This window comes from Lytechinus pictus, chromosome 9 (assembly GCF_037042905.1).
Source record: "Lytechinus pictus isolate F3 Inbred chromosome 9, Lp3.0, whole genome shotgun sequence".
Lineage (NCBI taxonomy): Eukaryota > Metazoa > Echinodermata > Echinoidea > Temnopleuroida > Toxopneustidae > Lytechinus > Lytechinus pictus.
The window spans coordinates 1358667-1430755 of NC_087253.1; the positions used below are offsets into that span (position 1 = coordinate 1358667).

The 72089-nt window shown below is 36.2% G+C and overlaps 5 protein-coding genes across 5 annotated transcripts in view; all 5 read left to right on the forward strand.

Moving 5' to 3' along the window:
• The window catches only part of LOC135155388 (uncharacterized), a 9042-nt gene extending 8246 nt beyond the window's left edge, over positions 1-796 (forward strand). The window contains exon 4 of the mRNA XM_064104284.1: positions 1-796. This exon is cut by the window's left edge and continues 2733 nt beyond it. The gene's annotated coding sequence lies outside the window, so the exon portion shown is untranslated.
• A 4471-nt stretch (positions 797-5267) lies between these two features.
• Positions 5268-14222, forward strand: LOC135155389 (uncharacterized). Its single transcript, XM_064104285.1, has 5 exons — positions 5268-5537; positions 7197-7538; positions 10576-10917; positions 11335-11862; positions 13311-14222. The coding sequence occupies exons 1-5, from the start codon at positions 5486-5488 to the stop codon at positions 13355-13357; spliced, it is 1311 nt and encodes a 436-aa protein (XP_063960355.1). The 5' UTR covers positions 5268-5485; the 3' UTR covers positions 13358-14222.
• A 3046-nt stretch (positions 14223-17268) lies between these two features.
• Positions 17269-36515, forward strand: LOC135155550 (uncharacterized). The gene is made up of 5 exons (XM_064105016.1): positions 17269-17371; positions 30119-30241; positions 34233-34571; positions 34812-35333; positions 36155-36515. Exons 1-5 carry the CDS (start codon positions 17269-17271, stop codon positions 36199-36201), a joined length of 1134 nt encoding a protein of 377 aa, XP_063961086.1. The 3' UTR covers positions 36202-36515.
• Positions 36516-37789: 1274 nt separating this feature from the next.
• LOC135155390 (uncharacterized) lies at positions 37790-41601 on the forward strand. Its single transcript, XM_064104286.1, has 3 exons — positions 37790-38050; positions 39901-40422; positions 41241-41601. The coding sequence occupies exons 1-3, from the start codon at positions 37999-38001 to the stop codon at positions 41285-41287; spliced, it is 621 nt and encodes a 206-aa protein (XP_063960356.1). The 5' UTR covers positions 37790-37998; the 3' UTR covers positions 41288-41601.
• A 3367-nt stretch (positions 41602-44968) lies between these two features.
• On the forward strand, positions 44969-58839 carry LOC135155391 (uncharacterized). Its single transcript, XM_064104287.1, has 3 exons — positions 44969-45208; positions 47810-48335; positions 58058-58839. The coding sequence occupies exons 2-3, from the start codon at positions 47813-47815 to the stop codon at positions 58117-58119; spliced, it is 585 nt and encodes a 194-aa protein (XP_063960357.1). The 5' UTR covers positions 44969-45208; positions 47810-47812; the 3' UTR covers positions 58120-58839.
• Positions 58840-72089: the final 13250 nt, after the last annotated feature.

Sequence of the window (72089 nt, forward strand, 5' to 3'; positions counted from 1 at the left end):
TTTTCAGGAATAGTGCATAATAAGTCTGCACATTATTGGAAACAGTTTTCTTTTATATTTTTATCGATGTATTTTCATACTGCATTGTGTGAGAGTTTGAGAGGAAGAGGAGGTAGAAGGTAAATTAAAAGGTTTCACAATATTATTATTTTGTTTTATATGAACTTTAATTGTTAACTCTATTGGACCATTATTTCAATATTTTTTTCTAAACAAATGTGGGAAAGCCACATTTTCTAACAAAAGGGGATGTTATGTGATGATAAGATATATCTCACATATTCAATAATATATCAATACATAATCAATACATAATCAATACTTAATCAATGCTTCTACAGGAAGTATAACAGGAAACTATATGTCTACCAATTCCAACTTTACTCATCCATCTTTCAGCTAAACTTCTGACCACACACATTTTATGGGTTTGTTATTCACTACATTTCATGTTCTCCCTATAAGGTCAACTCCCCCAATTCAGAGTAAAGTTATGACGCACAGATTGTTTTGGTCAAGTGTCCAAGGTTGACCAACACCTGTTTAGTTGTAAAGAGTCTGGACCAGACTAATATAAAAGGGGTTCACTTCTGAACCCAAATCAGAATGCAGATTGGTTTACATATTACTTTAGAGATTGTTCCAGCATACAGACAGCTACAGAAGAGTTTATATTTTATACTGCAGAATTTATATTATCTTCATCTTCAGAGTATAGTCACCATCAGACTCACTCATGTATTTGTCATCATCATCAACTTATATATAATCTTCAATAAATGTATATATGAACTGTACAGGCTTTGTATTGCTTCGTCTCATTTATAAGTCTGGTTGAAAGTAAAAGTGCAATCGGTCCAACCCCAACACAACATTACTTTGTAGCATGATTATTGTTGTCACGTTCGGCTATATTGCGTATTCTCTGCTTATGGTAACATTTAAGTTCTCACAATATATGCAACTCCATCTCCTCAGGCTTTACTATCTGATAATAGCATAACGTTGTTTATTTAAATACACTACCTCTTCATATTGACAGGATATTATAATTGCACATGGAAACAAACACTCTGTATTGTTAAGTTCTTAGTTTTAATAAGTAATGCATCTAAACATTTATTGCCATTTTATACCGATTTTATTTTTGTATATTTGTAAACCCCGACTAGTGAGGAGAGCTTCATAACAGAAACTAGTTTTTCTTTTAGTCATCCTCAGGCACTAGTCGGTGGTAATGTATTCCTGTTGTACATAATCATGTCGTCTTTTGCCTGGAAATTAAATAAATAAATTTGACTTCGCTTCTTGATTCTGATTCCATAGTGGAGGGCTCTTTGTCTGAATGACGTCTGTTATGGGTAATTACAAAGCGTTCGTAAGTTACGCACGGTTTTAAGCACGCCTGACCACACACAAAAAACAGAAACTTGCATGTGCTAGTAATCGTACTCAAATGTCAAAATAATTTTGACACTATAGCGACATACTTTGATGAGTACTTTCACTCAATGAAGGTACTTTGAAAACTCATCTTGTCGAGTATATTTCATTTGACACTATAGTGACACATCAAGTGAGTAAATTTGAATAACTCAATCTAATGAGTAACTTAACCCAGTGTAATGAGTATGTTTAAAGTATATTTACTGACTTTTTGAGTATGTGAGCATATTACACACTTGATTAGTTTTAGCGATAATCTGACGATTAACTGCGCTGAGAAAATGAGTAGTATATGACTCTTGTATGTGAGTTTTGGGGTGTTGAGATCATGCATCCAAGTAATTTTACTCGGATCTCGCGTTAATTGCTTGCGCGCACACGTGATACCGGCCAAATGTGCAGAGCATGAAGACTTTTCTGGTAAGTTCTACATGTCTTTTTATTTATTTTCCCCCTTTTCTTCTATAATTACTTTTCTTGACAATAATAGCTTAGACCTGTAGGTCTAAGCTATTATTGTCAAGAAAAGTAATTATAGAAGATAAGGGGGAAAATAAATAAAAAGACATGTAGGTCTAAGCTATTATTGTCAAGAAAAGTAATTATAGAAGAAAAGGGGGAAAATAAATAAAAAGACATGTAGAACTTACCAGAAAAGTCTTCATGCTCTGCACATTTGGCCGGTATCACGTGTGCGCGCAAGCAATTAACGCGAGATCCGAGTAAAATTACTTGGATGCATGATCTCAACACCCCAAAACTCACATACAAGAGTCATATACTACTCATTTTCTCAGCGCAGTTAATCGTCAGATTATCGCTTTACCTGGCTGTGAGTTTTTTCACCCGTTCTGCTATCATACCTTACAAACTTGAAGAAAAACTCATTTGTACGGATTGTTTTACATACTTTCACTGACAGGGATACTCAAGAAAAGTAGTTAATAAGTAATGTCCTTGAAAAAAAGATCAGGTGTAACAGAAACCCAGATTCTCGAGTAAAAACAGATACGTTACGAATTTTTGCACTTAATTCTTTATGTAAAAAACAATTTTACTCATGGAAAATAGTTCTCGTTTTTTGTGTGCACCTAACCATTTCTTCTGCTTCATTCTGAAACATTTTGATTTCCATTATCAGATGAAGATCAAGTCCGATTCCCAACAAAACAGTGATTGGCATGAGAAGAGATAAATCATACTACCATAACACTGAAAATGTCATGATCCAAGTAGAATAAGAACGTTATGACATTTCAAAATTCCCCTTATTTTGTCCCAAACATTTATGCACAACATTGATTTGCAAATGAGAGAGTCAATGATGTCACTCACTACTTCTATTGTTTTTCATCATAATGTGAATGAGAGGGGGAGAGAGAGAGAGAGAGAGAGAGAGAAAGTCGATGACGTCACTCTCTACTTCTTTTGTTTTTCATTATAATGTCAATGGAATGGAATTTGGAGATAATGCATGTTGAGAGAGTTGAGAAATAAAAGGAAGTGTGAAAATTAAGGGAGAGATAAGACAAAGAAGGGAAAATGAACAGAAAAGAAAAAGCGAAGTTGAAGAGAGAGAGAGCAGAGGTGGAGAGCAAGTAAATTGTTAAATTATTATTGATTGATTGATTGATAGTATTTATGCCATTCATCATATAAGTAACTCTCGCCAAACATGCCAAAGGTCAAGGGAGAACTAAAATAGAGAATGAATGAAAGAAAGTGGAGCTAATAAAAACAGGAGATCGGGATATTACTTCAATGGAAAAAGAGAATTAATGAGGGAAAGGAAACCTAGACAAGGAGAGGAGAATGAAGACAAATAGAAAATGAGAGACAAGAAAGAAACATACAGGTAAAGTTGGAAGGGGGATAGAAGATTTTAAGAGAAATAGATACATAGAAAGTATAGATGAGAGAAAAATTGAAAAAAAAATAATGAGAGAGGGGGGGGGTGTGAAAACACTTAAGTGGAGATACTTAGAAATCAATAAAGAAAGAGGTTGAATGAGGATGGGAAGAGAGATGAAGGAGAATACTTTGAGAGAATGGATATAAAGAGAGTAATAAGAAATGATCATGGGCAACGGTTCATAAAATTATCATTTTCACCATTTGTTTTAGTTACTTAAATTCTTTTAACTCACAGCAAATTTATCTACGAAAACTACTGAGTGTTTCATGAAACATTCCCTAAGATATTCAATATGGAGCTTATTCTCTACATGGAGAAGTTTTGAACCTCTATCGCCCCAAAAAAGTATCAAAATAAGATACTATTTTAAGAACGCAGGCGTCAACGTCTCCTGGAAAAAAGATTTTTTTTTTATCGCCAGCAATCGTTACTTTGCACGGGCGTCCCGGGGGGGGGGGGGGTATATCCCCCACATATTTCGGAAAGGGAAAATGGCATGTGCAATTATCCCCCACCCACTTTTCAAGACAGGAACGGTAATCTCAATCATCAAATGATAAATTAATACTTTTGTTAATGCTCGGATTAATCTTAAAATCTTCATCGTCAAAGTGCTTAAGATTGGCCCCTTGGCCTAGTTTTGCATTCTCCAAAGGTAAAATTTCTCTCGCGCGAGAAAAATTTTCGTCGTTGTAAAATTCTTGTAAGAATAAATTGAGCGCGCTCAATCTATTCTTACAAGAATTTTACAATGACGAATCCTTTAATACGTTTAGCTCATGGCAAATATTATATCCGCTGCATCATGAAAGTATAGTTATAAGTCTATTTGTGAATTGAATGGTTTCAATTACTTTTAAATGTGTTTATAACTTTGATCATAAACCAATCAAAACATTCTTTAAATACAGTGGCGGGGGAAGGGTGGGGTGTCGATACTGGTTTTGGTGGAAGCGTTTGATATACTTGCACAAAAATATAGGCCTACCCTACACTGGCGCACAGATGGGGGCGGACTTATAAGGACCAAGAAAAAAGGATAAAAGGAAAGAGAGAATGGGTAAATATTATATTATTTTCTGAAAATGATATCAAAATTTGTCAGAAAATATGATTTTTGTAATAAAAATGTCGAAATTTTGCCCTATGCGCCATATTTTGCCGCTAATTTTTTAAATATTTCTTTTTTATATAGCTTGAGTTAAGTGTATGATGAGTTACTGATGACATTGATAAAATCAATACCGTTAATGAAACACTTACGCATGTTATAATAGGACAGCACTATTTCCCACACATTTCTTACATTTAATTTATTTTCATAGGATATCTTCAATCACATTAGTTAACACAACAATCTATTACATATTTCTAATATGAATTTTGTTCAAAAATGTGAATGTTGCATCATTTCTCAATATATTCTTAACGATTATTCAAAATCTTTTCTTTCTGCAATCTCTACCTTTTCATTTTCATAAAAGTCACTGGACCTACTTGGTGAACTATATCCTCATTTAAAATTATGCCCTTTGAACCAGTGGCGTACCTAGGATTTTCCACAGGGGGGGGGGGGGCAAAACCGTCCGCCAAAAAAAAAAAAAAAAAAGGTCTTCAATCACAAATAAAGGATTTTGTACCAGAAAAAAAATTGACAAGCAAAAAAAAAAAAAGAAGCTCGTCAGGGGGGGCAATAAAGGTCTTTCAAGCTCGTCAGGGGGGCAGGGATACGTCCTTTGCATGGGTTGTGGCTCGTCAGGGGGGGGGGACAGACTGCCCCCCCCCTCCGTAGGTACGCTAGTGCTTTGAACCCATTAATGATGGCACGCTTACCATACATGCACCTGTCACTGAGCACGCGAGTTGCGCACGAACCTTCATAAAAATCAAGATGAGAAAAATAATCATACGCGATTGGGATGGCCGTACTACATGGCACATTGTTGTGTAAATATAATAATACAATCTTCGCGCCATTTTTCTCTGCATTGGTATCCTTTGTCTCTATATCACATCAGCCACGAGATGCTCTCACAACACTCAGGACTATTCTTCAGAATAGTCATTTTGGTTGGCATCCATTTCCTATTTTTTCAACACTCCATAAGTTGATAAATTTAAACCATGGTGATTTTACATCACATTCTCTTGTTGATGATATCGGCGATTATTTCAGGTAAGTTTGTATCGATTCTGTAATAGTTACTTTTCTCTTGTTTATTTTATGTAGTACAACACCCTGGAGCAATATGTATTTTGCTCATCTCCAAAGTGCCCAATAATAAACACCTATATGACATACAAGAATAATGTATTAATTAACGGAGATAAATAAAAGAAACCAATGTTTAGACCTATCATGAATCAATGAAGACAATGATTACACAGTCGCAAATGATTTCATCATTATGATAGCAAGCGGGGATAGCAATTAGCTACTGTTGCGGAAAACGAATTCCATCACAGCGAAGGCCGTATTTTAGACATGGCCCTGAAAAAAAGACAGGTAAAATTGTCAATAGGAGCGTATATTTTATCTAATGTACTGAACACAATCACAAGTAAATTGAAAAACAAACTAATCCACTGATAATGCCATTTAAATGATGTTGCCATCATATATTCTTTTTTTCGACTGCAAAAGTAAACAAACCATTGCACAGGTAGATTTTTAAAAGACAAATCTGATTTTTTTTTCGAAAACACATTCAAAAAGACGAAAATTCGTAGATCTGTGAAAAATGATAAGTACAAGTACAAAAATATACAACACAATTTAAAAGGTTTTCCTTTTAGATAATGACATGTGTGCAAATAAAAACACTTTATCAGTTATAGATGGATGTTGTGGAATTCATGGCATACCGCGAGGGTGGGCCGGGGATATGAGGGAAATCAAATTGGGCCTGTTTTTTTTCCACATGAACTACACTTCAAAGGGCAGGGGTATATTTACCGCCACAGGGCGTGCGACGCGTACTTTGAAACGACGGAGCTATATAGCCTGGCTAGAGAGTAAAGAGTAGGCCTTAAAAATTGCCAGTTTTAACTTATTTAGCAGTAAGACGGAGACTGTAACGTCGACCTTTTTAAAATTCCCATTCGTTCCACCTTTGTGGTTTCTTTACTGCACACAAAAAAAGAAAAATGTTTTCGGCAGTTGCCTTTCCAAATTGAACCCTGTTCAAATCACTCCTCATCATGACGTTTATTTATCAGTATGTAATCAACTAATTTTGTTTCAATTGATATTTCAATGAAAATGATGATGCAATATATCAATTTATTTTGTGTGTATTTCCCTCTCATTTATTTATTTTTTTCTCATTTGATTATCTGTATTTTTACTTTGTTATTTTGTTATTTGTTGTGTTATCTATTTTTTAGGGGCCCACATTGTACAAGCATTGCTTTTAAGTGGGTCCCTCCATTTCCATCTTAATTTAATTTCTATTGAAAAATAGTATACATATTTAAAACCTACAATGTGTTGCCCAAATCGTCTAAGTGTTTTTTCCCAACATATGTATCATTAATTTTTTTTGCTACGGATACAAATATTTATGTTTATATATGGTATACAATTTGTTTTTGTTTGATGGAAGTGAAATAAATAAATTTGAATTTGAATTTGAATTTAAAACTACAATCAAAATTAATGATTCAACAAAAATTTCTTTATTCACCTGCAAATCAAAGGCCTCCATATAGTAGCGGGATCAATCGTAATAAAACGATCGGATAGTCCTTTTTTTACGACCTTCGTTTGGGCCAAGTGTCAATAATTTGTAAATTAGTTGCTAAAATTATTATTTTGTTTTAATCTGATATGCAGTTGATGCTTCCATTGTTGGCACAGAACCATCTGTTCAACTTCTTAACAGCTCCAGTGCTATCCTACCTTGTCAGTACAATCATGCTGTATATGAGATATATTGGGAATACCACAATGGCAACAAGGAACACGAAGGGGAGATTCTTGTTAATCTGGACATGTACTTCAACACTGGCAAACGGAGTGGTAAGGGCTTTGAAGAAGGGCGTTTCAACATCAGTGATGACTTTTCTCTATTGATCGAGCCAGTCATGATGAAAGATGGTGGTCAGTACTCCTGTATTGTGTCTGATATAGCATCGGGAAATTCATATGAGAATTATACTGATGTCACGGTATACGGTGAGTTGCCAGTTACGGCAGTTACCATTCAAAACAATATTTTTTTTCGTCTAGATCATTTAGAGTTGGTGTAAGGTGGATTTTGAGGGCTAGAGTCCAACTGACGCCTATTAAGATAATTTCGACACGTAGTAGCTTTAGAGATTCGAGCCTATATACAAGTGACGAGTTAAGGAAAGTCCATGGCCTATCTACACTCTCAAAATAGTTGGGCAAAAAATGCCAAACTTTTAACCAATCCTGGGTAACATACTGTCCACACAACTATTGGTTACAATCTGCCCAAATTGGGTAGTAAAATAAACAAGTGGAATGCCTCTGGCCGTCTCACCTGCATCACGCGATTCAATATAGCAGCAGTGCTGATTTTGAAAACTACTATAACTCGCACAAGATGTTCAGTGATACTTGGTTACTCTTATTTCCACGTTTTATGAACTAGACCCATACACTTATAGAGATATGATGGTAATTCAACAAATACCCCCAACATGGCCAAAGTTCATTGACCTTACATGACCTTTGACCTTGATCATGTGACCTGAAACTCGCACAGGATGTTCTGAGTGATACTTGATTACTCTTATGTCCAAGTTTCAAGAGTAAGATCCATCAACTTTCCAAGTTATGATGGTAATTCAACAGATACCCCCATTATGGCCAAAGTTAATTGACTTTTGACCTTGGTCATGTGACCTAAAATGCGCACAGGATGTTCAGTGATACTTGATTACTCTTATGTCCAAGTTTTATGAACTAGACCAACACACTTTCAAAGTTATGGCAGTAATTCAACAAATACCCAATTTGACCAAAGTTCATTGACCCTAAATGACCTTTGACCTTGATCATGTGACCTGAAACTTGCACAGGATGTTCAGTAATACTTGATTACTATTATGTCCAAGTTTCATGAATCAGATCCATAAACTTTTAAAGTTATGATGGTAATTCAACAGATACCCCCAGTTCGGCCAAAGTTCATTGACCCTAAATGACCTTTGACCTTGGTCATGTGACGTGAAACTCATGCAGGATAATTAGTGATACTTGATTAACCTTATGTTTATGTTTCATGAACTAGGTCCATATATTTTCTAAGTTATGATGACATTTCAAAAACTTAACCTTAGGTTAAGATTTTGATGTTGATTCCCCCAACATGGTCTAAGTTCATTGACCCTAAATGACCTTTGACCTTGGTCATGTGACATGAAACTCAAGCAGGATGTTCAGTAATACTTGATTAACCTTATGGCCAAGTTTCATGAACTAGGTCCATATACTTTTTAAGTTATGCTGTCATTTCAAAAACTTAACCTCAGGTTAAGATTTGGTGTTGACGCCGCCGCCGCCGTCGGAAAAGCGGCGCCTATAGTCTCACTCTGCTATGCAGGTGAGACAAAAACTAATAATTGGCTAATGAATTGGTTCAATTGGATAATAAATGCCCGAAAAATATATATATATATTTTTTTTTTTTACTAACATACATTACTTAACACAGTAGACAGTATGTTGCCCAACATTTGAAGTGTCTATTTATCTATCTATCTATCTATCTATCTATCTATCTATCTATCTATCTATCTATCTATCTATCTATCTATCTATCTATCTATCTATCTATCTATCTATCTATCTATCTATCTATCTATCTATCTATATATCTATCTATCTATCTATCTATCTGATTGTATATCTGATTCTCATGGTAATATCGGCGATTTTTTTTTCATGTAAGTTTTTATCGTTTTTCTTTGATTCGTTTCTGAAATAGTGACTTTTCTCTTATTTATTTTATGTAATACAACACCCTGGAGCAAGATGTAGTTTGCTCATCTCCAAAGTGCCCAAAAAATTAACACCTAAAATGAATACAAGAAAGCTAAAACGTGTTAATTAAGATAGAGAATTAAAAGAAACCAATGTTTAGACCTAACATGAATCAATGAAGGCAAGTATAATTATGATCACACAGTTGCAGCATGATATACTGCGGAAAAGAAATTCCATCACAGCGAAGGGTATTTTGGACCTTGCCCGGATAAAAGACATGTAAAATTGTGAATAGGAGTGTATATTTCTAACTTAATGTAGTGAACACAAAACTTGTAAGTGCATCGTAAAACAACAAACTAATACTGATTATGCCATTTAAAATTATGCTGCCATTATATTATACTTATTCTTTATTAGACGGCCAAAGTAAACAAACCATTCAGGTGCACATGTGGATTTTTAAAAGACTGATCTGTTTTTTTTTTCTTCAATCTGTTAATCGGGAACAGACATTCAAAAAGACGAAAATTCATAGGTCTCGAAGAAAGTTGATAAGTACAAGTACAGAAATCTACAGCATAATTTAAAAGGTTTTTCCTTTTAGATAATGTGTGCAAATGAAAACTCTTCATCCATAATAGATGGCTGTTTTGGAATTCATGGCATACCGGGGAGGGGAATATTAATAGGGGGAATCAAATGGGCCTGCATTCTACACATTGCTGCACTTCAATGGCGGAGGGAGGGGGGGGGGGGTATCATAGGGCTTGTGACGTAATTTTAATTGTATCTTAATGCGAAGGAGCCAGCATGGCTAGGAAAATTTGCTACTTTAAATTATTTAGCAGTAAATAGAGACTGTACCGACGGCCTCTTTTCTTTTCCATTCGTTCGCCTTTTTTTGTGTTCTTTATTTAAAAAATGTTTTCGACAGTCGCCTTTCGAATATAAACCCTGTTTAAATCACCCCTCATCATGGCGTTTATATACCATCAGCGAATTTTGTTTCAATTTAATTTTCAATGAAAACGATGATGTTGCAAACTACAATAAAATGATTTAACAACATTTATTCGCCTGCAAACCAAAGGCCACCACCCATACATTTGTCAGTTTATGGTTAATGGCATTATTGGAATCAGTAGTGGTGTAACAATCTGACATCCCTTTTCACGACCTTCGTTTAGACCAAGTGTCAATAATTTGTTTGTAAATTAGTTGCTAAAATTATTATTTGTTTTAATCTAATATGCAGTTGATGGTCCCACTGTTGGCACAGCACCATCTGTTCAACTTCTTAACGGCTCCGGTGCTATCCTACCATGTCAGTATAATCATGCTGTATATGAGATGTACTGGGTATACCACAATTGCCACGACGAATACAGAGGGGACACTATTGTCAAATTGGACGTGTACTTTGACATTGGTAAACGGAGTGGTAAGGGCTTTGAAGAAGGGCGTTTCAATATCAGTGATGACTTTTCTCTATTGATCGAGCCTGTCATGATGAAAGATGGTGGTCAGTACTCCTGTATTGTGTCTGATATAGCATCGGGAAATTCATATGAGAATTTCACTGATGTCACGGTATATGGTAAGTTTCTTGTTACCATTTAGAACAATGTTTTGTTTCGTCTAGATTATTTAGATTTGGTGTAAGATGGATATTGTGAGGACTATGAAGGTAATGTTGACACAGTGTAACTTTAGAGATTCGAGCCTATACAAAAGACGAATTGGGGAAGGTCCATGGCCTATCCATCTATCCATCCATCTATCTATCTATCTATCTATCTATCTATCTATCTATCTATCTATCTATCTATCTATCTATCTTTCTATCTATCTATCTATCTATCTATCTATCTATCTATCTATCTATCTATCTATCTATCTATCTTTCTTTCTATTTCTCTAATATATATCTATCTGTTTGAATATGTCTATCTTTCTAAATCTATCTATCTATCTATATTTATTATTTTTCTTCTCTTACCTATTCCGCCTGTAGTTTATGCCAACACCACAAACACGAATTTTGTCACCATCAAGCAATGCGAAGATTTGACCAATCTAAACCAATCCACAGCTTATGAAGAAACACCATGCATCTACCCTATGACCGACAACCAGACAGTTTTCCAACTGAACTGCTCAGTGTACGGGGCGATGCCGAATGTTTCTCTCTCTTGGACGACCGACGGAACCAACGTTGGGACTAACTACGACCTGACATCTACGACCGAGGAACGAGAAGACAGAACGTTTGACCAGATGCTGACGATGACAGGGTCTGTGAATGAGACTAAGAATGGTACTGTCTTTACCTGTGTGGCTGAAGGATTGTCTGTTGGCGGACTTGCGAACAGTTCAGTTATATTCTTCAAGACTGAACATCAATCTGAAGTCTCAAGTCATGAGCCTACAGGCTCTACAAATCCACTCGCACTAAAAATTGCTTTACCGATAGGATTAATAGCCGTTATCATGGTTATTGTGGCATTTTTCGTTTGGAGAAATCTAAGGCATAAAAGAAAAGGTATGTGTATTTCAGCTTGGGTAAAAGTTGTTCTGTAGACAGTGGGGTACCGTGGGTCACGGCATAGGGGGCACCAGCAAAAGTTTTGAGTCACTTTGTGGGCACGCTAGAAGGCCCATGATCTCACTGATCAAATAACGCGATCGCGAAGAGCGAGCTGAAAAATCTTGATACTGGGACCTAAAAAAGGTCATTATGAGCATTTTTTGTAATATTACGTACCGGTCTTTAAAAAAAGTGAGAGCGCTAAGCGCAAGCTGAAATTTTTGTATATATTGACCCCAGACAGGGACATTTTAAGGACTATTTTTTAGTATTTCACGAAGGGCATATATATCTCATCATAGTCGTATCATGCGAGCGCCTGCAAGCGCATGCTGTTTTTTTTTTTTTTAGAATTTGGCTTACACCTTAAAACATGAAGCACTTTCAAGTATACGTATCTGAAGCTAAAAGGTTTTTACTTATATTCAGACCTAAATAAGGGAATTCTAAGGCTTGTTTGTAGGAATTTATTAAGACCATACGTATTTCATTAACCAAATGATGCCAGCGCGAAGCGCGAGCTTACTGAAACTTTTGATATTCAATCCAGAAAAAGGGACAAATTATGGACTGCTTTAAGAACAGAAATATCCTACCAATCTGGACCACTAATGTGAACGAAAGCACGGACTTCGAAATGTTTTATTTTCAGACCTTATTTTAATCATCTTATGTAGTCATGAAAAGAAGCATATGTCACTACATGAAATAATAAAAGCTCAAAGTGCGAGGAATTATTTGGTGTATATTGACTTGAAAACGGGGTGTTTTAGTACCATTTAATGCCCTTGAACAGGATTATTCATCTCAGACAATGCTAGCGCCAGGAGTGATGACACAAAGGCCTTAAGCAAATTTTGTGATGAAAAAATATTTATGTAATATATATATATGTGTATTATCACTGGCGTACGCAGGATATTTTGAACGGGGGTGGGGGGGGGGGTGAAATCTAAATGAAATGTTGACCAATAAAAGGGTTTCACCCCAAATTTTAGGTCGTTTCGTACCCCCCCAAAAAAAAATGTACAAGAAAAAAGAAAGGTCTTCAACATTTTACGATGGGAAGGGGTTGGGTATAAAAACAAATTAAAGGGGGTTTGAACACTTGTAACCACCCCCCTTGCATACGCCACTGTATAATATATTATGATATATGATTTACAATACTTCTTCTCCCCAACTACGTTTCTTTTTCTCATTTTCCCTTCTTTTCTTCTACCCCCCCCCCCCCCATTTAAGCTATCTGTCTTGTATTTAAACAACTCAAAATAACTTTTTAATCTACCCCAACTATCATGCATTTTATCAGTAATAATTGTCACGTATAAGTCAAAGACGAAATTGACTTTTCCTGTCATCAATCGACTTATATATGCTATTATTATCAATTGCTTTTGCAGGTCAAAGAATACCCAGCTCTGAAGAAGGTGAAGAAATGCGCGAATGAAGAGGGATGAAAGCAATATATAGGCCCATACAGGATATTTTTTTGTAATTTCTTCACAAGAACATTGTTCAATCTTGTCTATTATAATGCATTTATAACCTCTAACTGAATCAAAATGTTTATGCAATAAAGCAGCTTTAACAAAATTAGCTTGAATATTAACAATAATGAACAAAATATGGAGTCTAAGAACCTTGAGAAATAAACAGTTTGCACCTGTCTACTATTCAATATCAAATTGATCTTTGATGCCATAATGTAAATACAGCTGATAAATTTCAACCCTGTCAACTTTGCCTGCTGTTGTTCCAAGAAGTCCACAACATTCACCGGAATACCGAAAAGTTCATTGCTTTCGAGTTTCTTCGCAAATTTTGAATGTGTCTTGCCCCCAATTCTGCGTAGCTCCAAGATTCCAAGGATTTTTGTTAATCAGGGGATGCTGTTTTAAATTTGACAAGCAAAAAGGAAAAAAGGTTTTACTACAAAATGAAGGTCGTTTTGGTCATGACAAATTTGACAAGCAAAAAAAAATCGCTCAAAAACGAAGGTGATTTCGGTCCAAGCAAAATTCGAAAAGCAAAAAAAAAAAGAAAAAGTTTTTCACTAAAATATTAAGGTGATTTTTCTTATATTCTGCTTTCAAGCATACCTACCAGATTTCTAGGGGTGCTACCTATGGTGAATAACACACACAGCACACCCCCCCTTCCCATGGCCATGACACCCCCTCCCTTGTGCCGCCACTGCGATTTCCTAAGATACTCTACTGATACACGTGTTAATGTACTGATAATGCAGAATATTTGAAATCCTTATCTATTTGTATTTTGTATTAATAAAATAATTGATTTGTGATTCAATTAGACTTTGCTTCCTGATTCTGATTCAGTGGAGGGTCTTTGTCTGAATGGGTGATATGTTTCACAAAGCTGTTCGTAAGTTACGTACGGTTTTAAGCACGACTGACCAACTGACACTTTCTTCTGCTTTATTCTGAAACATTTTGATTTCCATCATCATAATAAACATAAAGGGCCTTTTCACACGTGCATCTTGAATTGTAATCGTGACTGTGATTAGCGTTCGTGATTCTAATCAGACATGTTCTAGTTTGGTTTCACACGTGCTAAATATTCGTTCATTAGCCTGATTTTTCACTGGAATCATCAATCAAATTACGATTATTTTTTTTTATTGTGTGAAAGGGCGGCAATTCCCATCCTAACAAAACAGGTGATTGGAATGAGAAAAGACAATTATACCAGCATAAAACTGAAAATATCATCCAAATTGAATTTAGAATAAGAAAGTTATAACATTTCAAAATTTCCCTTTTCCCCCCAAACAATTACGCACAGCATTGATTTGTGAATGAGAGAGTCGATGACGTCACCCACTACTTCTTTTGTTTTTCATTATAATGTCAATGGAATGGAATTTGGAGATAATGCATGTTGAAAGAGTTGAGAAATAAAAGGGAGTGTGAAAATTAAAGGTCAAGTCCACCTCAGAAAAATTAGTAGGGGAGAGAGATATGGTTCCCATGCACCCTATTGATATATTTTTAAACCTATATTTTTGTAATCCTTAAGATGTCTAGTGAATGAATTTTGATGTTCCCAAAACTAAATATTGTCCCATGGGGTGCAAATTCAAGATGACGTCCAAAATGGCCGCCATATTCATGGGATTTGTTTTTCTACATAGATTCCGACACAAACATTCATTTGCCACAAGATTAGTGTCATATGAAATATAAATACATTTTCTACAAGTTGATACTATTCATGGGTGATGAAAAGGTAATTCAGCTGAGATTTTAATAAGAAGAGTGAAATTTTGAGATTTTTTTCCAAAAAATTGAAAATTTGTGAAATACGTGATTTACCATAAATCTAAAGAAAATAAGGGGATTGCCTCGAAAACTTTCCTAATATACAACTATTTAGTGGACAAAATTCCAAATCGATATCATTTTTAGTCACAACCTTATAACGTCTCAAACTTGAAAATTCTATTTTCAGAAATTTAGCTTTTTTACCACATATCGGAGACTTGGATATACTAATGTATGTTGTCACATTTTCAACCCAGAAAATGGAAATAGGCCTTAATAAAATGCAAAATTATCTATTATCTTGTTGGTAGAATTGACTACAATCCCTTTATTCTTCAATTTAAAGTCGGTTGATATAGTTTTTCAAAGAATTAAGACTTTTGGCCAAAATTTGTAGGTTTTTGGTAAAAAAATTGCACATGCACTGTCATTGATCAGATTTATTATGAATATCAGTAATAAATGCACAATCTCAACATTCGATATGAAAGAGGATGTATCAACGAGAATATTGGCAGGCTTCCTGCCACCATAAGTATCTTCATGTGCTTCAGATAAAAGGAAAATATGCTGAATGTATTGAGCGATTTTGCGCTAAAGTGAGGCCAAAAAGCAACCTCAGTGTGGCAGTCACACCCATGAAAACGATAGCAAAGTGATTAATGGTATGTCATTCAAATAATACAATAGCTTTGATCAGCCTCTCGCATCGATTGTGTTGGTATGACGAACACACCTAATGTACGGTATAGAATGTGCATGGTAATAGAAATGTATCTGATTCAGAAGGATGCAAAGACAAAAAAGGTGTTTCTGTTACATCATAAAGAAATTCATTTAATGAAGTCTCTTGGAAAGATTTATAAGATACACTTGCACTGCAGGTAATAGAGATGAAGTTTTGATACATCAATACATAACTCAAAGGAATATGTCGAAGCTACCCCCACTTTATCTGTATTTTGAACCTATGGCCTGTATTCCTAAATCAGGTTTATCTTCGAACACAAATAGTGTCATATGAAAGATAAATACATTTTCTACAAGTTGATATTATTCATAGGTGATGAAAAGGTAATTCGGCTGAGATCTTAATAAGAAAAATGCATTTTTAAATTGTTTCCCCAAAAAAAAAAAATTGCAAAATACTTGATTTACTATACAGTATATCTAAGGAAAATAAAGGAATTGCCTTGAAACTTTCTAAAAAACTTTCCTAATATACAATTATTAAGGAATTTAGTTTTTTTTAATGCATTTTAGAGACTTGAATGCACTATATTGTCATTATCTTTACAACCCTTTTTCTCCATATTGATAAGTTTTTCTGACCTACACCTTTTTAATCCTGGAGTTGTATACTGAATAAATTTATTTTGATGTTCTGAAAACTTGAATATTGTTCCTTGGCCGCCACCTTGACGGCCATCTTGGATTCTGACGAAAAACTCTTAACATAACTTTTCAATTCGACATCATAGGAAAACAAATTACAAATGTTTTGAGGGTATTCTGAGTATGAGAAATTAATTGAGCGGGTTATCTTCCTTTTCTTATGATTTAAATTAATCAATTCTGATACATTAAAGTGCCAAAAATGACAAAAACCTCTGTCTATTGACCAATGTAAAGAAGGGGAATGTCTTTTTGGTACATTGAGATGTGTATGGTTGTGTTATTAATCTATTTACTATTTTCAAAAGTAGAAAATGTGGTGACGAATCAGTACCGCGGAAAAGGCCTCCTGTAAATTGCATTTTACAACTTGCAACAATTAACTGATATCATGTCAAAACGTAAGCTCTATGGTTTTTTAGGGAGGACTTAGCCAAACTTTGACAGACAGGCAGTCAATCTTAGAAGTCATTGGCAGGCTCATGTGCTAGATTTGGGCGTTCTTTTTGAGCTAAAACTTTGTGCCAATGTGATCTTGAAAGATATATTCCTGATCCAGAAGTTATAAACTTTGGACTGGAAAAGCATTTTTGCTTGCTGCAAAATTCAGGAGAATTTTATTCTCTTTGAGAAAAAAAACCACGGAATTTTCTTGGTTGCCATCCGGGCAACCATGATGGCAGTTTTGGTTGCCAACGTCAGCCGGGCAACCGCTAATTTCGAGCCCTGCTTTGGAGTGGGGGTGGTGGATGGATTTGTGGATGGTGGATTTCCCTCACGTGTGATCTGTTCCTTCTCAAGATTCCTCCGTTTGGCTTTGATACTTCATAAGACCTGGGTTCCTCACAGACTTTGGATGCTTTAGCTGGTATCCAAGTGTGGTATCTTGGATGTATAACTCTCACTGGCTGTCCTACACGCAGATGTGGTAGATCAGAACTTGCATGTCGATAATGCACTTCCTTCATCTTGTCTTGCCTATTTAAGAGAAAATCAGTGGTAGTAGAATCTCTCGAGAAATAGTGACTTAATAATGTGGTTCTATATGGCATGAATGGGTCTACCTAATAACATTTCTGCTAGTGATCTCAAGTTACTTTCGACTGGTGTTGCTATCAGGTTCATCATTGCTAGTTGACTGTCTTGGCCAGTCTGAGAACATTTTGTCAACAGATTATTGGCTGTACGAACCATCCTCTGAGCTAATCCGTTTGATCTTGGATAGTTTGGAGAAGAAGTAATGTGCTTGATATTCCACTTCTTTTCTTCTGCTGCCTTGCTTGATGTTTCTGGCATGTTTCACACTGCTTTATCAACTGGTCGATGTCCTCGTTGATGTTTGACAAGAACACTGTCTCACGAGCAAGTCGTCTGGTACTTTCGATTCCCATGTGTCCTAGGTGAAGCTGTCCAAGGATATCATTCCCCAGTGACTTCGGTACGATGACTTGACTTCCCATGATCTGTGATAATCCATTGTTATCTCTATACGACCAATACTGCCTAAGGGATTTCGGTAACTCTGGGATTGTTTCAGGCCAACCCTGAGTAACTATCTGCCATAATGATCTGGGAATTGGATCATTAGCTGTTTCTCTCTGAAGTTATGTCCTCTTGTGTTGTCCGAAGAGTAATAAGTCGATCGCATATGCGAATCTTTATCCTCAGAGCAGATGGATATAACTATGACACCTAACGGTACATCGCATGCTTCCTTGGGATAAGGAAGTCGACTCAACGTATCGGAAAGAATCATGTCGTTTCCAGGTCGAAAATTGACTTGACATCTGTTTCCTTGGACTTTGATAAGCGATCGCTGTATAGATGCGGTGGTGCACTTGTAAGAGTTTTTTTTCTATATAATTTCCAGTGGTCTGTGATTGGTTATGACTGTGAATTCCTTCCCGAACAAATATTATAGAAGCGTTTGATACCAAACATTAGGACTAAGATTTCCCTCTATGTTTGAGTAGTTGGACTGTGCAGTGGAAAGACTTTGGATGCAAACGCAGATGCATCTATCTCGACAGTTCTCTCTCTCTCTCTCTGGGTCATAGAATTGTAGACATGCATCTGATGATACTGCACATTTCAGGCTGTTCAAGGAATGTTCATGATCATCGTCCCAGATGAACGGTACTTCCTTGTGGAAAAGTTATCGAAGTGGTGCTGACTTTTCCAAGAAATTGGGAATGTATGCTGCTAGGTATTTGAACAATATTAGGCATTTCTGAACATCCTCTTTGTCCTTGGGTAATAGTACTTGAGTAATGTGTTGGCTTCTACCTTGCTAGGATCTGGGTAGATATCTGATTTAGTGCACTTGGAGCTAAAGAAGTTGATAGCTTCTTTCTTGATTATGCACTTGGAGCTGTTGAACACTAAGCCTTCTTGCTTTGCTGTCTCCATGAATAAGTACAGATTCTTGTCGTGTCCCTCCACGTCATCTTGATCTTGTCCTTAAATTAGTGTGCTGCACTTGCGTGGTGCGTCTATGGTAGGTTTAGCGACGTCCTTGACCTGAAGCGTCGCTTTTCCTTTGAAACTACCAATAGTATCGAAGTGCTCTGGAAATGCTTGTTCGAGATCCTTATCACTTGTGATAGGTGTTTGTTTAGGGTTAGGTGTAGGTGTGTCATAATTGTGCATTGAGTGAATTGTGAAAATTCCAAGGTCAGTGCAACCTAATAACCCAAGGTTATCTGAAACCTTGACATCTGGTACATAGAATATCTGTGTTGACCATTTTTGGACTGTAACATTTTATGTATAGTGTACCTATATTACATTTAATTGGAATCTCATCATAAGGTTCAAGTTTTACTGGTGTTTGTTTTACTAATGATTCCCACTGTGAACTTTACATTTCCTTGGCGTACGTACTATGATAGCGTTAGTACTTGCACTTGAGTCAACTCTTAGGTAGAGCTTATGTTGACCGACTCTGTGGACATATGTCAATGTTAGCAAATGCTACTGTGCCTTCTGAATTTACAACTGTGTGTGGCCCATTTGTGTGTATTGTGTCAAATTATGCAAACCCAGAAGGAAAAACCAGTTCCACTGGACCAGTTAGACCAGTAGAATTTTAACTGGTAACTCTGGAAATTGGAACATCGGTTTACTGGTCTAACTGGTCATACTGGTCCAGTTAAAATTGTACTGGTCCAGTTAAAAATTAAACTGGTCTTGAATTACTGGAATTTTATACTGGTCTTGTTTCTGGTGGTTGTTACTGGTCTTCATACTGGTATCCAATTCAAGCTGGTCTTTACTGGTATTTTCTACTGGTCTGACTGGTCCTCGAACTGGTCGAACTGGTCTTCGTACTGGTCTTACTGGATCAATTTATTACATGCATTTGGTTTGTTATATACCATGGTCAGTGAAATGTGATGGAAAAGATGGTTAGTAAATTAATCTTTCTGCTGTTATTTTAAATGCGATATATGAAATTACACATTTTCATTGTGAATTAGCTCACACACTTTTTTAGAAAGTTTTTAAACAACAAAGAGTGCTATTGCAAGGATATTCCATTCTAAATCCTGATTTTTCTGTTAAAAATAGGAAATATGCAAATGAGGTAAACCATGTGATCAGCATCATCAGAATTACTGGTATTACTGGTCTTGACCAGTTCAATTTCAAACAATGCATTACTTTAGACCAGTTGACTATATGACGGGAATATATCTTGCTTTGATCTTAATCATAACTAAAGCCAAAAGGAAATAATTATTCTAATGATAATGTTAATACTTGATAAGTATGATAATATTAATAATAATTACAATATCAATAACAATGATAACAGTATTAAGAATGATAACAATGATCATAATAATAATAATAATGATAATGATAATTATAAGAATGATGATAACAATGATAAATGATAACGATAATAACTTTCTCTGAATTGCAAGATTCATTTTCCATAATTCGTCAAATGATCTAACTTGAAATAAAGTCATTTATTGGACCAGTAACACCAGTTTGATGAAAAACAATTAAACTGGTATTACTACTTTGCTTCAACTGGAATGCAATTGTTTGAACTGGTCTCCAGTTGATTCTTACTGGTCCAGTTAAAAATCAACTGGTCCAGTAAACATATACTGAAAACCAGTAAAAATCTACTGGAAACCATTTATTGGACCAGTAACACCAGTTTGATGAAAAACAATTTAACTGGTATTACTACTTTGTTTCAACTGGAATGCAATTGTTGGAACTGGTCTCCAGTTGATTTTTACTGGTCCAGTTAAAAATCAACTGGCCCAGTAAAAATATACTGGAAACCAGTAAAAATCTACTGGAAACCATTTATTGGACCAGTAACACCAGTTTGATGAAAAACAATTTAACTGGTATTACTACTTTGTTTCAACTGGAATGCAATTGTTGGAACTGGTCTCCAGTTGATTTTACTGGTCCAGTTAAAAATCAACTGGCCCAGTAAAAATATACTGGAAACCAGTAAAATTATACTGGAAACCAGTAAAAATTCTTACTGGTCTTACTGGTTTTTCCTTCTGGGAAGTTGGATAGCCTGCCTTTAGACTGATAATGATCATGATCTGTGATAGTATCGTGTGCTGTGTTCATTTCGCTGATCGGTTAGTTCTTTCTAGACCTTTTGCTAGTGATCGTGATTTCTTTTGTTTTGGTAAACGATCATCATATACCATGTCAGATATTCGGTCATCTGAACTACAATATGGTTTTCAACTGTGATCATTTTTTTTGATTGACGACAGAATTACCAATGACCTCTCACTGTGGAGAGCCAATTCCATTAATATTGACCCCCAAATGGTTCATAGTTGTCCGAGAATGATGATTGAGGTTTTTTCCTTCATTATGAAAGCAAAAGGAACAGAGTTGTAAACATAAGAGATATACAATAAACAGAATTTTCAAATTTTGGCTCTTCATAAATTTAGAAAAGAGTTAGACGGTGTTGGAAAATAAACCTGATTTTGGAATACAGGCCATAGATTCAAAATACAGATAAGGTGGGGGTAGCTTTGACATGTTCCTTTCAGTTGTGTATTGATGTGTCAGAACTTCATCTCTATTACCTGCACTGCTAGTGTATCTAATACCTGTTTCCAAGAAACTTCATTAAATAAATTTCTTCATGATGTAACAGAAACACCTTTTTTGTCTTTGCATCCTTCCGAATCAGATACATTTCTATTACCATGCACATTCTATACCTTACATTACGATGTGTTAGTCATACCAACACAATCGATGCGAGAGGCTGATCAAAACTATTGTATTATTTGAATGGCATACCATTAATCAATTTGCTATCGTTTTCATGGGTGTGACTGCCACACTGAGGTTGCTTTTTGGCTTCACTTTAGCGCAAAATCGGTTGATACATTCAGCATAATTTTCTTCTATCTGTAGCAAATGAAGATATTTATGGTGGCAGGAAGGCTGCCAATATTTTCGTTTATACATACTCTTTCATGTCGAATGTTGAGATTGTGCATTTATTACTGATATTCATAATAAATCTGATCAATAACAGTGCATGTGCAAATTTTTTACCAAAAACATACAAATTTTGGCCAAAAGTCTTAATTCTTTTAAAAACTATATCAACCGACTTTAAATTAAAGAATAAAGGGATTGTAGTAAATTCTACCAACAAAATTATAGATAATTTCGCATTTTATTAAGGCCTATTTCCATTTTCTGGGTTGAAAATGTGACAACATACATTAGTATATCCAAGTCTCCGATATGCAGTAAGAAAGCTAAATTTCTGAAAATTGAATTTTCAAGTATGAGACGTTATAAGGTTGTAAAGAAAATGATATCAATTTGGAATTTTGTCCACTTAATAGTTGTATATTAGGAAAGTTTTCGAGAATTTTCGAGGCAATCCTCTTATTTTCTTTAGATTTATGGTAAATCATGTATTTCACAAATTTTCTATTTTTTTTGGAAAAAAAATATCAACATTTCACTTTTCTTATTAAAATCTCAGCCGAATTACATTTTCATCACCCATGAATAGTGTTATCTTGTAGAAAATGTATTTATCTTTCATATGACACTAATTTTGTGGCAAATGAATGTTTGTGTCGGAATTATGTACGAAAATCCAAATCCCATGAATATGGCGGCCATCTTGAATTTGCACCCCATGGGACAATATTTCGTTTTGGGAACATCAAAATTCATTCACTAGACATCTTAAGGATTACAAAAATATAGGTTTAAAAATATATCAATAGGGTGCATGGGAACTCTATCTCCCTACCAGACTAAATGTTGATTTGAATCAATAGAGAAAAATCAGACAAGCATAATGCTGAAAATTTCATCAAAATCGGATGTAAAATAAGAAAATTATGACATTTTAAAGTTTCGCCTATTTTCACAAAATAGTTATACGCACAATTAAGTCACATGCAAATGAGAGAATCGATGATGTCCCTCACGCACTATTTTTTCTGTTTTTTATTGTTCGAATTATACATTATTTCAATTTTGTAGATTTGACAATAAGGACCAATTTGACTGAACCATAAAATATTAATCAATGGTAATTCAACATGTTCAGGGAAAAATAAAACTTTGTTTCACAGGACAATGAAGAGAAAATAAGAATATTTCATATTTCATATAATAATATACAAAAGAAATAGTGAGTGAGTGATGTCATCACTTCCCTCATTTGCATACCGACCGGGATGTGCAAACTGTTTTGTGAAATAAAGCGAAACTTTAAAATGTCATAACTTTCTTATTTTACATCTGGTTTTGATGAAATTTTTAGTGTTATGCTTGTATGATTTTTCTCTTTTTTTCAAATCAAGTTTTTGTTGGGGTGGACTTGTCCTTTAAGGGAGAGATAAGACAAAGAAGGGAAAATTAACAGAAAAGAAAAAGCGAAGTTGTAGAGACGAGAGACGGATGAGAAAACCAAGTAAATTTTTAAATTATCATTGATTGATTTTATTCCTTTCACAGGGTGCGACATAAGCGCTTGCCCGATTGCCCGGGGCAAGTAAAAGTTAGAGTCGGGCAAGTGTTTTGAAGCAAAGACAAAAACTGCTTGCCCGAATCGGGCAAGCAAAATTCTCCTATGGAAATTATATTTTAGAAAGATTCCCCATATTTCACCATCAAAATATAGAAAAGAAAAAGAGAAAATAAAAGCAATATCATTAATTTCTTCTTTCAAAAAAGTTAATAATTCGAATTGCAAAATTTGCGCCATTTTCTGCAATAAACACACAGCTCAGAGACGTACACACACACACAGAATCAATGGCAGTCTAGCATACCTAGCTAGCTAGCGCCTAGTCCACGCAGCCGATGCATGTAGTAAAGTTTCTACGGTGTACGGTGCTGCACGAACGAAGTTTGCTCTGGAAGAAATCTCCTACAGAACTGTCAAAATTCACATTTCTCACCAATGAAAATTCTTGTAATGTCCATATTTCCTAAAAATTGGGGTAGCTCTGTCATTTGTAAGCAGTAAAAGGAGAAATTTTCACTTCTGTTATGCTTAAAAAAGATCGGGTTTCGAATGATCGTCTGTATCGCACACACTGAAATACATTGTTTGACAGTCCCACATATGCATTTGTGTGTATGTTGATAAACGTGGTTTCTTTCGTAACTATTTTTTTAGCTAAGGAAATTGATAAATTTTCTTCTTTATTTATGACTGGGTAGTTTTAGCTTTCTTCCTCTCTATTTTCTTTCTTTCTGCCTATCTTTCCTTCTTTTGAATCTCTCTTTATTTCTTTAAATTTCCTTCCCTTTTCTTTTGTTCATTTTTTTCTGTTACTATAGGCCTATAGCTGTCTTTCAATCTTTTTGCCATTCTTTTCTTTCTATCTTTTTTTCTTCCTTCCATCCAACCTTTGTTTACCTCTTTCTTTAATCCTTCCTTCCTTTTCCCCTTCCTTTCATTCTTTCTTACTGTCTTCCTTCCGTCCATCCATTCTTTACCTTTTCTTCCTGTCTTTTTTTCTTTCTTACTTTCTTCATCCCTTTCATTCTTTCTTTTCTTTTATTTCTTTCCTTCGTTTCTTTTTGTCTTTCATTCTTTCTTTCTCTTTCCTTTCTTTTTTCTTTCTTTATTTCTGTCTTTCATTCTTTTGATCTTTCTTTTTTCCATCCATCCTTTCTTTTCTTCCTTATTTTTTCTTTCTGCCTTCCTTCATTCCTTCCTTCATTTCTTTCTGTCTTTCGTTGTATCTTTCTTTTCTTTTTTTCTTTTTTTTCCTTCCTTCCATCTATCCTTATACCTTTTCTTTCTTCCTATCTTCCTTCTTTCCTTTCTCTCGTTTTCTTTCTTTCCCTTTTCCTTCCTTTCTGTTTACCTTTTTTCTTTCTTGTTTTCCTTTATTCATTCCTTTCTCTTCCTCTAATTTTTTTTCTATTTTTTTTCTTTCTTTTTTCTTTCCATCGTCCTTTCCCTTCTTTCTTCCTTTCTCTCTTTCTTTCCATCTTTCTCTTCCCCGCAGCCATTCTCTCTCTCTCTCTTTATTTATTTTTTTCTTTTCTTTCTTAAGTACTTCCTTATTTCTTCGTCCTTTCTGTCTTTCTTCTTACTTTTTTTTCTTTCATTCTCTCCCCCTCTCTCCATTTTTTTTTCTTTGGTTATTTTCAGTGATTTCCCCTTTTTTTATTGTGTGTCCTAGTCCCCTCCAAAATATATGGAAAATATATGAGATTAGGAAATTAATTAAAGAGCATATTTACCATTTATTTTGTCATGATGTTCAAGATAAAAATCATTTAAAAAAAAGAAATACAACTACAAGGTACATTAGTAGTCTAACTGGGCGTTGTGGCGTGCGCCTGTAATCCAAGCTATGCGGGGAAGTTACAAATTGATGCAGAGGTTCGAGCCCTGGTCACGTCTTTCGGATGGTGACGTTAAAGGTAGGTCCCAGACGTAAATAATCATATCTGATTGATACACGTCTAACAAAACTCAAATACACACACACACACACACACACACACAGTCATGTTGAAAAATTTATTTTTAAAGCCGTCAATGGTATGGTATGTAAAACTATAAGGCTATAACTTGTTTTGAAGCAATAAAACTTTGTTTAGAAAATTTTTTTCGGGCAAGTGAAATCTATATTCGGGCAAGTATTTTCCAACTTTTTGAAAATTTACTTGCCCGACTGGTGCTTCAAAAAAGTTATGTAGCACCCTGCTTCCATCATAAAAAACACCATATAAGTAATTCTTGCCAAAGATTAACGGAGAACCAAAATATAGAAAGAATGAAACAAGTGAAGCTAATAAAATCAGGAGATTGGGATATAACTTCAATGAAAAGGAGAATGAATGAGAGAGGGAAATGAAACCTAGACAAGGAGAGGAGAATGAAGACAAGATAGAAAAATACAGGTAAAGTTGGAAGGGGGAGAGATTTTGAGATAAAAAGATACAAAGAAAGTATAGATGAGAAAAATAAAAGATAATAAGAGAGAATGTGAAAAGATTTAAGTAGAGATAATGAGAAATCAATAAAGAAAGAGGTTGAATGAGGATGGGAGAGAGATGAAGGAGAATACTTTGAGAGAATGGATATAAAGAGAGTAATAGGATCCGATCATGAGCAACGTTTCATCATGGGCCTACTATACTGTGACAGATGTCCATGGTTTCATGAAATCATCATTTTCACCATTTGTTTTAAGCTACTGAAATTCTTGTATCTTTTTGACTCGCAACAAATTTATCAATGAAAACTACTGAGTGTTTCATGAAACACTTCCTAAGATATTAAATATGAAACTTATGCGGAGGAGGAGTAAAATGAATCTCCACATGGAGAATATTTGAAACCTGCATCGCCCCAAAAGTATCAAAACAAGGTACTATTTTTAAGAACACAGGCGTCAACGTCTCCCGGGGGGGGGGGGGGAGATATATCACCCACATATTTCGGAAAGGGAAAATGGCATGTGCAATTATCCCCCCCCCCCCACTTTCAAGACAGGAACGGTATTCTCAATCCTCAAATGATAAATTAATACGTTTGTTAATGCTCGGATTAATCTTCAAATCTTCATCGTCAAAGTGCTTAAGATTGGCCCCTTGGCCTAGTTTTGCATTTTCCAAAGGTAAAATTTCTCTCGCGCGAGAGAAATTTTAGTCAGTGTAAATTTCTTGTAAAAATAGATTGAGCGCGCTCAATCTATTTTTACAAGAATTTTACAATGACGAATCCGGTTATATCCGCTGCATCATGAGAGTAAGGTTATAAGTCTATTTGTGAATTGAATGATTTCAATTACTTTTAAATGTGTTTATAACTTTGATCATAAACCAATCAAAACATTCTTTAAATACACTGGCGGGGGAAGGGTGGGGTGTCGTATACTGGTTTTGGTGGAAGCGTGGGATATATTTGCACAAAAATATAGACCTACCCTACACTGGCGCACAGATGGGGGGGGGGGGCTTATAAGGACCAAGAAAAAAAGAGAAAAAGAAAGAGAGAATGGATGAATATTATATTATTTTCTGAAAATTATATTAAAATCTATCAGAAAATATGATTTTTGTAATAAAAATGTCGACATTTTGCCCTATGCGCCATATTTCGCCCCCAATGTTTGTAAACATTTCTTTCTTTTTATACTTCAAGTTAAGTGTATGATGAGTTACTGATGACATTGATCAAATCAGTACCGTTAATGAAACGCTTAAGCATGTTATAATAGGAGAGCTATATTTCCCACATATTTCTTTACATTTTATATATTTTTATAGGATATTTTTAATCACATTAGTTAACGCAACAATCTATTACATATTTCGAATATGAATTTTGTTCAAAATCTTGAATGTTTTGCATCATTTCCCAATATATTCTTAAAGATTATTCAAAATATTTCCTTTCTACAATCTCTACCTTTTCATTTTCATAATTGTCACTGTATGTTAAGGCATGGACCTACTAGGTGAACTAGATCCTCTTGAAAATAATGCCCTTTGATCACATTAATGATGGCACGCTTACAACACATGCACGTGCCAATGAGCACGCGAATGACGCGCGAACCTTCATAAAAAAAAGGATAAGAAAAAACAATCATATGCGATTGGGATGGCCATATAGCACATTGTTGCGTATGACTACATTCGTCCGCCATTTTTCTCTGCATTGGTCTCCTTTGTCTCTATATCACATCAGCCACGAGATGCTCTCACAATACTCAGGACTATTCTTCAGAATAGTAATTTTGGTTGGCATTCAGTTCCAATTTTCACCACACTCCATAAGTTGATAAAGTTAAAACCATGGTGATTGTGCATCCCATTCTCTTGGTGATAATATCGGCGATTATTTCAGGTAAAGTTTTTATCGTGTCTCTTTGATTCGTTTCTGTTATAGTTACCTTTCTCTTATTTATTTCATCTAGTACACCCTGGAGCAAGATGTATTTTGCTAATCTAAAAAGTGCCCTACCTATATGACATACAAGAAAGCTATAAAGCATTAATTAAGGGATATAATTAAAAGAAACCAATTTTAGACCTAACATGAATCAATGGAGGCAAGTACGATCACACGTACAGTCGTTATTATAGTGATTAGCTACTACTTCTACTGCGGGAAACGAAATCCATCCGATTCCATCACAGCGAAGGGTATTTCGGACATGGCTAAAAAAAAAAAAACAGGTAAAATTGTCAATAGGAGTGTATATTTCCAATTAATGTTCTGAAAACAATTATAAGTAAATTGAAAAACAAATAAATCCACTGATATTGCCATTTAAATGATGTTGCCATTATATATTTATTCTTTATTCGACGGCAAAAGTAAACAAACCATTCAGGTGCAATAAATTGCACAGGTGGATTTTTAAAAGACAAATCTGATACTTTTTTTAATCTGTGAATCGAAAAGACATTCAAAAAGACGAAAATTTGTAGATCTGTAAAAAATAATAAGTACAAGTTCAAAAATCTACAACACAATTTAATAGGTTTTTCCTTTTAGATAATGTGTGCAAATGAAAACACTTTATCAGTTATAGATGGATATTGTCATTGTTGTGGAATTCATGGCATACCGCAGGGGTGGGCCGGGGATATGAGGGAAATCAAATTGGGCCTGTTTTTTTTGCACATGAACTACAATTCAAATGGCGGGGTATATCTACCGCCATAGGGCTTGCGACGCATACTTGTCATTGTACTTTGAAACGACGGAGCTATACTGTTCGTCTCAGAAAAAACGAAACCGAGATTTATCAATGAATTATCATAACTTAATCACAAAAAATAGACAAAATACCTACCAATGTAAAGCTTAGAATCTCCTCTTTCATCGGAAATTACTTTAGATTATTTCTCATTCACGCATGAGTGAGCAAAAACAATTTGAAAAGGGGATACCAAAAAGTCACTTGGCGGGCCGTATCTGGGTTTTAAAAAGGAAACCACATTTTTAAAAAGTTCAATATCTGCTCTTTAATTTGATACCTCAATAACAGATAATGGTCAAGAATTAACAAAGTTCTGGTTATTTGAAATAAGGCTTTAATTTCAATAATTTCATAAAATTTCATAAAATGTAAAATACAGGCTAGCGTTCAAACTCACTCGACACTCAGTTTTGTTGACGATCAGCCATGCATTAAGTCTTTTGTTAACCATGCGATAGCTTCTGTGGAGAACCGGTGAAAACACGTTTATTTCATGAAATTATGGAAATACAAGCATTGTTTCGAGGGAACATAACTTTTTTACTTGTTGACCATTTTTTGTGATTAAGGTATCAAATAAAAGAGTAGATATTGAACTTTTTAGGCATGTGATTTTCTGTTTGAAATTCAGATACCCCCCCGCCAAATGAGTTTTTGGTATCCTTTCTTCAAATTGTTTTTTGCTCACTCATGCGTGAATGAGGAATAATCTAAGTAATATCAGATGAAAGAAGAGATTCTAAGCTTTACATTGGTAGGTCATTTGTCTATTGTATTTGTGATTAAGTTATGATAAATCATCGCTTAATCTCGGTTTCGTTTTTTCTTGGACGCACTGTATAGCATGGCTAGAGAGTAGTCCTAAACAAAATTGCTAGTTTATCTTATTTAGCAGTAAGACGGAGATTGTAACGTCGACCTTTTTAAAATTCCCATTCGTTCCACCTTTTAGTGGTTTCTTTACCACACACACAAAAAAGAAAAAATGTTTTCTGAAGTTGCCTTTCCAAATTGAACCCTGTTCAAATAACTCCTCATCATGACGTTTATCTTTACAATCAACTAATTTTGTTTCAATTGATATTTCAATGTAAATGATGATGATGCAAACTACAATAAAATGATTCAACAAAAGTTTCTTTATTCACCTGCAAATCAAAGGCCTCCATATTATCAGGATCAATAGTAATGAAACGATCGGATAGTCCTTTTTTTACGACCTTCGTTTGGGCCAAATGTCAAGAATTTGTTTGTAAATTAGTTGCTTAAATTATTATTTTGTTTTAATCTAATATGCAGTTGATGCCTCCATTGTTGGCACAAAACCATCTGTTCAACTTCTTAATGGCTCCAGTGCTATCCTACCCGGAGGAGATACTCTTGTCGACCTGGACATGTACTTTCATATCGGTAGCCGGTGTGGTAAGGGCGTTGACGAAGGGCGTTTCAACATCAGTGATGACTTTTCTCTGTTGATCGAGCCTGTCATGTATGGTGGCCCTGAAGGGACATCGCAAATATAGACCAAATCGGGAATATTCACGACGAAATTGGCGACAAAATTCACGACATCGTGAATTTCGTCGCGAATTATTCACGAAGAAATTCACGACGTCGTGAATTTCGTCGCCAATTTCGTCGTGAATTTGTTTTGCTTGCCTGGGCGGTTTGCGGGTTGAAACCAATTCGTCTGCTGCTAATTCCTCCACTGCAGGGTCGATCTACATTCATTTAGTCTAATGCAATTCTGTCCATTAACTTTTCGCCTAACAACCATATGGTCCAATAACCATTTGGTCCAGTCATCAGTTCGTCTAATCACCAGTTCGTCTATGACCATTTCGTCTCATAACTAGTTGGTCTAATATCAATTTTATTTTCCTTAATTTCGCCCAATTAACACTTAGTTCAAGTAGACCAAATGGCATATGGAATAAATGGCAATTGGACCAACTTGGTTATTAGACAAAATGGCAGTTAGACCATGTGGATAGTGGACGAACTGATGGTAGACCAAAATGATAGCAGTCGAGTTGGCATTAGACCAATTGACAATAAACCATTGAAACGACAGAACGATGTCCACTGCTATCCATATGCATAGGCGGATCCAGGGGGAGGGGCCGAGGGGCCCACCCCCTCCCCCTATTGGCGGAGCAAAAAAAGGAAAAAAGGGAAGAAAGAATTAAAAAAAAGGAGGGAAAAGAGATGAGAAAAAGTCATGAAGACGTTATATATTCTAAAAATCAAATAATGCGAGCGTAATGTGCGAGCTGATTTTTTTTTACATTTCTACATAAAGAATGGAAAATTTTTATCAATTTTTGTAATCGTGAACAGAATAGCTATATAACTAAACAATTGATGCGAGTGCGAAGCGCGAGCGGAAAAAAAATCGAGATTTAGACCTAAATACGGGACACTCTATTCATGTTTTGTAAATTTGGAAAAGAATGAGTAATTCCTACATTAATGATGCAAGCACAAAGTTCGAGCAGAAAATTGTTTATATTGTGATCTGAAACTGGATAATGATTTAAATAGAGAACAAGTGGAATATCTGAATAAACATGCGCGCGCGTGTTTCATATTTAGACCTAGAATCTAGGCATTCTAAATACATCTTTTATCATGAAAATCAAAGCGAGCGCGAAGCGCGAGCTTAAACTATTTGATATTCCGATCTGAAAAAAAGAGTCAATTTCAGCTCTATATTTCAAGCACTTTGTAAGAAAATTGTAAAGTGGATATGGATCGCACAGAGCTGAATTTTTTCATTATAATTACTTTGAGTTTTGACATAGGACCGGTTCATCCTTAGGACATGTAGGACATGTCATCATATAAAAATAATGAATGTCTTCCTATTCCTCTTGCTAAGCGCGAGATGAAACATTAGGGACAATTCAATTATTAAATTGATATCTTATTCATTAATGCCTAATGAGGGCGTGAAGTCTGATGAATTATGGCCTGAAAAATGGAAATTTCAAGCACTTTTGTAATTATAAATAGGATGCATCAGTTGATATATTTTAACAATTAATGCGAGCGCAAATTGCGAGCCTAAATCTTTGCATTGTCATGAAAAGGGGATTGTATAATCAATATTGAGACATACGATCAAAATGCGAGCGTGTAGCGCTAGCTGATACGTTTTGACAATCAGACCTGAAAAGGGATATTTTTAAAACTTTATGGAATACACGAAAATAATAGGTACCTGATAAATCGAAATTTGCGGGCAAGGCAGCGCAAGCGGAAATGTTAATATTCAGACCATAAAACTGTCATATTTACAGAGCACTTTTTAAAAATCAATTTGTAAATCACGCAAAATAATGAAAGTTTGATTCTCGAGATGAAATATGTTTTCTATATTGACTTCCAAACTTGATATTTAAACTCCATATTGAACAAGATATGAAAATCACCTAACAGGCAATGTGAGCGCGAAGTGCGAGCGAAAATTTTATATAGTGACATGAAATATTCTTTTTATTTCCATGTCTTCCCCTCATCTTACTTTATCCACTCATCTCCTCTTCTTCTTTTTTTCTACTCTCTTTTCCCTCCCTTTTTTTCTTTCTTTCCTTGTTTCCTTTTTTTTTTGCTCCGCCAATAGGGGGGGCGGTCCCCTCGGCCCCCTCCCCCCTGGATCTGCCTATGCATATATGGATAGCAGTGGACATCGTTCTGTCGTTTCAATGTTTTTTTTCAATTGGTCTAATGCCAACTCGTCTGCTTTCATTTGGTCTACCATCAGTTCGTCCACTATCCACATGGTCTAACTGCCATTTTGTCTAATAACCAAGTTGGTCCAATTGCCATTTATTCCATATGCCATTTGGTCTAATTGAACTAAATGTTAATTGGGCGAAATTAAGGAAAATAAAATTGATATTAGACCAACTAGTTGTGAGACGAAATGGTCATAGACGAACTGGTGATTATAGACGAAGTGATGACTGGACCAAATGGTTATTGGACCATATGGTTGTTAGGCGAAAAGTTAATGGACAGAATTGCATTAGACTAAATGAATGTAGATCGACCCTGCAGTGGAGGAATTAGCAGCAGACGAATTGGTTTCAACCCGCATACCGCCCAGGCAAGCAAAACAAATTCACGACGAAATTCACGACGTCGCCATTTTCGTCGTGAATATTTAAATTGACGACGAAATTGGCGACGTCGTGAATTTCGTCGTGAATATTCGCGATTTGGTCTATTTGCGATGTCCCTTCAGGGCCACCATAGTCATGATGCAAGATGGTGGTCGGTACTCCTGTACTCTGTCTGATATAGCATCGGGAATTTCATATAAGAATTACACTGATGCCACTGTAAATGGTGAGTTCTTTCTTACCATTCAGAACAATATTTTTTTCGTTTGGTTATTTAGAGTTGGTGTAAGATGGATTTTGAGGGCTAGAGTCCAAGTGACGCATATTAAGGTAATACATAGTAGCTTTAGAGATTCGAGTCTATACAAAAGACGAGTTGGGAGAGGTCAATGGCCTATCTAAACTCTTAAAAGAATTTTAACAAAATTTTAACCAACCCTGGGCAACATACTGTTTACACAACTATTGGTTAGAATCTGCCAAAATTGGGTAATAAAAACCAATATTTTGGGGGTAATGAATTTGCTTAATTGGATAATAATTGCCGTAAATATATATATTTTTACCAACATACATTACCCAACACAGTGGAGAGTATGTTGCCCAACATTTTAAGTGTATACCTATCTATAGATAGATATCTACTGCGATTGTATATCCGATTCTCATGGTGATGATATCAGCGATTATTTCAGGTAAGTTTTGATCGTTTCTCTTTGTATTCTCTTCTCTGTATTAGTGACTTTTCTCTTATTTATTTCATATAGTACAACACCGGCCTTGAGCAAGATGTATTTTGCTAATCTCCGAAGTGCCCAAGAATGAAAACTTACTAGTATATGACCCAAGAAAGCAATAATGTATTAATTAAGGGAGAGAATTAAAATAAACAAATTTTCAGACCTAATATGAATCAATGAAGGCAAGTATGATCACACATTCGCACATGATTTCGTCATTACTGTAGCGATTAGTTACTACTGCGGAAACGAATTCCATCACAGCGAGGGCCGTATTTTGGACATGGCTCTGAAAAAAAACCAGGTAAAATTATCAATAGGAGTGTATATTTCTAACTTAATTTACTGAACACAAAAATTGTAAGTGCATTGAAAAACAACAAACTAATCCCCTGATAATGGCAATTAAATGATAATGGTAATTAAATTGGAATCAGTAGTAATAAAACGATCGGACATCCCTTTTCACGACCTTCGTTTGGGCCAAGTGTCAATAATTTGTAAATTAGTTGCTAAAATTATTATTTGTTTTAATCAAATATACAGTTGATGGTCCCACTGTTGGCACAACACCATCTGTTCTACTTATTAACGGCTCCAGTGCTATCCTACCTTGTCAGTACCATCATGATGTATATGAGATATACTGGGTGCAGCAGAATGGCCACGAACCGAGAGGGGACACTCTTGTCCACTTGGACATTTACTTTGACACTGGTAAACGGAGTGGTAAGGGAGTTGACGAAGGGCGTTTCAACACCAGTGATGACTTTTCTCTTTTAATCGAGCCTGTCATAATACAAGATTATGGTCGATATTCCTGTATCGTCTCTGATATAGCATCGGGAAATTCATATCAGAATTACACTGATGTCACTGTATATGGTGAGTTTTGTTTTCCAATCCAGAACAATTTTTTTCGTCTAGTTTATTTAGATTGTTTGTAAGATGGAAATTTTAGGGCTTGGGTCCAAGTGACGCCTATTACGGTAATTTTGACACAGAGGTTCGAGCCTATACAAAAGACGAGTTAGGGAAGGTCCATGGCCTATTATATCTATCTATCTATCTCTCCCAGTAAATCTATCAATATCATTTCCCGTATCTTATCTATTCCGCCTGCAGTTTATGCCAACACCACAAGCACGAATTTCGTCACCATCAAGCAATGCGAAGACTTGACCAATCTCAACCAATCCACGGTTTTTCAAGAAATACCATGCATCAACCCTATCACCGACAACCAGACCGTTTTCCAACTGAACTGCTTGGTGTACGTGGCGATGCCGGAGATTTCTCTCTCTTGGACTACCAACGGAACCAACGTCGGGACGTACCTGACGTTTACGATCGAAGATCGAGAAGACGGGACGTTAGACCAAATTCTGACGATGACAGGGTCTGTGAATGAGACTAAGAATGGTACTGTCTTTACCTGTGTGGCTGAAGGATTGTCTGTTGGTGGACTTGCAAACAGTTCAGTTATATTCTTCAAGACTGAACATCAATCAGAAGTTCCAAGTCATGAGCCGACAGGCTCTACAAATCTACTTGCACTAAAAATCGCCCTACCGATTGCGGTAGGATTTGCAGCAACCGTTATTGTGGGATTTTTCGTCTGGAGAAATCTGAGGCATAAAATACAGGGTATGTGTATTCCAGCTTGTGTAAAAATTCTTCTGTATCGACTGGACAATGGTGATATAAATAAAAGAATTGAAGACGGATATGAGCTATTTTAATACAGAAAACATTTTATTAGATACATACATCTTACACATCTTCACACTGGCGGATCCCTTTTGAGAGCCATAATCAAAATTTGTAATGTAAATAATGATAACAATAATATTAATGATAATCATGATAACAATGGTCAAAGTTTTTGTATAACGCATAACACATAACAAGGAGAGGAAGAGAAGTGTTCGTGGGTTCATTTTGTTAAGGCTAGGTACAATTTGAATAAGTATGTTTTAAAAGCTGTTTTGAATTTGTTTACTGAATCGATTGTTTTCAGGGAATTTGGGAGTTTGTTCATAAAACAGAGGCTGCCTGAGCAAATGAACGTTTGCCATATGATTTTATTGATGTTGTACTTGATATTGTTAATATACCATTTTAGCCCAAATGTGCCCCCCCCCCTTGAAAGTGAGGATCTTTTTATTTTGCTTGTAAAATTTTCATCGGAAAAATGTGACCCTCCCCTTGGAAAATCCTGGATCCGCCCCTGCATCTTCACACTTTATCGCCATGCTCAACAACGAGAAAAAGGGCTGAAGACAATTAAGATATCAATCGTCTAAAGTGTCATAAGTCTATTTAAACAACTGAAAATTACTTTTTCATCTACCCTAACTATCTGGCCTTTTATCAATAATATTAATTGCCATGTTTAGTTCAAAGACGAAACAGATTAATACTGTCATAAATCGACTTATATATTCTATTATCAATTGCTGTTGCAGATCAAAGAATACCCGACTCTGAAGAAGGTGAAGAACTCTGCGTATGAAGAGGGATGAAAGCAATATACAGGAAAATTTCTTAATTTCTTCACAAGCACAGAAGTTTTGAGAAAATGTTGAGTGTATATTGTCATTGCTCAATCATGTCTATTATAATGTATTTATAATCTCTTAGCTTAATCAAAATGTTTATACAATAAACCAGCTTTAACAAAATTAGCTTGAAATATTAACAATTATGTACACAATTTTATGGAGATAGTAATCTTGAAAAATAAACAGTTTGCACCTGTCGACAATTTTTATCAAATTGATATTTGACTCCATATTGTAAATACAGCTGCTCATTTCGTTCACTTTCAACCCTGTCAACTTTGCCTGTTGTTGTGTAGTGTTTTTTTTAAGGGGGTGGCAATCGTTACTTTGCACGGGCGTCCCGGGGGGGGGGGAGATATATCCCCCACATATTTCGGAAAGGGAAAATGGCTTGTACAATTATCTCCCCCACCCATCCACTTTTCAAGACAGAAACGGTATTCTCAATCATCAAATTATAAATTAATACTTTTGTTAATGCTCGGATTAATCTTCAAATCTTCATCGTCAAATTGCTTATGATTGGCATTCTCAAAAGATAAAATTTCTCTCGCGCGGTGGCTCCGCTCGAGCGGAGCCACCGCGCGAGAGAAATTCTTGTAAGAATAGATTGAGCGCCCTCAATCTATTCTTACAAGAATTTTACAATGACGAATCCGTTTAGCTCATGGCAAAGATTATATCCGCTGCATCATGAGAGTATGGTTATAAGTCTATTTGTGAATCGGATGATTTCAATTACTTTTAAATGTGTTTATAACTTTGATCATAAACCAATCAAAACATTCTTTAAATACACTGGCGGGGGAAGGGTGGGGTATCGTATACTGGTTTTGGTGGAAGCGTGGGATATATTTGCACAAAAATATAGACCTACCCTACACTGGCGCACAGAGGGGGGGGGGGGGTTATTAGGACCAAGAAGAAAAAAAGTAAAGGAAAGAGAGAATGGATAGATATTGTATTTTTTCCGAAAATTATATTAAAATCTATCAGAAAATGTGATTTTTTTTAAAATAAAAATGTCGAAATTTTGCCCTATGCGCCATATTTCGGCCCCTATTTTTTAATTTTTTTTTTTATACTTCAAGTTAAGTGTATGATGAGTTACTGATGACAGTGATCAAATCAATACCGTTAATGAAACACTTAAGCATGTTATAATAGGACAGCAATATTTCCCACATGTTTCTTTACATTTTATTTATTTGTATAGGATATTTTCAATCACATTAGTTAACTCAACAATCTAATACATATTTCGAATATGAATTTTGTTCAAAAATTTGAATGTTGCATTATTTCCCAATATATTCTTAACGATTATTCAAAATGTTTCCTTTCTACAATCTCTACCTTTTAATTTTCATAATTGCCACTGTATGTTAAGGCATGGACCTACTAGGTGAACTAGATCCTCTTGAAAATAATGCCCTTTGATCACATTAATGATGGCACGCTTACAACACATGTACCTGCCACTGAGCACGCGAATGACGCGCGAACCTTCATAAAGATAAGGATAAGAAAAAAACAATCATATGCGATTGGGATGGCCATATAGCACATTGTTGCGTATGACTACAATCTTCGCGCGATTTTTCTTTGTATTGGCCTCCTTTGTCTTGATAAAACATCAGCCACGAGGATGCTCTCACAACACTCAGGACTATTCTTCAGAATAGTAATTTTGGTTGGCATTAATTTCCGATTTTCACCATAAATTGATAAAGTATCCAATCAAAACCATGGTGATTGTATGTCACATTCTCTTGGTGATGATATCGGCGATCATTTCAGGTAAGTTGATCATTTTTCCTTGATTCGTTTCTGTAATAGTTACCTTTCTCTTGTTTATTTTATATAATACAACACCCTGGAGCAGAATATATTTGCTTATCTCCAAAGTGCACAAGAATTAACACATATAAGGAATACAAGAGAGCTATTATTTATTACTTAAAGGACAGGTCTACCCCATAAAAAGTTGAATAGAATAACAAGAGAAAATCATACAAGCATAACACTGAACATTTTGATCAAAATCGGATGTCAAATAAGAAAGTTATGACATTCTAATATTTCGCTTAATTCCACACAACGGTTATATGCAAATCACGGGTCGTCTGCAAAATGAAGGGATTGCTGACGTCATCCACTCACTACTTCTTTTGTATTCTGTTACTCCCTAAATATGTTGTCAATTCTGTTAAAATTGAAATATACTATAATTCAAACAATAAAAAGCAAAAGAAATAGTGGGTGATGGACATCATCGACTCTCATTTGCATATCACTGAGTTGTGCATTATAACTGTTTTGAGAAAAATGAGAAATAAGCGAAACTCTAAAATGTCATAACTTTCTTATTTTACATCCGATTTTGATGAAATTTTCAGCGTCATTGCTTGTTAGATTTTCTCTATTGATTTAAATCAACATTTAATGGGTGGACGTTACCTTTATTAAGAGGGAGCTTTGATAAAAACCCATGTTTAGACATAATATGAATCCATGAAGGCACTGTCGGATCCAAAGAGATAAAAACAATGAAAATCCATATTTCATTGTTCGAAATAGACATGAAATGAAATACTCCGAAAATTTGCTTTGCCCAATTGATCGTGGGCCCGGCAGCCGCTGTGCAGCGCCAGATCGACGAGGCTCTATCCCTTTAATCGTTGAACGCCAAACAGGGTATAACAGCAACTCCCATCTTTTAACGTCTTTTGGGCTGACCCGGCCTGGGTTCGACCCTCCCTATTGTGAGACGGACGCTATACCAATTGAGCCAACACCTTCAGGGGAGGGGGGCACACAGGTGCACATAATTTAATGGTTATAATTATAGCGATTATACTACTACAGCAGAAAACAAGTTTAATCACAGCGAAGGGTATTTTGGACATGGCCCTAACCCCCCCCCCAAAAGGTAAAATTGCCAATATGAGTGTATATTTCTAACTAAATTAGTTGTTAAATGGTTGATTTTTTAAAGGGTGTGCGCCTCCTTGTAGCCCCCTCTCTCTCTTTTTTCTGTCACTGTACTTAACTCTGGATGGTTTGTGCTTTTTGAGAGTTACCATCTGTTTTATGAATATTTGTAGAGGCAGCTAGACCAGTTTGATAACATTTGTGTTTGGATCTCCTGTTTAACTTTGATGTCTCATTTTTTATCTAACTTGGCATTTCACTGTGCAGCCATTTTACAACAGCTCAACATGATGTTCACTCAGCCTTATTAAATCTCTTCACTTTGTAGTGTACAATAGACTTGACATTGACAATGGGATTGGTCAAGTTTGGATCTTTTGTTATTGCATTGACGCCATCAATGGCGACAATGCATTGTTGTTGTTCCGTATTCCTATTCCGCAATCTTCTTCTTCTGCCAAAAACCCCATTCACTTAAAACATAGAGTTTGTTAACTCTGCCCAGGCCACGTCCCTCATCCAGATTTTTTGTAAGATGGAAATTTTAGGGCTTGGGTCCAAGTGACGCCTATTACGGTAATTTTGACACAGAGGTTCGAGCCTATACAAAAGACGAGTTGGGGAAGGTCCATGGCCTACTATATATATCTATCTATCTATCTCTCCCAGTAAATCTATCAATATCATTTCCCGTCTCTTATCTATTCCGCCTGCAGTTTATGCCAACACCACAAGCACGAATTTCGTCACCATCAAACAATGCGAAGACTTGACCAATCTCAACCAATCCACAGCTGTTCAAGAAATACCATGCATCTACCATATCACCGACAACCAGACCGTTTTCCAACTGAACTGCTTGGTGTACGTGGCGATGCCGGAGGTTTCTCTCTCTTGGACGACCAACGGAACCAACATCGGGACGTACCTGACGTTTACGATCGAAGATCGAGAAGACGGGACGTTTGACCAGATGCTGACGATGACAGGGTCTGTGAATGAGACTAAGAATGGTACTGTCTTTACCTGTGTGGCTGAAGGATTGTCTGTTTGTGGACTTGCGAACAGTTCAGTTATATTCATCAAGACTGAACATCAATCTGAAGTTCCAAGTCATGAGCCGACAGGCTCTACAAATCTACTTGCACTAAAAATCGCCCTACCGATTGCGGTAGGATTTGCAGCAACCGTTATTGTGGGATTTTTCGTCTGGAGAAATCTGAGGCATAAAAGACAGGGTATGTGTATTCCAGCTTGTGTAAAAATTCTTCTGTATCGACTGGACAATGGTGACATAAAAGAATTGAAGACGGATATGAGCTATTTTAATACAGAAAATATTTTATTAGATACATACATCTTACACATCTTCACACTGGCGGATCCCTTTTGAGAGCCATAATCAAAATTTGTAATGTAAATAATGATAACAATAATATTAATAATAATCATGATAATAATGGTCAAAGTTTTTGTATAACGCATAACACATAACAAGGAGAGGAAGAGAAGTGTTCGTGGGTTCATTTTGTTAAGGCTAGGTACAATTTGAATAAGTATGTTTTAAAAGCTGTTTTGAATTTGTTTACTGAATCGATTGTTTTCAGGGAATTTGGGAGTTTGTTCATAAAACAGAGGCTGCCTGAGCAAATGAACGTTTGCCATATGATTTTATTGATGTTGTACTTGATATTGTTAATATACCATTTTAGCCCAAATGTGCCCCCCCCCCCTTGAAAGTGAGGATCTTTTTATTTTGCTTGTAAAATTTTCATCGGAAAAATGTGACCCTCCCCTTGGAAAATCCTGGATCCGCCCCTGCATCTTCACACTTTATCGCCATGCTCAACAACGAGAAAAAGGGCTGAAGACAATTAAGATATCAATCGTCTAAAGTGTCAGTAGTCTATTTAAACAACTGAAAATTACTTTTTCATCTACCCTAACTACCTGGCCTTTTATCAATAATATTAATTGCCATGTTTAGTTCAAAGACGAAACAGATTATTACTGTCATAAATCGACTTATATATTCTATTATCAATTGCTGTTGCAGATCAAAGAATACCCGACTCTGACGAAGGTGAAGAACTCTGCGTATGAAGAGGGATGAAAACAATATACAGGAAAATTTCTTAATTTCTTCACAAGCACATAAGTTTTGAGAAAATGTTGAGTGTATATTGTCATTGCTCAATCATGTCTATTATAATGTATTTATAATATCTTAGCTTAATCAAAATGTTTATACAATAAACCAGCTTTAACAAAATTAGCTTGAAATATTAACAATTATGTACACAATTTTATGGAGATAGTAATCTTGAAAAATAAACAGTTTGCACCTGTCGACAATTTTTATCAAATTGATATTTGACTCCATATTGTAAATACAGCTGCTTATTTCGTTCACTTTCAACCCTGTCAACTTTGCCTGTTGTTGTGTAGTGTTTTTTTTAAGGGGGTGGCACAAAGGATGTAGAAAGTGGTAGGGGGGCATGTGGAGAGATTTTTTTGGAGGGGAGCAAGATAATTTTTTCGACAATGTTTTCTTGTAAAAATTCTGAGGGGGGAACAGTTTTTATTTTTATTGTTAGGGGGACGCGTTAATGCCCCCATGGCCGTCCGTAGCCGGGGAGGAGGGGACTTGCCTTGAAAATTCCACAACATTCACCAAAATAGTGCATGACGTCCTCCTCTTTGACAAACTCGGTCACTTCATTGCTTTCAAGTTTCTTCGCAAATTTTGAATGTGTCTTGCCCCAAATTCTGCCTAATATACATCAAAGATTCCAAGGGCCTTTTATTAATCAGGTGATGCTGGTTTGATAAGTAAAAGCAAGTTTTTACTACAAAATGAAGGTCGTTTTTGTCATGACAAATTTGACATGCAAAACAAAAAAAAAGGTTCGCTACAAAACAAAGATAATTTTGGTCCAGGAAAAATTGGAAAAGCCAAAAAAAAGATATTATTAAAGCTGATTTTTCTTACATTTCTGCTATAATTAAGCATACCTCCTGGATTTCCAGGGTTGCTGCCTATGGTGAATAACACTCGCAGCACCATATCAGCACCCACCCCCCCCCCCCCTTCGCCACTGCGATTTCCTAGTCTACAAAAATTAATGTAGACCCACATCTGCAGTGTGTGTACCACAGCTGATTCAATGAGTCTGCATAGCAGACTAGGTCTACTATGAAATGGCTCGCTTCGCTCGCCCTTTCAGGCTGGTTTGCTTCGCAAACCAGCATCAGCGCGCTGCGCGCACTGAGATCCCACCATACGAGCCATTCAGAGTCTGCATAGCAGACTAGCGATTTCCTAAGATAATCCACTGATACACGTTCGTGATTCTAATCATGTTCTAGTTTAGTTTCACACGTGCTAAATATTCGTCATTAGCCTTATTTTTCACTGGAATCATCAATTGAATTACGATTTTTTTTACCGTGTGAAAGGGCGGCAATTCCCATCCCATCAAGACAGTGATTGGAATGAGAAGAGAAAATCATACTAGTATAACACTGAAAATGTCATCAAAATTGAATATATATTAAGAACGTTTTAACATTTCAAAATTCCCCTTATTTTACCCCAAACAATTATGCACAACACTGATTTGTGAATGAGAGAGTCGATGACGTCACTCACTAATTCTTTTGTTATTCATTATAATGTCAATGGAATGGAATCGAAGATAATGCATGTTGAAAGAGTTGAGAAATAATAGGAAGTGTGAAAATTAAGGGAGAGATAAGACAAAGAAGGGGAAATGAACAGAAAAGAAAAAGCGAAGTTGAAGAGAGAGAGAGCAGAGGTGGAGAGCAAGTAAATGTTTAAATTATTGATATTGATTAATTGATTGATAGTATTTATTCAAATTCATCATTAAAAAAACATCATATAAGTAACTCTCAGCAAATGTTAACGGAGAACCAAACCAGAGAATGAATGAAAGAGAGTGGAGCGCTATAAAACAGGAGATCGGGATATTACCTCAATGAAAAGAGAATAAATGACAGAGGGAAGAGGAGAATGAGAACAAATAGAAAATGAGAGACAAGATAGGGAAATACAAGGCAAGTTGGAAGGGGGAGAAAAGATTTTGAGAGAAATGATACATGGGTGGGGAAAGTATAGATGAGAGGAAAAAAATGAGAGGGGGAGGGGAGAATGTGAAAAGATTTAAGTAGAGATAATGAGAAATCAATAAAGAAAGAGGTTGAATGAGGATGGGAGAGAGATGAAGGAGAATACTTTGAGAGAATGGATGTAAAGAGAGTAATAGGAACCGATCATGGGTAACGTTTCATCATGGGCCTACTATACTGTGACAGAGGCCCATCGTTTCATGAAATCATCATTTTCACCATTTGGTTCAAGCTACTGAAATTCTTGTATCTTTTTGACTCGCAACAAATTTATCAATGAAAACTGAGTGTTTCATGAAACACTTCCTAAGACATTAAATATGAAACTTATGCGGAGGAGATAGTAATTTGAATCTCCACATGGAGAAGATTTGAAACCTGCATCGCCCCAAAAGTATCAAAACAAGGTACTATTTTTAAGAACACAAGCGTCAACGTCTCCTGGAAAAAAATACTTTTGTCCCGGGGGGGGGGGGGATATACCACCCACATATTTCGGAAAGGGAAAATGGCATGTGCAATTATCTCCCCCCCACACTTTTCAAGACAGGAACAGTATTCTCAATCCTCAAATGATAAATTAATACTTTTGTTAATGCTCGGATTAATCTTCAAATCTTCATCGTCAAAGTGCTTAAGATTGGCCCCTTGGCCTAGTTTTGCATTCTCCAAAGGTAAAATTTCTCTCGCGCGAGAGAAATTTTAGTCATTGTAAATTTCTTGTAAAAATAGATTGAGCGCGCTCAATCTATTTTTACAAGAATTTTTGCAATGACGAATCCGTCTATTTGTGAATTGAATGATTTCAATTACTTTTAAATGTGCTTATAACTTTGATCATAAACCAATCAAAACATTCTTTAAATACACTGGCGTCCACTGGGGTGTCGTATACTAGTTTTGGTGGAAGCGTGGGATATATTTGCACAAAAATATAGACCTACCCTACACTGGCGCACAGATGGGGGGGGCTGGGCTTATAAGGACCAAGACAAAAAGAGAAAAGGAAAGAGAGAATGGATAAATATTATATCATTTTCTGAAAATTATATTAAAATCTATCAGAAAATATGATTTTTGTAATAAAAATGTCGACATTTTGCCCTATGCGCCATATTTCGCCCCCAATGTTTGTAAACATTTCTTTCTTTTTATACTTCAAGTTAAGTGTATGATGAGTTACTGATGACATTGATCAAATCAGTACCGTTAATGAAACGCTTAAGCATGTTATAATAAGAGAGCAATATTTCCCACATATTTCTTTACATTTTATATATTTTTATAGGATATTTTCAATCACATTAGTTAACGCAACAATCTAATACATATTCCGAATATGAATTTTGTTCAAAATTTTGAATGTTTTGCATCATTTTCCAATATATTTTTAAAGATTATTCAAAATCTTTCCTTTCTACAAACTCTACCTTTTCATTTTCATAATTGTCACTGTATGTTAAGGCATGGACCTACTAGGTGAACTAGATCCTCTTGAAAATAATGCCCTTTGATCACATTAATGATGGCACGCTTACCACACATGCACCTGCCACTGAGCACGCGAATGACGCGCGAACCTTCATGAAAAAAAAGGATAAGAAAAAACAATCATATGCGATTGGGATGGCCATATAGCACATTGTTGCGTATGACTACGTTCGTCCGCCATTTTTCTCTGCATTGGTCTCCTTTGTCTCTATATCACATCAGCCACGAGATGCTCTCACAATACTCAGGACTATTCTTCAGAATAGTAATTTTGGTTGGCATTCAGTTCCAATTTTCACCAGAAGTTGATAAAGTATCCAATTAAAACCATGGTGATTGTATATCACATTCTCTTGGTGATGATATCGGCGATCATTTCAGGTAAGTTTGATCGTTTTTCTTTGATTCGTTTCTGTAATAGTTACCTTTCTCTTTTTTATTTTATATAACACAACACCCTGGAGCAAAATATATTTTGCTAATCTCCAAAGTGCACAAGAATTAACACATATAAGGAATACAAGAGAGCAATTATTTATTACTTAAAGGACAGGTCCACCCCATAAGGTAGGTACCGGTAGGAAGTAATTCCTCAAGAAGCTGTGTGCGCTGTGAACGCCTAGCTTAGCCGGGTAATATAGGAGCACCTTGAGCACCTAACAAGGTGGATATGTGCGCAATATAAATACCCTATATTATATTATAAAAAGTTGAATAGAATAACAAGAGAAAATCCTACAAGCATATAACACTGAAAATTTGATCAGAAAGGGATGTAAAATAAGAAAGTTATGACATTCTAAAAAATTTCGCTTAATTTCACACTACGGTTATATGCAAATCCTGGGTGGTCTGCAATTGCTGACGTCTTCTACTCACTATTTCTTTTTTATTCTGTTCTCCTTAAATATGTTGTCAATCCTGTAAAAATTGAAATATAATATTATGATTCAAACAATAAAAATAAAAGAAATAGGGAATGATTGACATGTAACTGAGTTGTGCATATAACCGTTTTGAGAAAAATAAGCGAAACTTTAAAATGTTATAACTTTCGTATTTCTATTTTACATCCGAATTCGATGAAACTTTTAGCGTTTTGCTTCAAATCGGCATTTTTCTGGGATGGACCTTACCTTTTTTAAGAGGAAGAATTGGTATAGAAACCCATGTTTAGTTTAGACATAATATAAATCAATGAATGCCCTGTCGGATCCAGGGTCCCCAACCGTGCACCCCCCCCCCCGTTCAAAAACCATACTCAAAATTTTTAATGTAAATATGCCATTTATAACCAAGTGTGCCCAACCCCCCTTAAGAGCGAGGACCTTTTATTTTCAATCGAAAATCCTGGATCCGCCCCTGAATAAAAACAAGTATGATCACACAATCGCTCATAATTTAATGGTTATAATTATAGCGATTAACTACTACTGCGTAAAATGAGTTCAATCACAGCGAAGGGTATTTTAGACATGGCTCTGGAAAAAACGGGTAACATTGTCAATAGGAGTGTACATTTCTAACTTAATGTACTGAACACAAAAACTGTAAGTGCATGAAAAAACTTATACTGATAATGCCATTTAACTGATGTTGTCATTGTATTCTCCATTAGATGGCAAAAGTAAACAAATCATTCAGTTGCAATAAATTGCACAGGTGGATTTTAAAAGACAGATCTAATTAAAAAAATCTGTGGATCGAAAAGACATTAAAAAAGACGAAAATTCGTAGACCTGTAAAATAATATGTACAAGTACAAAAATCTACAACACAGTTTAAAAAGTTTTTTCATTTTAGATATTGTGTGCAAATGAAAACACTTTATCAATTATTTATAGATGACTGTTGTGGAATTCATGGCATATCGGGGGTGGGGGATATGAGGGGAATCAAATTGGGCCTGCGTTTTGCACATGAGCTACACTTCAAATGGCGGGGGTATATCTACCGTCATATTTTGCGACGTACTTGTAATTGTACTTTAAAACGAAGAAGCTACTTATTTGGCAGTAAAACGGAGACTGTAACGTCGACCTTTTCTAAATTGCCACTCATTCCATCTTGTTGTGTTTACTTAACTGAAAAAAAAATGTTCAAATCACACCTCATCAGGAGGTTTATGTATCATCACCAATTTTTTTTAAATTGATTTTTTAATGAAAATGATGATGTTGCAAACTGCAATAAAATGATTTAACTAAAATTCCTTTATTCCCCTGCACACCAAAGGCCTCCACCCATTGTCATCAGTAGCGGCATCGGTAGTAATGAAACGATCGGATAGTCTTTTTCACGACCTTCGTTTGGGCTTATTGTCAACAATTTGTAAATGAGTTGCTAAACTTCTAATTCATTAATTTGTTAATTTGTTAAAATCTAAGATACAGTAGATGCTTCCACTGTTGGCACAATACAATCTGTTCAACTGCTTAACGGCTCCAGTGCTATCCTACCTTGTCAGTACCATCATGCTATATATGAGATATACTGGGCATACCTTAATGGCCACAAAGAATCCGGAGGAGACACTCTTGTCAAATTGGACGTGTACTTTGACATTGGTAAACGGATTGGTAAGGGCTTTGAAGAAGGGCGTTTCAACATCAGTGATGACTTTTCTCTCTTGATCGAGCCTGTTATGATGAAAGATGGTGGTCTGTATTCCTGTATTGTGTCTGGTATAGCATCGGGAATTTCATATCAGAATTACACTAATGTCACTGTATATGGTGAGTTTTTTTGTTACCATTCAGAACAAGATTTTTTGTTCGTCTAGATTATTTAGAGTTTGGTATACATAAGATTAATTTTGAGGGCTAGAGTCCAAGTGACGCCTATTAAGGTAATTTTGACCCAGAGTAGCTTTAAGAGATTCGAGCCTATACAAAAGACGAATTGGGGAAGGTCCATGGCCTATTATATCTACCAATAAATCTATCAATATCATTTTTCATCTCTTATCTATTCCGCCTGTAGTTTATGCCAACACCACAAACACGAATTTCGTCACCATCAAGCAATGCCGAAGACTTGACCAATCTCAACCAATCCACAGCTTATGAAGAAACACCATGCATCTACCCAACCATCGACAACCAGACCGAATTCCAACTGAACTGCTCAGTGTACGGGGCGATGCCAAAGGTTCCACTCTCTTGGACGACCGGGAGAACTAATGTCGGGACGAACTACGACCTGACGTATACGATCGGAGAACGAGAAGACGGAACGTTTGATCAGATGCTGACGATGACAGGGTCTGTGAATGAGACTAAGAATGGTACTGTCTTTACCTGTGTGGCTGAAGGGTTGTCTGTCGGTGGACTTGCGAACAGTTCCGTTATATTCTTCAAGACTGAACATCAATCTGAAGTTCCAAGTCATGAGCCTACAGGCTCTACAAATCCACTCGCACTAAAAATTGCTTTACCGGTAGGACTTATAGCTGTAGCCGTTATTGTGGCATTTTTCGTTTGGAGAAATCTGAGGCGTAAAAGAAAAGGTATGCTTATTCCAGCTTGTGTAAAAATAATCTTGTAGACAGTGGTGTACCTTGGGACACGGCATAGGGGGCACCAATAAAAGTTTTGAGTCACTTTGTGGATGCGCGCGAAGCGCGCTCAATATTCAGGTATACTGGCCTAATAGAGACATTTTAAGGACTGTACCAAAAGGACATATCACCGGTTTACTGACGGATGGTCTATTATCACTTGGTCTAATCATCAGATGGGCTAACAACATTCGGGCTAAACCCACTTAGTCCAATTCTCTTTTGGTCTAATGACCATTTGGTCTAATAGCCAATTAGTCTAATGACTACTTGGTCTAATAGCCACTTGGTCTCATGAACACTTGGTCTAATAGCCAATTGGTCTAATGGCCACTTGGTCTAATAGCCACTTGGTCTAATACCAGTTGGTCTAATCCTCACTTGGTCTATATTGCAGTTGGTCTAATCCTCACTTGGTCCATTATTTAGTTGGTCTAATGTGCAGTTGGTCTAATATACATTTCGGCCAATTTCCACTTGGTCTAATTTCCAGATAGTCTAACATTCATTTCGTCTACATGCCATTTGGTCTAATTTGTAAAGTCTGCATGAACGTGACTTTGTTTTCAATTTTCTGGTGAAATGTTAAAAGTTACTTTCCGCGCGCCGGCTTCGAATCTTCACACGCGCCCCCTCGATATTTGAGTACAGTTAGAGTGACGTATATTTCGTCCCCAACTGAATTTTGAAAATATGGGGATTAAACATCCTTTGGGGATTGTTTTGTCTGTTTCAGGGGATTTTTGAAGGTTTTGGTGAAAAACAATCAAATTTGCTATTTTTCTGTAAAATAATGCTAACATAGAGGTGGAAAAAAATATGATATTTATCTATCCACCTCTATGTATACGATCCACTGTAGATAGTTAACGCCGGCTTAACCAAATCATGGTTCCCAACTTTTCAAGAAAACAAAAATCCCAAATTTTTCTCTGATGAAGTTAAAAAATTCCCGAATTATTTAAACCCATTCCCAGTTTCTCATGTTTTCTAAGTTGTTGCAGTGAATTACATTGATTATTATTTTTTTAGTTATGCATGCATAATGTACCAGTAGGCCTATACTTGTATTGTAGTAAAAGAGGCTACACTAAAAAAAAACATAACATGTCTTTCAATGAATGCTGCTTTAATATACAACAAAATATAACAGAGTCTGACTGACTATCGTGCTTTCGACTTTTGGGCCGATCAAAATTCCCTGATTTTGCCCTCAATTGAAGCATTTTCCCCGGATTTGAGGCAATCCCTGACTGGAGAAACGTTTAAAAAAATCCCTGATTTCCTTGATATCCCTGGTAGGGTGGGAACCTTGCCAATCGACTTTTAAGGAGGAGGCGAAGAAGTAGAACAAAAACAGAATGAGAAGATATATAGAATAAATGACTACTGTGGTGATAACTGATAAAGGTCTGCAAGCGTAGACTATACTGTCTTATTTCACATCAGAATGATGTGGCTGCTACCAAGATGGTCGCAGTGATGTTGTTGCAGCTAACCCAATAGACCTGTAGAGTGTTATCAAAGTATATCTAACTGGTCTGTTATTTGCCTCCAAACTAACTATTGAAATAACTAAACAAAATATTCATAACAAAATTACATGATCTATTCTAATGGCTTTGTAGTTTTGGAATCCCCCAAACTGCATAACTAGGCCATCAAGTTCAAGTATCGTCCGTAATGGTGCATCACAATGATTTAAAGAGGCATAAACATGTTAACCAAATATGTATCCACACAATCAATTACATTATATTTTCGTTCCTTTCTTCATAATAATTTTATTCTGATGAAACCCCGCCATTCGGCCTTTATAAGCTACAAGGTCCCCAACTTATTGTTCTGTAAATGTGCATGCGGTGATGTAATGATTATGAGTATGATACAATTTTCCTCATCATCTATTATAATCGATATACAGGCCAAATTATAAGAATTATTTGGTTAGAGTAATTTATTTGATGAGCGACCAGCCCTACATCGGCTCTTCCCCTCCGGATCCTGGTGATATGTATTAACTGATGGATGGTATTTATCAATAACGTACCATATTTGCTAATTCTAGATAAAATAAATAATAATGAATAATGCTATATTAGAATAAATGGACATTAGACCAAGTGTGAATTAGACCAAATGAAAATTAGACCAAGTGACGATTAGCCCCACTGGTCATATTAGACTAATTTGCGATTAGACCAAGTGGTCATTAGACCATTTGGATATTATACCAAGTGGTCATTAGACCACTTGGATATAAGACCAAGTGGAAATTAGACTAAATGGAAATTAGACCAAGAGGAAATTAGACCAAACGGTCATTAGACCATGTGGCAATTAGACAAAATGATAATTAGACCAAGTGGAAATTAGCCGAAGTGGAAATTAGACCAAGTGGTGTTAGACCAACTGGAAATTAGACTAAATGGTTTTAGCCCAACTGCTCATTAGACGAATTGGATATTAGACCAAGTGGGAATTAGACGAATTGGATATTAGACCAAGTGAAAATTAGCCCAACTGGTTATTAGCCCAAATGAAAATTAGACGAATTGGATATTAGACCAAGTGGGAATTAGACGAATTGGATATTAGACGAACAGGTTGTAGACGAAATGAGTTTATACTATGTGAAGTTGGACGAACTGATTAGTAGACCATGTGGTATTAGACCATCCGATAATTCACCCATATCACCATGGATTAGTAGGTCCATGATCTCACCGATCAGACAACTCGATCGTGAAGTGCAAGCTGAAAAATGATGATACTCAGACCGAAATAAAGGGTCATTATTAATATTTTTTGGTAATCATGATACGTTTACCTGTCTCACCTAAAACAATGCGAGCGCGAAGCGCGAGATGAAATTTTTGTATAATCCCAAACAGGGACATTTTAAGGACTATTTTTTAGTATTTCACGAAGAGCATACATATTTCACCATAGTCATCTCGTGCAAGCGCCTGCAAACGTACGTTGATTTTTTTTTACAATTACACCTACAATTACAATTACACAATTACACCTAAGCAACGACAATATGGAAAGACACTACGATCACAATTATTGATAAAGTGCCTACCATTTATTATAGGAACATCATGATTTGACACGGTGCTGCAAAGAGGACGATTGTTTACATTATCCTCAACACGTAAACCGCCACAAGCTGGCGCTATAACACTTTACATACAGGAGTCGTAATTACACATACTGGCGTGACCACTTCTTTCCTTTCCTTCCCATCATTCATGAAATATAAGAAGGAATGTACCTAAATATGATTATCATCAAAGCCAGCAAAAATTAACTACAAATCTGATAAACAATAAACAGTATAGTAAAAACATATAGCCATGCACAAGCCCTTTAAAATCATCAAACTACACAATAAGCATTTGTAAACAGCTTGTCTTCAAAATGCAATTAAAACATCAAACCAAAGTTAAATCCTAATTCATTACCATGTAAATCTATGTGAACTTTCCATTCCATCACATCTACAAAATGACGATGTTAAAAAACTTACAATGCACTTAAACGATACATAAAAATATATGAATAGCTCACAGGTGTGCCATTTTTAACGGCCTACATGCTTACCGATATAATTGTCTTCAAAGGTGATTTAATATCTATATCTATCATCACAACCTAATTTGTTTAAATGCCAATCATCCTCATATACTCCATTTAGTAAATGGAAAAAAATTCTTCAAAAATCCTGATAACACATTAGGTACATTAAAGAACTATCTCTGAACTCCAACTGAAATACAAACACCACGAATCAATGTCAGAAGGCGTGTCATAAAAGGACTAAAAACAAATAATTTCCAGTAAAAACAAAATATCCACCCAAAGGCACTTAAAGCAAATCCGCAAACGCACACAAGCAAAACACTGCAAAAGGCATTAAGAGCCATACAACACCTGTACCTTTAAGAAAAGGACGCAGGAAATATCATTTAGATACATGTACATATATGGTGAGTTTTACAATACGTACTGTAAACAACTGCAATAATATTAAGTCTAAGCATAACATGAAATGATGGTGTAAGCCAAACATACAAGATGATCCTTCAACAATAACATGATAAATCACCTACATACATCTATTATCACACGAGAGCAATCCTGAAAAATTAAAAAACAATAATATAGCAGCTGAGCTGCCAACCTCTGATGACCTAAAACATACTGATCCATAATCAAAACCATCATTTGAAGGAAAACAAAAACATTCCAATACGAAAATGAATAAAGTACACATAAAGCACGCCAATCAAAGTTAACAAAAATATATTCCGCAAAAAAATACATGTTGTCACTGTTGATGATGAAAAACATGCTACATATTGTTAAAACATTTTAGTTGACAGCCTCGTAACAGTGCATTCACAAATGAAAGTTTAGGGATTGCCCTGTAAAACTGCAACAAAACTTAAATTTAAGTAATGTGTAATCACCTAAACCAACACTACATGATACATCTATGAACCTGTAAACTCACTGAAAACCCCAAATTGGCATGTATATTCAAAACAAAATAAATGCACTAACAAATAACCATAAACATACACAATTAAAAACCATACAAGCATGGACAGCATATAATAAGCATCATTATGTAAGCCAAACATACATAATCTACAAAAACAGGAAATGAAATACGGGGATTACAAAATATCATTCCGAAGTGAATACACATGCAAGGTAAAGTACAATAAAACAAAATAAAATAGCATACAATTCTCACACCAGCAAACCAAAGTTGCATGCCACGAAGGTGATTAAGGAAACTAACCGTACAAAAATATACAATTAAAGAAAAAAAATCAGTACTACTGTCCATCATACAGCCGCTACCATAATCTGCAAATATACACTGAATGGGGGGGGGGGATATCTAAAACAAAAAAAAAGCATAAAAACAACCCTGTAGAGGCGACTGAGCATGCCAAGACCTCCTGTTGAGAAACAGAGAAATAAATTAAATGGTTATACCGTTAAAAGAAGAAAACAATACTGTATAAAATAAAGGAACGAGCCGAGCTAACAGTTTAAAGGTATTGTTGAGAACGCAAGTAGGGTAATCATCATCACAAGTGCTATTAACAAGAGGTGTAGTCCATATCTGGGGGGCGCCATAGGTGATACCACATCATCGTGATGAAGGGGCGGCACAGGCGAAACCACAAAACGGAAGATATGACGTTGTAGGCGAACGACATACCGTGCCTGTTCGATGAGCGGCTGCTATGCAGGGACTGGGCTCTCTTGACACCATGGTGAAGTGCGCGCTTCTTAGGGGTGGTAGCGACACCAGTGGGAGCCAACAGAACATCTGGAGGGCGGCCAGGAGGGATGTCGATCTCTTCGAAGTAAGGATGTGAACAAGGGGCCACCCTTGTCCTCTGGACACATGGGGGAGACGTCCCGCCCAGCTGGGCCCGGCTGGAGGTGTTCCTAACCATGGCTGGATATCCACCAAGAGCTTCTCGGGAGGGACCCATTTGGGAAGTGTGGATGGGACCCAATGGAACAGCAGGATCAGAGACGTCACCTACGACATTAAGGGTTAGGTCAGCAACAGATGAAAGGAAAGATGGCTCTTCCATCAAATGAGGGGGTCCAGGGCCATTATCACATACAGTAAGTGGACTGTATCAGACCCATCGATCACATCGGAGTCGGACAGGGTGATGACTTGATATCCACAAAAAATGTCAGATGTCAGGGTAGATGTTTGGGTTTGTGACAGGTCCTCAGGTGGGGTATCTGCACATTTACAAACGTCAACTCGCTGCAAATGGATGGAGAGTTCGGTAGAGGACTCAAGTAAGGGCTGCAGTACGACATCAACAGAGGGCTGAGGACTCAGTGTGGATTTACCGCTGCAGTCCAAGTCTTTGGAAGCAAAAGGCTGTTCGAGTCCATGCGTGCATGGAAGGACTTGGCGTAGATGGTATAACCTGGTGTTGCACATCTGCGGCAATATCGAGCGATACAACGTCACACTCCTGTAGCGGAGGAGTCTCGCCAGCGGCATGCGAACCTGAACTCGGGTCGGGTAGTCGTGAACCATAGCGCAAAGCATCGTCGCACGCCTGACGCGGAGGAGTCTCACTTGCAGCATGCAAAACCGAACTCTGAACGGGCATTGGTGGACCATAGACGATAGCTGGTCCATTACCGAAACGAATTTGATGCCGGGCAGGTCGGACGATTACATCATGCATTTCCATAAAAGGGGAGCCGGACTGCACTTCAACTTCAAGAGACCCTACAACATACCCTACAAACAGAAACTGCTGATCAAAATGAGTAAGTACAAGGGAAATTTCTCCAATAAATCCTACACCAGAATTGTCAGCAAGTGTGTCAGAACCTGTAAAATGAGCACCTAGTCTACGAACTGTAGCGTACCTAATCAAGTTCCTTGAAGCTCCGCTAATAAAGGTAACCTGGATCTTCTCTTCACCACAAAATAAATCAGCATAAGGAGCATGACTTGCCTTATTAGGCACCACTGAAGAACTGGCCACACTTATATAATGTGACATTGTATCACACCTCTGGAACTCACCTGACTCCGATGAGTTACCAGTGTTGCTATGGAAATCTGCCAGATACTCAAAGGGCTCGTCTAACACTAACGAGTCATCAAAGCAACCAAGAGTTCTAGACCTGTCAATAGGCGAGTCAGTCATAAATGATAAAGGACCAGGAGTACTACCAGTGTGGTCATCACAAGACAAATCATCAGACAGATTGCAGTTCATGTCATTGTCAAGTAGGTGGTTATTAAGGTCTAATCCGAGAAAATTACCATGTCCATAAACATGAGCGACATGGCGGGCCTGCGCAACACAACGCTTGTCTTCTATAGGAAGAAATGGGCAATCCCCAATGTGATGTTGATGTGAGCGTCTAGCCTCATAACATAGCGGACAATTATGTTTCATAACTAGTTGTGTGTTTGATTCTTCATCACAAGATAAACGATCATGTTCATGTGTATGGCTAGAACTACAGTTAGTACTAACACTATTATCCTGGGAGGGAAGTTGACAGAGGAGCCCACCCCATTCTTCAAACTCTTCATCACAACATAAATCATCATCAGTGTCATGTTCATATTGTGTCTGGAAAGAACTGGTGTTAATAGATCTAGGTCTACTGTCAATATCCTTGGAGGGAGGTTGGCTGAGGAGCCCATCCCTCTCATCATCACAACATAAACCATCATCTCCATATTCATCATACTCATATTCACAACTACTCTCAATCTCGTGTTCATTTCTGATATCTATTGTACTATAATTAGAGTGACTTAATTAAGCTAGAAACATTACAATTACTATGGGGAAAGGGGGGTGTGCTTCTCTCTCGGGCGTGAGCATTGAGGCCTCTCTTTCGGGCATGGGGAAGAGGTTGTTGGTATCTGTAATAGTAACGTGGATAAGCCAACATGATTACCAATTAATGGGAATGTGTAAACGGCGCAAATGCATGATCACGAAACAACAACCTATAACGGAAAAGCTTTCCGACCGACCGTATGCAAGGATTGCAATGGCCATTCCTACTGCGTGTCATTGCACAGATGGCGAAGATTCGCTCAAGCTGCCACCACGACAATAAGGAAAGACACTACGATCACAATTATTGATTAAGTGCCTACCATTTATTATAGGAACATCATGATTTGACACGGTGCCGCAAAGAGGACGATTGTTTACATTATCCTCAACACGTAAACCGCCACAAGCTGGCGCTATAACACTTTACATACAGGAGTCATAATTACACATACTGGCGCAAAGTGGGATGTTCATGATTACAATAACTTCAAAAAGTGCTTTATGAAGCACTTTTTGAAGTTATTGTAATCATGAACATGTTGATTGATTTGATTACTGTGAGATACGTATCATGATACGTATCTCACAGTAATCAAATCAAGCGCGAGCTGGAATGTTTTATATTAGACCTAAAGAGGTGCATTCTAAGGCTTGTTTGTAGGGATTAATTAAGACCATACGTATTTCATTAACCAAATGATGCCAGCGCGAAGCGCGAGCTAAAAACTTGATATTCAAACCAGAAAAAGGGGACAAATTATGGACTGCCTTAAGGAATTCATGAATAGCAGAAATATTTCACCAATCCACTAATGCAAACATCAGCACGGACTGGCAATATTTTATTTTCAGACCTTGAAAGGGGGCAATCACTTTAAGTAGTCCTAAAGGAGAAGCATATGTCACAACATAAAATAATACAATCTCAAAGTGGGAGGAAATATATTTGGTTTATATTGACTTGAAAACGGTATGTTTTAGTACTATTTAATATCCTTGAAGAGGATTGTTTATCCCATTAAACAGACAATGCTAGCGCCAGGAGTGATGAACACATAGGCCCTAAGCAAGTTTTGTTTAATAAAGTTATGAAAAATATTCATGTTAGATAATATAATGAATTATATAATCACATTACTTTCTTCTTCTTCCCCAACTACGTTTCTCTTTCTTTCTCCCTCTTTTTCCTCTCCCCTTTGTTTTTAAGGGGAGAACGTGCCCCCCGTAGTTACGCCACAACGGGGGGCCGTTTCATAAAGCTGTTCGTAAGTTACGAACGACTTTATGAACGATTGGTGATCCTTTCTTACGCGCTAAACCATCGCCACAAGAAAGGATCACCAGTCGTTCTTAATGTCGCTCTTAACTTACGAACAGCTTTATGAAACGGCCCCCAGGACTTAATGGGAACATAACAGAAATGAAAACGGATATGAACTGTTTAGATAAGGAAAACATTATATTAGATGCATCTTTATAATTTATCGTCGTCATGCCCAACAACAGATAACAGGGTGGAGCGGAGGACAATTTAGCTATCTATCGTGTATCAAACAACTCAAAATTATTTTTTAATCTACCCCAACTATCTGGCCTTGCATCAGAAATAATTATTGATTGCCATGTTTAATTTAAAGGACAAGTCCACCCCAACAAAGAGTTGATTTGAATAAAAAGAGAAAAATCCAACAAACATAACACTGAAAATTTCATCAAAATCGGATGTAAAATTTAAAAAAATATGAATTTTTAAAGTTTCGCTTAATTTCACAAAACAGTTATATGCACATCCTGGTCAATATGCAAATGGGGGAACTGATGACTTCACTCACTATTTCTTTTTGTATTTTATTATGTAAAATATGAAATATTCAAATTTTCTCCTCATTGTCCTGTAAAACAAAGTTTTATTTCTCTCTGAACTTGTGGAATTACCATTGTTTTTATGGTTCAGTCAAGTTGGTCATTACTGTCAATTCTGTAAAAATAAAAATATTGTATAAATCAAACATTAAAAACAAAATAAATAATGAGAAAGGGACATCATCGATCCTCTGATTTGCATGTGATTAAATTATTGTGCATATAACTATTGTGTGAAAAATAAGCGAAACTTTAAAATGACATATTTTACATCCGATTTTGATGAAATTTTCAGCAATATGCTTGTCTGATTTTTCTCTTTTTATTCAAATCAATCAATCAATTATTCTGAGGTGGACTTGACCTACAAAGACGAAAGAGGTTATTCATGTCATCAATCGACTTATATGCTATTACCATTTGCTGTTGCAGATCGAGGAATACGTCTGAAGAAGGTGAAGAACTCCGCGGATGAACATGATGAAGAGCAATAGACGGGATAATTTCTAAATTTTTTCACAAGCCAGAATTTGTGAGAAAAGGTTGAGTGTTTGCATATTTGACTACGTGTCCTAATATAATACTGCATTGCTAAATCATGTCTATATTATGGTTGTTCCACTTTATATGTTTGTCATTTTGCCTCCGACGAAGATTCTGCTAGGATCGAAAGCTTAGGCCCCTTTTTGACTTTCTAATTTACTCCATTGGCTCTCTTTTATTAGATAAGCAGTTTTCAGCAGCTTCTTTTTGCCATTGATCTCCTATTCTGCTGTTGTATCACTCCCATGTGATCATCCTTATCTTATTTGTCTTGTTTTATCCATATATGTTTGATTTTCTGTATTTGTATTTTAGTGTTTTCTTGTTTACTTTCCTTCCATAGTTAAACTTACTCACTAATGCCCCCTTTGTCTCCTTGTTTCTAGTGTTGCTGTAGCTTGTTTGTGGTCTATATTATGGTTGTTCCACTTTATATGTTTGTCATTTTGCCTCCGACGAAGATTCTGCTAGGATCGAAAGCTTAGGCCCCTTTTTGACTTTCTGTTAACAATTATGTACAAAATGTGGAGATAATAATCTAAAAATAAACAGTTTGCACCTGTCTACGATTATTATCAAATTGATCTTTGAAGCCATAATGTATTTGAACAGCTGGCAATTTCGTTCGCTCTCAATTCTGTCAATAAGGCACTTAGTTGTTGTAAAGTGGGTTTTTTAAGGGGGGGAGGGGGTCATGGACCTGGCCACGGAGGATTATCTGTTGTTACTGGGGGTGCTGTGACAATGCTCAGCACCCCCAGTAACAATAGATTAATCCTCCGTGGACAGGTCCATGGGGGGGGGGGGGTGGCGAAATGAGGATGAAGGGAAGGGGAAGGAAAGATGAGAAAAAGACGCCTTACCCTAAAATAACTAGGTTTTTCATACGAAGAACCACAAAGAAGTTACTGAGGCCAATTAAGATGGAAGAGCTAGGTCACGATTGCAGTACCTAACTAATAAATTTGTTTTTTTAAGGCTTGGTCCCTCTGCATTTACGGATGCAGAGAGGATGTAAAACGGAAAAGAATCTTGCCGTCCGTTTGAAAAAGTTATGTATCCGTTGTTGTACATGTACTCCTTGCATACGTGTTGCATACGCTCTAGATCCATCGAGCATTCGTCCTCTGTGATTTCATTGTTCGCCCTTTTTGTCCATACGGTCTGGAGCGGATGAAAACGAATGGAGCCACCCCCCCCCCCCGAGCCACCTCGAAATTTGTCAGCTGTATCCGTTATGAATACGTTTTGTGTCCGCCGGCCAGTGGGACCAGGGACTAGGAGTGGATGTTAAATATAGGGGGCAGGTGGAGGGATTTTTTTTTGGGGGGGGGGGTGTGGGGGCAAGAGTATTTTCTCGTATGTTTTCTTTTAAAAATTCTGGGAGAGCAATTATTTTTTGAATTTTTAGGGGGACGGCCTAATGCCCCCATGGCCATACGCAGAGGGGAGGGGGGGGGAGGATTAATTGTCTTGAAAATTGCTCAACATTCACTAGAATAGCGCATGATGATCTTCAATATCACTTTGACAAGCTCGGTCACTTCGTTGTTTGAGTTTCTTCGCGAATTTTGAATCTGTCTTGCCCTAAATTATGCGTACCTCCAAGATTTAATGGGCCTTTTTCCATCGGGGAAAGCTGGTTTAAATTTGACAAGTAAAAAAAAGGCGGGGGGGGGGGGTATTTTAGTACAAAATGAAGGTCGTTTTGGTCATGACAAATTTGACAAAGCGAAAAAAGGCTTCGCTACAAAAGGAAGGTGATTTTGGTCCATGAAAAATTTGAAAAGCAAAAAAAAAAGGGTTTTCACTTAAATATTAAGCTGATTTTCTTATATTTCTGCTATCAAGCATACCTACCAGATACTATCCACTGTATGTATTTTGTATGTATATGTATTTTGTAATTACGTCAATTGTTTTTACAATGGTAATTTTTTTTTACTTTACTTTATTATGGAATCATTTGTACTTTATCTTGTCTTTTATTAGATAAGCAGTTTTCAGCAGCTTCTTTTTGCAATTTTTTTTTGTTAAAGAGATATGAAAACAAAATTCAGAGGATGCTGCCTCTATGGTGTATAACACACGTAGCACCCTCTGGCACCCCCCTTCCCAGGGCCATATGCCCCCTCCTCCCCCTCCCGTGTGCCGCCATTGCGATTTACTAAGATACTCCACTGATACACGTGTTAATGTACTGATAACTGATAATGCAAAATATTTGCAATCCTTATCTATTTGTATTTGTATTGATTTATCTATGATAATGATTAAAAGAATTTATCTGTTAGTCAATTTGACTTCGCTCCCTGATATGATTCTAATTCGTTAGTGAGTGTTCTTTGTCTGAATTATGGCGTCTATCAGGGGCCGCGGAACGGTTTTCAAAGTGGGGGGGGGGGGCTGAGCCAAAAATGGGGGGGGGGGGCTGACCATGCAGAAAATCACAATCGTATGGTCATTATTGCGTTTTTGTACACGGTTTTGGAAAAAAGTGGGGGGGGGGGGGGCTGAAGCCCCCCAGCCCCCCGGTTCCGCGGCCCCTGTCTATAATGGGTGATGTTTCACAAATCAGTTCGTAAGTTACCCACGGTTTTAAGCACGACTGACTACCTGACCCGTTCTTCTGCTTCATTCTGAAACATTTTGATTCTCATCATCAGATAAAGATCAAATCCCATCCCTACAAAACAGGTGATTGGAATAAAAAGAGATATATCGTACTAGCGTAACACTGAAAAATGTCATCTAAATTGAATGTAGAATTAGAAAGCTGTGACATTTCAAAATTCCCCTTATTTTAATAATAATAATAGCTGTATTTATAAAGCGCCTTTTGCCTGAGGATACAAAGCGCTGCTATTATTACCCCGGCTTTAGCTCGAGCTACAATCACCGGCGCTCAGTGCATGCAAGGAATTATTCCTGCCGGGTACCCATTCACCTCACCTGGGTCGAGTGCAGCACCGTGCGGATCAATTTCTTGCTGAAGGAAAACACGCCATGGTTAGGATTCGAACCCACGACCCTCTGTTTGAAAGGCGAGAGTCAGAACCACTAGTCCACGACGCGCCCGCCAGACCTCAAACATTAATGCACAACACTGATTTGTGAGTGAGAGAGTCGATGACGTTACTCACTACTTCTTTTGTTTTTCATTATAATGTCAATTAGAGAGTCGATGATGTCACTCACTACTTCTTTTGTTTTTCATTATAATGTCAATGGAATGGAATTTGGAGATAATGCATGTTGAGAGAGTTGAGAAATAAAAGGAAGTGTGAAAATTAAGGGAGAGATAAGACAACGAAGGGAAAATGAACAGAAAAGAGAAAGTGAAGTTGAAGAGAGAGAGAGAGCAGAGGTGGAGAGCAAGTAAATTGTTAAATTATTATTGATTGATTGATAGTATTTATGCCATTCATCATATTAGTAATTCTCGCCAAAGGTCAAGGGAGAACTAAAATAGAGAATGAATGAAAGAAAGTGGAGCTAATAAAAACAGGAGATCGGGATTTTACTTCAATGGAAAAAGAGAATTAATGAGGGAAAGGAAACCTAGACAAGGAGAGGAGAATGAAGACAAATAGAAAATGAGAGACAAGAAAGAAACATACAGGTAAAGTTGGAAGGGGGATAGAAGATTTTAAGAGAAATAGATACATAGAAAGTATAGATGAGAGAAAAATTGAGAAAAATAATGAGAGAGGGGGGGGGGGTGTGAAAACACTTAAGTGGAGATACTTAGAAATCAATAAAGAAAGAGGTTGAATGAGGATGGGAAGAGAGATGAAGGAGAATACTTTGAGAGAATGGATATAAAGAGAGTAATAGGAAATGATCATGGGCAACGGTTCATAAAATCATCATTTTCACCATTTGTTTTAGTTACTTAAATTCTTTTAACTCACAGCAAATTTATCTATGAAAACTACTGAGTGTTTCATGAAACATTCCCTAAGACATTCAATATGGAGCTTATTCTCTACATGGAGAAGTTTTGAACCTCCATCGCCCCAAAAAAGTATAAAAATAAGATACTATTTTAAGAACGCAGGCGTCAACGTCTCCTGGAAAAAAGATTTTTTTTTTCTCGCCAGCAATCGTTACTTTGCACGGGCGTCCCGGGGGGGGGGGGAGATATATCCCCCACATATTTCGGAAAGGGAAAATGGCATGTGCAATTATCCCCCACCCACTTTTCAAGACAGGAACGGTAATCTCAATCATCAAATGATAAATTAATACTTTTGTTAATGCTCGGATTAATCTTAAAATCTTCATCGTCAAAGTGCTTAAGATTGGCCCCTTGGCCTAGTTTTGCATTCTCCAAAGGTAAAATTTATTTCGCGCGAGAGAAATTTTCGTCATTGTAAAATTCTTGTAAGAATAAATTGAGCGCGCTCAATCTATTCTTACAAGAATTTTACAATGACGAATCCTTTAATACGTTTAGCTCATGGCAAATATTATATCCGCTGCATCATGAGAGTATAGTTATAAGTCTATTTGTGAATTGAATGATTTCAATTACTTTTAAATGTGTTTATAACTTTGATCATAAACCAATCAAAACATTCTTTAAATACAGTGGCGGGGGAAGGGTGGGGTGTCGTATACTGGTTTTGGTGGAAGCGTTGGATATACTTGCACAAAAATATAGGCCTACCCTACACTGGCGCACAGATGGGGGCGGACTTATAAGGACCAAGAAAAAAGGATAAAAGGAAGGAGAGAATGGGTAAATATTATATTATTTTCTGAAAATGATATCAAAATTTGTCAGAAAATATGATTTTTGTAATAAAAATGTCGAAATTTTGCCCTATGCGCCATATTTTGCCGCTAATTTTTTTAATATTTCTTTTTTATATACCTTGAGTTAAGTGTATGATGAGTTACTGATGACATTGATAAAATCAATACCGTTATTTGTAGAGTTAAAAAGTAATCATACCTAAATTGTCCAATTTTTATAGCCTTTTTTCAGCCAAAAAGTAGGTTTTATCGTCCAGGGGTTCTTGCTTATTAGATGGTACGATGTCAACAATAGCAAGCAGCTTCATATAGCTATATTGCTTTTATTCCTCTACTTTGGGTTTTTAAGGATATTTGTGAAAAATATCTTATTCAATAAAAAAGTCAATTATCCATTGATATATACATGTATATACAGTATACAATGTACTGTACATATATACTGCACTGCATAAATGCACTGGCCACCATGATTGATAACAATTAAGGCTTGTATAAACTATAGTGTCATAGAAATGAGCTCTCATGCAGGTTTAGAATTAGATGCCTTAAATCGAAGATATGTTTTGTCTCAGAAATTTAGGACATGTTATGTCAAATATGCTAATTCAGGGGGCGGAGAGAGGTAATGAACTGTAGCTATTCTGGGCCTCGTTGCATAAAAATTTACCATTATGTTAACTTAACTTAATGGTAACTCGCATGGAATCTTTGATTCTGATTGGCTGTTGATCAGCGTTACCATATTAGTTACCTCACCCCATAAACATAGGCCAGTTAGACACCACAACCAGGAAAAAAAGCCTCCAAATGAAGAAGATATGGCTAAAAATGTAATGTACGTATATGATATATATGTGATATTTATGTGTGAATTTACGTTGCTGGTTTCATCATGTACATCAGCTGACAAGGAATCAAATTCACAATCTAAATCTTAAGTAACATTTAAAGCTCATTTCTAGAACACTATAGTTTATATACAGGCCTTGTCATATGCCATGGTGGTCAGTGCATGGATATATGCAGTGTAGTATGTACAGTGCATTGTATACCGTATAGCCCCTATGGATAAATGACATTTTCTTTTATTTGATAAGATATATTTCGCAAATATCCATAAACCCAAATTTAGAGGACTAAAATAAATATAGCCATATAAGCTGCCTGCTACTGTTTAACTAATGACTAATATTGTATAATATCCAATAACCACATGACGATGAAACGTACTTTTTGGCTGAAAAGGGGCTTTAAAAATTGGTAAATTTAAGTAAAATCACCTCATAACTCTACAAATGATTTAAAAGTACTAATTCCAGGAAAAACAAATTACTTGCCCCCCAAAACATATGAATAGACACAAAAACCAGAGAAAAAGACCATCAAATAAAAAAGTTGTGGCCCAAAATGTGATTTTTGAAGGTTTTTGCGGCCATTTTGGATTTTGGCCTGGCACACTTTTTTCTCGGACCCGAGACAAAAAATATTGTCATTTCATGTTGAGATAAGGTAAAAGGAAAAACTGTTGCCACAGTAAAACCAAAAAGCACCAATTTATAGCCCACTCCTATTTAAATACAGTGGCGGGGGAAGGGTGGGGTGTCGTATTCTGGTTTTCAGTTGATGAAAGCGTGGGATATATTTGCACAAAAATATAGCCTTACCCTACAGTGGCGCACATATGGGGGGGGGGGGCTTATAAGGACCAAGAAAAAAGAGAAAAGGAAAGAGAGAATGGATAGATGTATTATTTTCTGAAAATTATATCTAAGTCTATCAGAAAATATGATTTTTGTAATAAATGTCGAAATTTTGCCCTATGCGCCATATTTCGCCCCCTATTTTTAAAAATGTATTTTTATACTTCAAGTTAAGTGTGTGATGAGTTACTGATGACAGTGATCAAATCAATTATAGTACCGTTAATGAAACACTTAAGCATGTTATAATAGGACAACAATATTTCCCACATATTTCTTTACATTTTATGTATTTTTATAGGATATTTTCAATCACATTATAGTTAACGCAACAATCTAATATGTATTTCGAATATGAATTTTGTTAAAAAATTTGAATGTTGCATTATTTCCCAATATATTCTTAAAGATTATTCAAAATCTTTCCTGTCTGCATTCTCTACCTTTTCATTTTCATAATAGTCACTGTATGTTAAGGCATGGACCTACTAGGTGAACTATATCCTCTTTGAAATAATGCCCTTTGATCCCATTAATGATGGCACGCTTACCAAACATGCACCTGCCACTGAACACGCGAATTGCGCGCGAACCTTCATAAAAATCAAGATGAGAAAAATAATCATATGCGATATTGGGAAGGCCACATGGCACATTGTTGCCTATGACTACAATCTTCGCGCCATTTTTTATTGGTCTCCTTTGCCTTTAATATTACATTAGCCACGAGGTCATCATCATTATTTATTATCATTATTTGCGATTGGGCTGGTCACATGGTACATTGTTGTGTATATATAATATGACTACGATCTTCCGGCCAATATTTACATCTCATTTGTCTCTATATCACATCAGTCACGAGATGCTCTCACAACACTCGGGACTATTCTTCAGAACATTGTCAGGTCAGGTCGACATTAATTTCCAATTTTCACCACACTCCATAGGTTAATAAAGTTAAAACCATGGTGTTTGTATATCCAATTCTCTTGGTGATGATATCGGCGATTATTTCAGGTAAGTTTGTATCGTTTCTGTAATAATTACTTTTCTCTTGTTTATTTTATATAGTACAACACCCCGGAGCAATATGTATTTGGCTAATCTTCAAAGTGCCCAATAATAAACACCTATATGACATACAAGAATGCTATAATGTATTGATTAAGGGAGAGAAATAAAAGAAACCAATGTTTAGATCAATGAAGGCAAATGATTTCATCATTATGATAGCAACCGGGGATAGCAATTATATAGCTACTGTTGCGGAAAACGAATTCCATCACAGCGAAGGCCGTATTTTGGACATGGCCCTGAAAAAAGACAGATAAAATTGTCAATAGGAGCGTATATTCTATTTAATGTACTGAACACAATTACAAGTAAATTGAAAAACAAACTAATTCACTGATAATGCCATTTAAATAATGTTGCCATTATATATTTATTCTTTATTCGACGGCAAAAGTAAACATACCATTCAGGGGCGGATCCAGCTTTTTATAAAGGGGGGGGGGGTTGGGGTGGTATGCGAGGGAGCGTAGCGACCGAGTCCAAGCGAGCGGAGCGAGCGAGGGGGGAGGGTGTGGGAGGGGGGTGTCCCCCCTCCCACAGTAGGAAATTTTTTTGAAAATCTGTGTGTGAAAATACATAGAAATAGAATAAAATAAAATTACAAGTTTAAAAAAAAAGATAAGATTTAAAAAAATGGCCCCCCTCTAGATCCGCTTCTGCCATTCAGGTGCAATAAAATGCACAGGTAGAGTTTTAAAAGACAAATCTGTTTTTATTTTTTTCGAAAACACATTAAAAAAGACGAAAATTCGTAGATCTGTGAAAAATTATAAGTACAAGTACAAAAATATACAACACAATTTAAAAGGTTTTCCTTTTAGATAATGACATGTGTGCAAATAAAAGCACTTTATCAGTTATAGATGGATGTTGTGGAATTCATGGCATACCGCGTGGGTGGGCCGGGGATATGAGGGAAATCGAATTGGGCCTGTTTTTGTTTTGCACATGAACTACACTTCAAATGGCAGGGGTATATCTACCGCCACAGGGCGTGCGACGCGTACTTTGAAACGACGGAGCTATAGCCTGGCTAGAGACCCGGGGGGGGGGGCACTCAGTATATAATGCATAGTGGGTATGTGCCGCGGAGGGGACCCCCATTTTTACACTCAAATTTCCGTTCCGAGGCATGCATATCGAAAACTTGCATACAGTGAAGCGGACATGTAAAAACATAGCAGACGGCGACGACCTCGCGATCTAGTGGTGCAGAATGTTCCATTGTGGCTTTATGGGGGAGATAGCATTACAGAGGGATAAAATGTATACACAAATAATGTTTCAGCGTTGATTCGCAATATTTTGTGTCGATTTTATAAATAATTGTTGTTTGAACATTTAAAACATAATTATAAAGTGAAAGGAATAAGCAAAACTTAATTTTCAGACTTACCTATGCAGTGGTAAGCTAGGATGCACCCCTCGTATACATAATTGACCCGTCACAGTTTTCAGAGACATATCAATTCAATTCTTTTATTTCATTTCCATTCAAAAAACATAATACAAAGTAATATAAAGTAATACAAATCAAGTACAATTTTACAGAAGGGCATTCTTACTTCGTAAAAAAAACAAAACAGAAAAAACAATATAATATAGAGCATAAATGGACATGGAAATGAGGGGGATCCACTAAAAAGCAAAGCTTGTAAAGTGTGGATCCCCCTTGGAAATGAAAAAAGTATAGTAGAGTTATTCTGATATGCGTACATAATTATATGTATTACAGGAAAGAAAAAGAGAACAAAAGAAATCATACGGATGCAAATATAATTACTGAACTAATGCAAAGCTTTTCACACAAAGAGGTCTTCGTAGTAAAGGATGTGTTGCGCAAGACAGAAGAAAGGAAAGAAAGAAAAAAAAAACAGAAAGAGAGAGAGGGGATGACAAGACATAGAAGACAAGACAAAACAAAAGACATGACAGTACAAGACAAGATAACTACTTTATAAAAGGAGGAATACTAAGAATGGGAAAGGGCTGACCACGAACCAGCTTGATCTGGTGAAATGACAAAAGATGATATAACTGGACAATATCAGATGAAAAAAGATAAAACAATAAAAGTGAAAAATGTAATGATTAAAATCAAGATAATGAAGTGTTAGTTCCGTTGCGAAGAATTATAGGAATTAAGCAGGATAAGTTTGAGTTTATGTTTGAATGAATTTAAGGAGACCGTTGAAAAGGAATGTATTTTTGGCCAGTAAAGTTCTGTAAAGTGGAATGTGAAGTTCGTCAGAGTGTCTCGTGGGGTAGTTATGATAAAATTGATTTTTAGGGAACATGGCATCAAAAATATGGGGAAGTGCATTATTATTATAACTATACATGAAGTGCCCTAACTGTAGTAAATACAGGTCTTTGACTTTCAACAGTTTACTTTCTAGAAAAAGTGGGTCCGTATGAGAACGGAAACATGTACTATAAATAATACGAAGTGCTTTCTTTTGCAAAAGCAACAATTTGTCTAATAAGTATTGATGGGTATCACCCCAAATAAGAATCCCGTAGTTTAAATAAGGCAAGATTAAGGATGAGTAGAGCATGATTAGTGATGTGGAGGGAATGCAAAATTTTTGCCTATTAATAATACCTATATTTCGTGAAATTATTTTGGATACATTTTCAATATAATTTTTCCAAGAAAGTTTACTGTCAACTGTTATACCAAGAAATTTGGTGTAAGGTACCATTTGTAATGGGGTATTATCAAACATAATGTTCATCGGTAACTTGTCTATGGAATTACTAAATAACATGTATTTTGTTTTGTTAAGGTTCAAAGATAATCGATTGGCTCTTATCCATTCAGTAACATTAATAAGTTCAGAATTGATAACATCAACTAAAGTTTGTGGATTCTGATGAGAAAAAAATAAGGTCGAATCATCTGCAAACAAGATAAGGGACAATATTTTGGATGATCTACAGAAATCATTTATATAAATTGTGAAAAGAAGTGGGCCTAATAAGCTACCCTGAGGGACTCCACAGTTAACATATTTTAAATTGGAGTTATGATCTTTAACAAACACGTATTGTTGTCTGTTGAATAAGTAACTCCTGAACCTTGAAACTCCAAGGCCTTCCCTCGCACACCATAGTGAGACATTTTTTTAAGTAGGATTTCATGATTGATGGTATCGAAGGCCTTGGAGTAGTCCAGGAAAATACCCACAAGGTGACTAGATTTATCAAGAGCATTAACTACTTTGTTGACAAAATTCATCAGGGCATGAGTGGTGTTGTGCTTTTCGCGAAACCCAAATTGAACATCAGATAAAATATTATGCATTGACAAAAAAATTTCGGTTCTAACGTATACTATTCTTTCAAGGATCTTAGAGAATGTGGACAAAAGAGAGATAGGTCGGTAATTACCGACATCCAACTTATCACCTTTTTTAAATAAAGGGATTACCTTGGCTATCTTCATTTGATTTGGAACTATACCATTTTCTAAGGAAAGGTTGAATATGTGCACCAGTGGGGAAACAATAGAATTTATTACGGATTTTAAAATAAAATTATTAATTTCATCAAAGCCAGGGCTTTTTTTATTTTTCAAACCAGATACGATATCAATAGCTTCTTGATTATATGTTGGAGCAAAAAATATTGAATTTGGGTTAGGCGGGCCGAGATAGTCCGAAAAACTTTTCGTCGCGGGAGGAATATCTTTAGCCAGATTTGCGCCAATGGAAGAGAAATGGTTATTAAAAATATTTGAAAGGTTGTCACCATCATCAACAATAACATTATTAAATCTAATTTTGGAAATACTTGATTTATTATTGGATAAATTCATGGTCTGTTTTAGAACTTTCCACGTGTTTTGCATGTCGTTTTTATATAGAGCCAACTGTCTCGCAAAGTAATTTTTCTTTTCAATGCGTAATATTTTAGTAAGTGTATTCTTATAAGATGTGTATTTTATTTTTGATTGTTCTGTACCTTTCATTTTGAATTTATAAAATAAGTTATTTTTTCTATTAATCGAACGTAAGATAGATGGCGATATCCATGGTGACTTAGATATCGTTTTGTATGTATTACGCTTATCTTTTTTTAACGGTATATGCAGGTCTAATTTCTCATTAATTATATTCATAAAAAGGTTAAAGGACGCATTAACATCTACAGAATTGTATACAACTGACCAGTCGACATTGTCCAAAGAAGCACCCAAACTGGCTGTATTTTCGTGCGTAGGTCTACGTCTTCGTTGTTGGGAGTGCATCGGTCTAGTTGGTCTTCTTAATGAAAAATGAGTTAGAATCGGGAAATGGTCCGTTATGTCAGAAAGTATTATAGAAGAATCGGGAGGAGGAAGAATGTTGCAGAAAATATTGTCAATAAGTGTAGCAGTTTCATTAACTACACGAGTAGGTTTAGAAATCAGTGGCAAGAAGGAGGCCGAAAAAAAAGTTTCAAGAAAATCTTGAGATATATTGTTGTGTTTCAATAAATCAATGTTAAAATCACCTATAAATACTACATCCTTATTAACGAGAGCTGGATTATTTGTTGTTTCGGAAAGGTAAGTTAGAAAGTCATTCGTATTTGAGTTTGGGGGTCTATAAACTACACCAATGATCATATTTTTGCTACCAGGAATATTAATTTCAATAAATAGAGATTCTACAGTGGGGTTCATGGAGTTGAGATAATCACAAACCGTATACTCATAGTCATGTGAAATATAGAACGCTACCCCACCCCCAGGTCTGTCTTCTCGGTTATTCATTACGAAATCATATCCGCTTAGTGAAAATGGATGATTAGAATCACACGATATCCATGTCTCAGTGAGGCCAATTAAAGAAAAGGGGCATTTTTTAGAATTTGAAGTGTTATTCAAAAGTAACTGAAGTTCATCAAAATGTTTATTTAAACTTCTTATATTGGCATGCATTATGCAAAATGTATCGTCATTAAATTTTTTTGTAAGATTATTTACCTGATGTTGCGTAATATACTCAGAAGAAGGATTTTGCAATATATTATGATCCTGTTCAAAATCGAGATCTAATTCTTCCGAAGCTAAATTTATATTATTAGTAACAAAATTATCATAAATTGAAGGATTCATTGGGTTTCTAAGTACAGTATCCTGAGGTCTTAACTCGCTAAAGAGGTCATCATTTTCCAATGATGCAAATGGAAACTGGGGTGTATTGTTTATGCTAAGAAGTCAGTACATATCCGAAAGTGTTGTGTTATGTCCAATAAAGTGTCGGTCAAGGTCATATAAAAGGCAGTCAAGCAAAGTAGCAGAGCGAGGGGAGAAGGCGAAGAACACAAAACACATAAAGAACATGAAGGACGAGGAGGCGCAACACAAAGGATTCTTACACAAAACTGAGCACGTAGGGCAAAGACCTCTAAGTGTGAACGATGCAAAGTCAGTGAGAACGGAACGAATATAAACGAAACAGACATTGGCGGAGGACATAAAGTGAGAAGCTCCAAAATAAAATAATGTGTAGTGAGATACACCTAAATAGTAAATTCAAATATCAAGATATAATTTCAAATATGTATAGCGAATAAAGAATAAAGGAATACGACATAACATGGCATGACAATTGAACACGTTTGAGCACAAGTCCTATTTGTATTCTAAGAATTGAACAAGAATACCAATCACCAAATACTCGGAAATTGTTTTACAGGTGTGGCAAGAGCAAACAAAAATAAAGTCAATGAATTGAATGAAGGGGCCATGCCCAACATGTTGAAATATCAAATGGATAATACAAAAGGAAGATTGTCATTTCGGTGAAACCAGCCATTAAAAGTAATTATTAACAAAAGGCAGACAATGCCTTTTCAAGTAAATTGTTTAAACAAAATGTCGATTATTCAACTTGTAATCCATAGTAAAACTGACAATAAAAAGTGATGCAAGCATGCTTGGCATGATCAAGAGCAAGTAAACACGGATATATATTTTTTTTATATAATTGGGTAATGTTAATGTTACAATAATATAGGAGTAAGTCAAGCATGGCATTAATCGAGACTGAAGACATTTGTAGTTAATGATTTGCATATCTTTGGCGCTCTTTTATGATCTTGCAAGATACTGAAACATGTGAGGTACATTGTATGTAACATGCATGGCTTGATAAAATAACGTAATTAAGCACAGGTCCTTTATGTATTCTGAAAAACAATCAGGAATACCAATCACCAAATTCACAGTAGGTGTGGCAAGAGTAAACAAAAAGTTAGGAGTTAACCATGAACCCGTCGACGCAGGATCATTCATAGCTACTGGGGGCGCTGTGACAATGCTCAGCACCCCCAGCAACAACATAATAATCCCCCGTGGACGAGACCAACTTTCAGAGAATAAAATTGAT

Coding starts and splice junctions, on each gene's coding strand:
- LOC135155389 (XM_064104285.1), top strand. CDS start 5,486: ATGGTGATTTTACATCACATTCTCTTGTTGATGATATCGGCGATTATT. Junction 5,538..7,196: donor GATATCGGCGATTATTTCAG/GTAAGTTTGTAT, acceptor TCTGATATGCAG/TTGATGCTTCCATTGTTGGC. Junction 11,863..13,310: donor TCTAAGGCATAAAAGAAAAG/GTATGTGTATTT, acceptor TTGCTTTTGCAG/GTCAAAGAATACCCAGCTCT.
- LOC135155550 (XM_064105016.1), top strand. CDS start 17,269: ATGGCAGTTTTGGTTGCCAACGTCAGCCGGGCAACCGCTAATTTCGAG. Junction 30,242..34,232: donor TCATATCGGTAGCCGGTGTG/GTAAGGGCGTTG, acceptor TCAAATATACAG/TTGATGGTCCCACTGTTGGC. Junction 35,334..36,154: donor TCTGAGGCATAAAATACAGG/GTATGTGTATTC, acceptor TTGCTGTTGCAG/ATCAAAGAATACCCGACTCT.
- LOC135155390 (XM_064104286.1), top strand. CDS start 37,999: ATGGTGATTGTATGTCACATTCTCTTGGTGATGATATCGGCGATCATT. Junction 38,051..39,900: donor GATATCGGCGATCATTTCAG/GTAAGTTGATCA, acceptor TTCCGCCTGCAG/TTTATGCCAACACCACAAGC. Junction 40,423..41,240: donor TCTGAGGCATAAAAGACAGG/GTATGTGTATTC, acceptor TTGCTGTTGCAG/ATCAAAGAATACCCGACTCT.
- LOC135155391 (XM_064104287.1), top strand. CDS start 47,813: ATGCCAACACCACAAACACGAATTTCGTCACCATCAAGCAATGCCGAA. Junction 48,336..58,057: donor TCTGAGGCGTAAAAGAAAAG/GTATGCTTATTC, acceptor TTGCTGTTGCAG/ATCGAGGAATACGTCTGAAG.